At 35.0% G+C, this 72,089-nt stretch overlaps 4 protein-coding genes and 1 non-coding gene across 10 annotated transcripts in view; 2 read left to right on the top strand and 3 right to left on the bottom strand.

The window, feature by feature from the left end:
• Nucleotides 1-3,334: 3,334 nt before the first annotated feature.
• LOC125668478 (YTH domain-containing protein 1-like) lies at nucleotides 3,335-31,050 on the top strand. Of its 4 annotated transcripts, XM_048902689.2 has the most exons (19): nucleotides 3,335-3,646; nucleotides 7,276-7,392; nucleotides 7,958-8,239; nucleotides 9,430-9,498; nucleotides 9,778-9,933; nucleotides 10,140-10,319; nucleotides 10,400-10,548; nucleotides 11,291-11,345; nucleotides 11,428-11,545; nucleotides 11,644-11,728; nucleotides 12,551-12,726; nucleotides 13,866-13,942; nucleotides 21,822-21,852; nucleotides 21,962-22,004; nucleotides 25,851-25,883; nucleotides 26,816-26,890; nucleotides 28,443-28,574; nucleotides 28,723-28,767; nucleotides 30,089-31,050. In XM_048902689.2, the coding sequence occupies exons 1-19, from the start codon at nucleotides 3,604-3,606 to the stop codon at nucleotides 30,212-30,214; spliced, it is 1,992 nt and encodes a 663-aa protein (XP_048758646.2). In that variant the 5' UTR covers nucleotides 3,335-3,603; the 3' UTR covers nucleotides 30,215-31,050. The 4 variants fall into 4 exon arrangements, with proteins under 4 accessions (XP_048758646.2, XP_048758648.2, XP_048758647.2 ...); XM_048902691.2 differs by lacking the exon at nucleotides 28,723-28,767 and having other exon boundaries at nucleotides 3,490-3,646; XM_048902690.2 differs by lacking the exon at nucleotides 25,851-25,883 and having other exon boundaries at nucleotides 3,490-3,646.
• A 4,259-nt stretch (nucleotides 31,051-35,309) lies between these two features.
• LOC125670588 (organic solute transporter subunit alpha-like) lies at nucleotides 35,310-51,271 on the bottom strand. Its single transcript, XM_048905829.2, has 8 exons — nucleotides 51,029-51,271; nucleotides 50,733-50,829; nucleotides 47,046-47,215; nucleotides 43,702-43,775; nucleotides 41,742-41,906; nucleotides 41,457-41,571; nucleotides 40,883-41,135; nucleotides 35,310-40,275 (listed from the first exon to the last, which is right to left on the bottom strand). Exons 2-8 carry the CDS (start codon nucleotides 50,806-50,808, stop codon nucleotides 40,127-40,129), a joined length of 1,002 nt encoding a protein of 333 aa, XP_048761786.1. The 5' UTR covers nucleotides 50,809-50,829; nucleotides 51,029-51,271; the 3' UTR covers nucleotides 35,310-40,126.
• Nucleotides 44,945-45,017, bottom strand: Trnas-gga (transfer RNA serine (anticodon GGA)). The gene has a single exon. It is a non-coding gene; the product is annotated as a tRNA-Ser (tRNA).
• Nucleotides 51,158-55,821, top strand: LOC125670589 (uncharacterized). Of its 3 annotated transcripts, XM_048905832.2 has the most exons (6): nucleotides 51,158-51,296; nucleotides 52,502-52,622; nucleotides 52,731-52,870; nucleotides 53,661-53,793; nucleotides 55,277-55,307; nucleotides 55,419-55,821. In XM_048905832.2, the coding sequence occupies exons 1-5, from the start codon at nucleotides 51,158-51,160 to the stop codon at nucleotides 55,284-55,286; spliced, it is 543 nt and encodes a 180-aa protein (XP_048761789.2). In that variant the 3' UTR covers nucleotides 55,287-55,307; nucleotides 55,419-55,821. The 3 variants fall into 3 exon arrangements, with proteins under 3 accessions (XP_048761789.2, XP_048761788.2, XP_056017766.1); XM_048905831.2 differs by having other exon boundaries at nucleotides 55,277-55,821; XM_056161791.1 differs by having other exon boundaries at nucleotides 53,661-55,821.
• Nucleotides 55,822-70,727: 14,906 nt separating this feature from the next.
• LOC125672209 (transcription factor Sox-14-like) overlaps nucleotides 70,728-72,089 on the bottom strand; it is a 4,094-nt gene continuing 2,732 nt past the window's right edge. Inside the window, exon 2 of the mRNA XM_048908362.2 lies at nucleotides 70,728-72,089. This exon is cut by the window's right edge and continues 1,564 nt beyond it. The gene's annotated coding sequence lies outside the window, so the exon portion shown is untranslated.

A 72,089-nucleotide genomic window follows, 5' to 3' on the forward strand; every position in this document is an offset into this window, starting at 1 on the left:
TTTGATGAAACTTGGTACAAAGAAAGATCACAATGTGGAGATGTGCATGTTACAAGGGGAATGTTGCACCACTATTTTTGAAGGAGTTAGGGTCCTTGGACTTAGATTTATTTTATGCAAGTACCTTGTATTCGCAACTCCTAAACCCCTTGGGGGGGGGGGGGGGGGTGGATGAAACTTGGTACAAAGAAAGATCACAATGTGGAGGTGTGCATACTGCAAGGGGAATGCTGTCCAATGTTTTTAAAGGAGTTATGGCTCTTGGACTTGGTTTTTTTCTATTCAAAATACTTTGTCTTCGCAACTCAACTCTGCATATTATTAGTATTATATTAAATCTAGTGAGTTCGTCAAATATCTGGGAACAACAATTGATAAATTTTTACAATGTCATCTCATAGTGGATGAGATTGTGTCCAAGGTCAACTCCAGACTTAAGTTTCTTTATAGAAATGGAAAGTGATTGAATAAAAGGTCAAGGTTAACATTATCTTCTGCACTTATTCAGTGCTACTTTGACTATTGCTCTTCTGCATGGTATGAAAGCTTATCTAAATCCTTGAAGAAAAAGCTACAAATTCTTTAAAAAAAAACAATAAGATTCATCTTAAATCTGAACCCCAGAACTAGTATAAATTGTGGTATTTTAGATTCAATAAAACACTGTGTAGCAGATTGTATCAAACAATTAAGACTCAACCATGTCTTTAACATCAACCATGGTCTTGCACCAAATTATTTACATGAGAAATTTGACAGAAATTATAATGCTACTAGGTGAGCCTCCAATTTTAATGATCATATTCGTTCCTCAGGGTTAGGGCCTACAATAGTTCAAATTTTTATTATCATGCCATTTTAAACTGGAATTTTCTTCCTTTGAAAGTAAAAAATATAGCTAATAGAGCTAGTTTTAAGTCTGCTGTCAAGTTGCATCTTGCAGAAGAATTAAGCTAGTAGGAGGGAAGAAAGCATTTTTATATAATGTTTTTTATGGTGTATTTTTAAAAATATTTTGTATCAATCAATGTACATAATTTTACTTAATTTGGGAAAATCATCTAATGCTCAATCTTATTTTTGTCTAAGCTGTCTTAGTCATACATAATCTATAATTAACTTATAACATCTATAAGGACCCCATTGGAAATAAGCAAGATTTATAAATTGCTTTCATGGGTTATCCTAGGCAAAGATTTATTTAAGGCATATAATTTATATTGTCTGTGATAAGACCTGCACAGTGATAAGCATGTATTTTGATAATGATGTTGTTGGTGGCTATAGCTGTGATAATATCTGGAGTGCTATTGCGTACATATGATAGCAATGTGCCAAAAATTCATTTGTGATCCCTAATTGACATTATTAATGTATATTACAATGTATATGATTAAGATTTGTAATTTATCTGATGCTTTGCCTGAATAAACATAATAATAATATAGGTGGTTAAATCTTTATGGTTTCTTTAACATGACTTTTTCAAGTATAATTATTTCAACTATTGTATTTTATATCATTTGATTGTATGGCGTGGAACTTTCTTCATGCACATCATGTTTTAGAGTTTAGTATTTTTACTTCACATTATTGATGTTTTGCTAGCATTGTTTTGATATTATCTGTCTTAATGCTATTATAATTTCCTTTTACTACTTTTATACATGCTGTATCATTTTTATTGTGTGCAGCGCTTTAGAGTGGTTATTTATAGTCATATAGGGCGCTATATAAATAAATATTATTATTATTAAACCCTTTGTGAGATATTTTTTATTTATTTTTTTTCCCCTTTGTGAGATTTTGATGAAACTTGGTACAAAGAAAGATCACAATGTTGAGATTCCCGATCCAGCCAAAGATTTTCTCCTCTCTCCAGAGTATATACTACATTTGATGCTGTTGACCACCTCTGCACTGCAGGTTGTCCAGTGCCAGGGGCAAAAAGAATCTGGGTTGTTTTATGCCCATGTCATTCTTATTTTATCGCAAGTATTGTCAAATTCTTTAGTAGTATATAAAGGAGAGAGAAGAGAAAATCTTTTTGGCTGGACCGGGAATCCAGCCCTGGACCCATGCATTACTAGTCAGGTGCTCTAACCACTGAGCTACCCAGGCCGATATCCACAGTCTGTATAGCCCTAACTACTACATTCTTCCCTCCTTAATTTGTCTTCACCCTCGAAGACACACACAACCCAGGTTCTTTTTGCCTCAAGAGATTCACCTGTAAATCCAGGGGTTGTCAACACCAAATGTAGTATAGGAGAGGAGAATCGAACAGTCAGGTGTAGTAAGGAGAGGACCGGGAATCGAACTAGTCAGGTGTAGTATAGGAGAGGACCGGGAATCGAACTAGTCAGGTGTAGTATAGGAGAGGACCGGGAATCGAACTAGTCAGGTGCTTAGGGCTATAGGCTATATGGACCGTGGATATCGGCCTGGGTTGCTCATTGGTTAGAGCACCTGACTAGTAATGCAGGGGTCCCAGGTTCAATTCCCGGTCCAGCCAAAGATTTTCTCCTCTCTCCCATATCCTACATTTGGTGCCGTTGATCACCACTGCACTGCAGATTGTCCTGTCAGGGGTGAAAAGAACCCGAGTTGTGTGTCTTCGAGGGCAAAGACAAGTTAAGGAGGGAGGAATGTAGTAATAAGGGTTACACAGACCATGGATAGCTCAGTGGTTAGAGCACCTGACTAGTAATGCAGGTGTCCTGGGTTTGATTCCCGGTCCAGTCACAGATTTTCTCATCTCTCCTATACTATACTGTAGCGGTCAGCCGGGTTCGATCGCCGGTGGCCTGCAGTTAGCTCAGTTGGTAGAGCACCTGACTAGAGATTCAGGGGGCCCGAGTTCGAATCCCGGTCTGATCCATTGCATTTTCTCCCTTCCTGTTACATTTGGTGCCGTAGACCAGCCCCTGGAACTGACAGGTGAAAATGCCTGCCAGGGGATAAAGATCCTGGGTTGATGTCTTCAGGTGTGAAGACATTTAAGGAAGGAGGAATGTAGCGGTCAGCCGGGTTCAATCACCGGTGGCCAGTTAGCTCAGTTGGTAAAGCACCTGACTAGAGATTCAGGGGGCCCGGGTTCGAATCCCGGTCTAATCCGTTGCATTTTCTCCCTTCCTGATACAATACTGATACAGTAACAAAGCAGAAAGCTCATTCTTGTGACTTCTCCATTTTGACCATACTACTTTTACTGTGCAGCCTTGTTTTGTCATGAAATACACACACCATTTGTAACACAATATCTTGTGTTATTAAATCATTTGATGCAAATGACATATTCTCCCACAATTTAAAGGGAGTGCAGTTGACTTGTGCAACAGGACAGTTTTATATATAGTGCTATATGTCATATCGCAATGGGGTGCTTGCTTGATCTTGGATTAGATATGTCATGGACGAACGAATATGATATCTTACATGTAACATTTGATCGACTGGATGTTGTTTGGGTGTATTGCATCGTACGAAATAAATTCGAACGAATTAACTTGTTTCATGTTCGCCGCCATCTTGGATATTGTGTTTTTCTTTTATGAGGCTGGGCAGTGTGAAAAAAAAATAAAGGTCTTTTGTGCATAATATATGTCCAAAAGCACAATGAGTGCTGAATCAAATGATACCTCAGGTAATATAGTTTAATAGAAATTAGTTTGGTAAAATATTAGGGATTAAATTCAGAGCGCTTGGGTCCCTCTTGTTTCAACGATTATTTCGCACATTGAATCGACATTGTATGACAATGGAGTTGATTTCCTTAATGTTTCGTATAGGCCTATAGTTTTCCATTTTTTTTTAATGAATGGTTGTTTAAGGGCAGTGAAATACAAAATATAGACAAGATGTTCGTTTGGCATACGATAATTAGGGGTCCAGATTTGTGTTACTTTGTCCTGCCCATGGGGGGTGCGCGACGGTTCGGGACTTGGCATATACGACGATGTGGGATTTTGGGACCGACAGTTCTAGAGTTTGATGACAACAGTTCGGATGCGCGACGTTTCGGGCACGACAAATTCGGGAGCTGGCAAATAAATTTTATATTTAGTGTTATTTCTCTGTTTTAAAATTTATTTATGTAAATTATTTTTGATGTTTTGAATTACAGGCTTTCAAGCGGGCCTTATTTTCCTACAACAGCCCTTATTTTCCTTATTTGAGCTTTAGAATCCTAAAAAAGGGGTACTACTAAACAGAGTACGTTAGAGTACGCTAGTAAAATTTCAATATTTAATGCAATTCAATTGTTTATTTGTATGTATACCACTTAAATAAAGATGATTATAAAATAAAAGTGCAATATTTGTCAAAAGTATTTGGTATTTTAGCGATATTTTGACCAGAAAACATTAAATGTATTGAAGATTTACGGGATCCCGATTATTAGTAGTTTGTTTTGAAAAAGTATTAAATTTGATCGGGATCGGAATCAAACGGTAAACTTTAACTTACAATAATTCCTAAAATAATGAAAACAAACACAATATATTCCAGATATACATTTATTAGGTTAAACTAAAGTAAGAACATCTACGAACAGCAGTTAAATTGCATTGAATTATGAAATTTTACTAGCGTACTCTAAAGTACTCTATCGTACTCTGTTTAGGAGGACCGCTAAAAAAGCCCTAATTTTTGGTTGAAATTCCTACATTTTCATCAGCTATATTCGGCATTGATTGTGAGCCATGGGAGTCCACCTGAAATATATCATGGTTTGTGCTGAATGCCGAATATGGCTGTTGATGACCACTGGTATGATCTTCTGAGTGGGTAATTAGTTTTTGTATTATTGCTCTTGCAATTGGTGAGTAAAACATTTTTTTTTTCCTATTGATTTGTAAATTTAATCCTTATTTTTGTCTAAAAAAGGCCCTTATTTTTTTATAATTTTGTCCTAAAAATGGCCCTTACTTTTTGCAAAATGTCGCTTGAAAGTAGTGATGGGCAATCAGACCAAAAACCATAATCGATTATCGGCAATAATCGGACACAAGTAATCGATTAATAATCGATTATAATCGGAATTGGCATTTAAGTGTTTTCCCTCAAATTAGATGTAACAGAATCATTAAATGTATGGAAACAACATTTGAATTCTTTTTTGTTTCATTTGTTCACAGGTAAATAAATCAGGATTCCAATATATCAAGTGATGGAATTTATCTATAATCTCAGTGTATCAAAGATATCAGAGATAGGCTCCTTTATTTGACTGTTGAATGTCATTGTTGTTACCGTCCTTCATATCTCCCGGCATTTTGTTTGCTTATTTTTGATCGGGTTTGACATACAGAAAATAAAATTTGAACAAAGTTGAAGTGATTTCCGGATTTTGTTTGGTCAACGATGTCGGCGACTTTTATTTTGTAATCGATTAGTAGCATCGTAGGTCTCTGAACAACCGACAATCGATCATCGGCGACAATCGTTTCATCACTACTTGAAAGCCTGGAATTATGATATGTCTCATAATTTCTCATAACATCAAAGATTACCCAAAGGGAGAGCGTGAGCGATAATTATAGGAGCACCTTAATGAAGATTGGCTTCCCTCTCGACCCCCCCTCCAATAGAAGGTGATAATTATAGGAGCACTGCAGTTATTAGATTGACGTCCCATCAGTCTTCTGTCATGTCATTCTTCTCTCAGAGTAAGACAGAAGAAAATCCAAATATGCCCAGAAATCATCTTAGATTTTCTATTTCAACCATATCCAAACCTTTATTTTCTCTGTAATATAATTACATGTACTGTTATTAAGTACTGCATATTTATCTGATGGTAGATAAATACATAATCTGATCAAGTTCAATTTTCTTTATACACTCAAAGATCAAAAAGTAGTTCCTGTCTTTTGAATTTCATTATGCCTATTTAAAACTTCATTAAAATGATTTTTAGCGTATTTTTATTATGCACTTTTCATAATGTATGTAGGATTGATTCAAGATTCATGACAAACATTACTTTCAGTGCTATTTTGATATTTTTGTGGATTTATGAATTAATTCTGAGTGTTAAAATTCTAATACATATAACGGGTGAAACACAATCAAGGAAACAATATTATAGTGTCTTTATTTCGCCCAAAAAAGTATTTTTCGAAAGAGTAGACTGCTTGAAGGAAACAATACTTAAGTTGTTTGCTGATAGTCACATTTTAAATTTATTTTTTACATGCTGATAATGAGCCTTTCTGCAAAGGTTACGGACACACTGTCTGCTGATAACAGTAAACATTTATCCCATTATGTCGGCAACTTTCATAGCACGAAATTCCTCTGATGCATTGAATAATAAATATCTCTGCTATATTATAACACATCTTAAAGAAATATTTATGCATTTTGTTTCTTGAAGGGAATTAGTCATATCAACTGTGACAACCGTTCGGGTGCGCGACATATGGCAACTCCCAAACCGTCGTGCACCCCTCTAAGTACATGAACTCTTACTTTTATAATAATTTCAATAATGAACTCCTGAACTGTCGTTAACAAACTACCAAACCGCCGTCACCAAACTCCCGAAAAGTCGCATCAGGTGCTGAACAGTCGCGGACCCACTAGTACTCGCTAAAAATCAACTTGCATGCCCCAAAATAAAAAGTCAACATTAAAATGTAATGAGCTGCTTTCTTTGTGTTTTTTTAATCTTGTTGTTTCTCCTCTCTCTTTTTTTTTTTTTTTTTTTTTTTCATTAAAACTATTTATTGAAACAAATTTTTCACACTATCACAACACCAAAAATAGATCAAGAAAACAAACCCCAAAAAAACTATCAAAAAAAAAAAGACACAAATTACAATAATAACTACAGTTAACACAAGACAGGTCTAATGGGGCATAACGTCCGTGTGTGGCTTCACATGGGCATAGTGTAACTGTCGATTGCTTAAATTGTGACAGCTGATTTTATTTTCACAAATGTTTAGTAATATCTTATTCATCCAATACTGAACACCCTACCCCCTCCCCTGGACTTTTTTCAACTCTCAATGATCTAGAGCCCACATTGAAATACAGTACAACTTCCCTTGTACTGGTAATATAGCAAGTTAGCAACTATATATTTGTATTTACTATGTTGTTTTGATGATTTTAAATGATAAATCATACCCGAATGAATTGTATTTTCGTAAAGGAAAGTGTAACAATAGCTTAATTAGAATTTAACACAAAGTAGGAAATAACACCCCCACCCCCCCCCTCTTTTTTTTTTATGATGTACACTAATTTTATAATTTTATGAAGGAGGTGATGGTGTAGTTAATGTGTTGGACGACATTTTGGAAGGACACACTGGAGATGATGATTTAAGTGCAGAAATTGTAGAAGAGGAAAAACCAGAACCAGAAAAGCCTGTTGAAGGTATATTACAGTAATGGTATACCGTTACAACATGCCGTGATCATAGTACCATTTAATAGTGAAGTTTCTTTCCACATGCAGTATAATCATATGGATCTGTATACCACCCCACCCCTTTTATATTGTGTGTATTTTTATGCATTTGTACTCTGCTCCATTGGAGCATGAAACTGACTTGAGATTTTAAAGATTTTCACAATATTGAAAGATATAGCTGCTTATTGACCATTTCAATTACCAAAATTAGGAACTGAAGAGTCCAGTAACATTAAACTTGGGCTCCAAAAAAAATTCATATTGAAAAGTCTATCAAACCTGTATTTTTTTTTGGTTTAATTGACTTGCAGATGAAATGACAGTAGGGGTGAAAGGCTGTAAATGATAAAATATAAAAACAAAAATGTAATTCATTGTAATTTGATTACATGACTGATATTTATCTTTGGAAGTTTGGTCTAGTAAACAATCCAGCTACCTACCTAGGCCAGGGTTCTAAAAGGTTTACCTAGGCCAGGGTTCTGAAAGGTTTTTTCTTGAAAACTGCAATTTGCTGAATTTTTTTTAGTGAAAAAGCCTCGTATGGGAACACCAGGTACTAGAAAAAGTAAGAAAAAAGCCCAATCTGCAACAGCAAAACGTTTGGCAGCCCAGCGTGCTGCAGAATTGAAGGCAAAGGCTGCAAAAGAAGAAGAGGAAAAGGGGGCCACAGTAATAGAAAATGTTGACCAGGACCAACAGGTTGCCGGTGAAAGTACGGAGAAGTTAGTCGAGGATCCACCAAGACAAGAATCGCCCAAAAAGAAAACAGTGTCAAAGACCAAGGCAAAGGAATCAAGCAAGACAAAAAGTAAGTAAAACAGATGTTGTTTCATACATATATATCATGGTGTATATCTATCACAGTGGCTTTGCAGTCAATCAGAGATCAAAATAAAGCTGATTTTGAAAGTTCAGTAGATAAAATGTCTGGAAATACAATATGTAGGCAAAAGAAATCTTCCATTTGGGAAAAATTTTGCTCGTAAAAAGAAAAAGAAAATCTGATTGTAAAATTTAAGGAAGCAATATAGTGTGTAAGTTGTTTCATGTTGTCATCATCTATTGGTTCACAAGGCCGAGTGGATTTGCAAGGCCTGGTGTAGAAAATTAGGTCATGCTTACAATATCAAGTATGAAATCACATAGTACATCACAGACGTTCAATTATACCAACTGTGTTACACTTATTTTCATGGAACCAAACTCTGGTTGCCATTCTTTGTCATTTAAGTAACACTTAGAAGATGGTGTGACCTTTTAAGTTTTATACATGAATAAGACAATTACCACCTGAATAAGCAATATTCAGTGCAAATTGTTAAGTATAAAACTTGTTCATATCTGATATTTACTTTGAAAGATCATCCTTTGAGAAACTGAGGGTAAATTTCTTCAATTGAATGTTGGATGGAGGACCTAATTATTTTGAAGTTTCATAAAGAGAATAAATATAATTAAGTTCAGGTGGTGGGAAGTACATCTGAATTGTATAAATACCTTGTTCAGCAGAATGTGAAATTATCACAAGATACAAAAAATTCATAGTGTGACATTATTAAAGCCAGTCAGGTTGCCTGTTAATACTTGTAGCATGGTGGATATGTATCGTTCAGAAACTGACTGAGACTTACTACTTGATACAGCAGTTATTGATATTGCAATCAAGGCAAGAACTTTTATGAAATCTTGTAATTTCAATGTGTTCTTCAGTTGAAATTTGGTAAATTTGCATACCACAATAGCTACAGATATCGAGATTTTGGTTTCTTAAGTTTGAACTATGTAGAAGGAAACCTTTCCTAACCACTTCCTTCACTCAGAGATCCTGTGTTGCATAGCAATACAATTGCCTTTGATAGCTAGTATACAATGTCACACAGCTCTAATGTAACACACTGGTGAGACTAGTATGTGTACTGTGTACTACTGAACTGTTAGTATTGAAACATAAAATAATAAGAAGAGCATTATACTCAGAATCATTGATATGAATTGTAGCGAAATCTCCAAAAGTCAGCAAATCTCCAAAGAAGAAAGTATCTACTGAAAATATCTCACAAGATGAAGGTATTGATTATTTCTTTTAACTTTGTCTCATTTGTAAAACTATGAAAATGAACATTGAAGGGGATATCATACCTTATGCTTTGGATTTTTTAATTATTATTTTGCTGAAATGAGCATTTATGCTGCTCTGGAACATTTTGAAATATTTTTCAAATTATAGTTTATCAGTCATAAATATACTGCTAGTGAAAAATTTGTCATTTGCAGTAAATGGTGCATTTGAACTGCAAAAATTTAAAGTTCAGTATGTGTGAATTCTTAAATCTTAATATATTACAGAAAATGAGTCCACTGAAGGTGAGAAAACACAGGAAGAAGGAGAGACAACAGAGCCACGCCCCATCCCAGAGCCCATAGATGCTCAGGATTATGACACTCGCAGTGAGGCAGGCTCCAGTGACGGAAGCTTAAACAATGACGAGTCAGGAGAATCAGGTTTATGATCAAACAGGAACTTTTAATTTCTTGTCATCATTAATGATCATGAATTCTCTAAACATTTTGCCGTTGATTACAATTGCGAGGAAAATACACTACTACATGTACTTGAAGAAGAATTTTTAATCCATGATTTTCATTGGTAACAATATTTTTACTAGATACGTGTGTATGTGTCTCAAATTTGCAATTGTATTGGACAGACTTGGATGGAGAAGGAGAAGATTCTGTACCTGAAAAAAAGAAGCGGAAAACTAGAGACATCTCTCCCATAGAGTGGGATAGAAAGAGTGAGGGGAAAAGTGAGGAAGAGGAAGGAGAAGAAGAAGATGGCAAAAGTGATGATAACAAAAGTGAAAAATCAGAGGACTCCACTGTTAGAAGTGAGTGAAACAACATACTGTTACTATAGGGGGGGGGGGGACATGGAGAAAATATTTTTATTTTCTGTTTTGTTTCTCAGGAATGAGTTCGAAGATGAAATACATCTTCCGTGGAGCAAGATACTTTGTGATCAAAAGCAACAATCATGAAAATGTGGCCCTAGCCAAAGCTAAGGGTGTCTGGTCTACACCTCCCCAGAATGAAATCCGTCTGAACAATGCCTACAAGGTTAGTGACTGCACTTTGCGTATGTTGTACATCATAGACTTTCAAGTAGAAAGAAGGAAGTATGGGAAAGGTGTTGGTATAAAATGCCAAAAGAAGTATTCAAATTTAAACACCAGGGTGTTTATCAAATTTTTCTCAAAATACTCACCCTTTTAAGGAGGAATACTACACCAGAAAAAATTTGATTGATATGGATGAAAAGTGAAATATATGTACAACATTTTGAAATTTAAAAGTTTCAAATTTACTTTATTTAGTCAAAAAATGTAGTTTTAGTAGAAAGTAATCGGGGAAGAGGGGGGGGGGGGGGGTAAAATCTCTGCTGAACCCAAACTCACAACGTACAGATCAGCAGTTGGCATGCTAACTCTCCGAGCTACTCAGCTATAATCTAAATGGCATTAAGAAATATTACTGATGTATTACCATTCATATTTTCAAATGAAGTTAGCCATTATGACAATATAGTATACCTCTTAAGCCAAAATTTGTGACAAAATGTCTCATTTTCTAGCAGGAGGGAAATTCTGCTGAATCATGCCATTTACACAAAATGCATGCATTATTATGAGGTATTCTTTCAGATTATGGGAAAAGTGTTCTAATTCAGCAAATTTAAATTTACTTGATATGAATATACTTTCTTTTTAGGACCAAATTATGAAGTATAACATACTACTTTGCTCTCTGTTCACATGTATCAAAAAGATGAAAGCCATGATTTTTTTTTTTCAAATTTCAGAGTTGTGATAATGTGATACTCGTATTTTCTGTCAGGGAAAGTGGAAAGTTTCAAGGTAATTGAGAAAAGCTCAAATTTATGCACATTTGAATTAGAATTACATTGCATGAATTTGAAAACTCTATGCATATTCTTAGGTTTTGCACGCATTGCTGATGAATCCACAAAAGACCATCCTCCAATTCGGTGGGTGCTGCCCCCTGGTTTGAGTGCAAGAGCACTTAGTGGTGTTTTTAAGCTTGACTGGATCAACAGGTATGATTTAAAAAGGAAAACTTGACCTGTTAATAAATAGATGAATTAAATAAATTCCATGTCTAAATATTTAAAATGTAATCTTTTATGTTTATCAGGAAAGATCTTGCTTTCACAAAGACCCAACATCTTCATAATGCATGGAATGACAACAAACCAGTAAAGATTGGAAGAGATGGACAAGTAAGCTCATTTGATTTATTTTTCTATAGTATAGGCTGGTATTTAATTAATTCAGTCTGATTGTATTTAATTAATTCAGTCTGATAGTTTCTATATTATAGGCTGGTATTTAATTAATTCAGTCTGATAGTTTCTGTAGTATAGGCTGGTATTTAACTAATTCAGTCTGATTGTAGTTAATTAATTCAGTCTGATTGTTTCTATATTATAGGCTGGTATTTAACTCAGTCTGATAGTTTCTATAGTATAGGCTGGTATTTAATTAATTCAGTCTGATTGTATTTAATTAATTCAGTCTGATAGTTTCTATAGTATAGGCTGGTATTTAATTAATTCAGTCTGATTGTATTTAATTAATTCAGTCTGATTGTTTCTATATTATAGGCTGGTATTTAATTAATTCAGTCTGATTGTTTCTATATTATAGGCTGGTATTTAATTAACTCAGTCTGATAGTTTCTATAGTATAGGCTGGTATTTAACTAATTCAGTCTGATTGTATTTAATTAATTCAGTCTGATTGTTTCTATATTATAGGCTGGTATTTAATTAACTCAGTCTGATAGTTTCTATAGTATAGGCTGGTATTTAACTAACTCAGTCTGATTGTTTCTATAGTATAGACTGGTACTGTAGAATCTTTATTAGATTCAAGTAATTGATGTTGATGTATTACTATTTTATGTAAAAGTAAATCCTTCAGGGTATAGCACTGACAATTTGACATGCTTGCAAATTGGTGCTGAGTGTCAAATTTTGCACAAGGAAGTATTTATGTAATAAAGGAATTTTACACTTTGATAAAATTTATATTATTTTCAGGAAGTGGAACCAAGATGTGGAGAGGCTCTCTGTAAAATGTTTCCTCCTGATGAAAATGTGGATCTTTCATCCATTGCAAGAAAAGCTCGTAAATCTGCGCGCAGTGGAGGAGGACATCCGGAGATAACAGAAAGAAGAATTCGTGGGGGTTATCGGGGGCGTCATGATTTCATTAGGTTAGAGACGTTTGGAAAATTGTGTAGTAACATTGTAGGACAATTTCATAGGTACAAAAAATTAACATGTAAAATTAAACTTTTGAGCGCGGTAAGTATGTGGAGGACAAATGACAGCTGATTGATTTTGTTTGAAGATTTTTCAGGTTTAGAAGCTCCAGTTATTATTTCTGGAATAAAATGTGTGGACTATTTTGTAGCATGGCTATGTGCCTCTAGCCAACAACAAAATGGTTTTGAACTGTAGTGGCTCTAAGCATGCTAAATGTGACTGCCACACTAAAGTTCTAAAGGACTAATCCCCATTATGTGGCCCCTCTCTAAAACTGGACTAATCCACCACAAAACTAGCTACATGTATCTCAAAGGATTCACCACTTTAGTTCTGTATGGACCAGAGAAATCAGCCATTGTGTTTTAATATATGAAAAAAAAGTGAATGAACATTCATCTTTGGACTAAGTATTTATTGCAGCCAGGTGTTCTAAAATTAATGAGTGAAATGAACTTTTTCTTTGGACTAAAAATGTATTACAGCCAGTTGTTGCTAAATATTGTGTGAATGAACTATTCCTATTTGGACATTGTTATAACGATGTGTAATTGACGGCAGTGATAAGTATGTGAAGATGCTGACCGAGCAATGTACGGTATGTTATTTAATCTATTAACTTGCATCAAGCCCACCCACCCAAAGAGTTTAATTTTTGTGTTAAATAAAATACATGTATTTCCAATGAACAAGTGTTGCAGCTGGCATCATTTTCTTATTTAGAGTTTCTTGGTTTGTTGTGAAGATGGTATTGACAAACAACATATATTCACTCACTATGATGAATACCTCAAACATGTAACAGCCATCACAAGCATAGTTTCACAACGATACATATAAATTATGTACATGTAACAAGATACATGTGTGAAATGTTGATCTGTGGGAGGATGTTGCAAGTAAAAATTAAGAAATTCACATGTTGAATATTCCCATTCATTAAATATGCAATCAGGCCAGCAGCTACTTAAAAACAGTGGGACTTGATGCAAGTCATCTTGTAAATTTTTTTGTGCAGCTAAATGTAAAATTTTGTTACTGTGGTAATGTACTGATGAGGATGTGATTGTTGTGATGTTGAATATAGGCATAGACCGTTCAGAGATGACTTCTATGATCAGGACAGGAGAAAGAGAGGACGAGACGAGATGGAGCATGGCAGAGGTAAGCAGCAATATATAGTGTACACATCTGAATTTTGAACAGAATATTTTCACATATAACAAGAGTCATGGAAAAAATTACACAAAGAAGGTTCAAGCATTGTTAAAGGTAATTTAGATAAACCCACCCCTACCAACCATTTATGCTAATGAATCCATGACATTTTTCTTTCTGTTTACTGAATGTTTTGTAATAGCATATGATAGTGCTGATCTTTCAGTAGACAACTTTTCTTGTGAGACTATTTCATGAACAGCAGGACAAAGTTTTTGTTTGTTGTGTTCTGTCCCATTTGAGAAGTTTTCACTCGTAGAGACATCACCATCATTAAGCAGGATAAAGTATATGGCTAAAGTGAACTTTCCTGATTGAAAAGCTCTAGCTTATTACGAACCACTGAGAACCAAACTCAACACAAAGTGTCCTTGTTTAAAATGGATTCATGTTTGTACAATGGAATGAGTGCACCTCTTTCCAAGGGGAGATAAATAAAAGTGTGATTCCAAAAAATATTTTCAAGAACCCCCAGAGCAGAATCTTCTTTACATAGTATAATGTAATGAAGATTCAAATTGGTTCAAACCATGATTATTGGGGTCACAGCAGGTCCATACTAGGAGTTTGAAGAGGAAAAATGGTTTTGAGAACCACTATGGTACAGAAAATGTTTGCATTCATCCTTCATAGTTGCAGTACTCTGGACTTTTTTCACAATGCTTGTACATATTCAGTTGATGTTAGGTGTAGTTGTATATTGATGACTCACAGATCAAGTTTCATTTAGATCGACTTACTTTCAGTGGAGTTATGGTCCTTTGACTTTGAAAATTTCATCAAGATAAGGTTTTCTTGATTTTCTTTCCTCTATACTTGCAGATGTTCAGCTGATTTTTGAGGTGTAGATGTATTTTGATGAGCTCTAGAGATCAAGTTTCATTCAGATTAACTTATTTTCGGTGGAGTTATGGTCTTTTTACTCTGAAAAATTTGAGCCTTTAAAGTTTTGTGGACATTTTTAGCTCACTTTGTATTGCATAGAAAGAAAAAAGAACTGCGCTAAAATGCCTTTTATTGTTTTAACAACAATGCATCTCTCACTCCTATCCAGCCAATTGTGGTCAGTCTTCCAACGATCATGGAACTCGCGAACACCACAGAAGCGTTCATTATTTTTAAAGTGGTCCAGATTCAACAATTTTTCTTTTCTCATCAACTTGTTTGTTTTACGTCCCGTCAGGAATTTTTCCCTCATATTGAGACATCACCAGCTGTAGGTGAAAATACCACAAATTCTGACTCAAGGCTGTAGTAGTGAGGGTTGTTCAATATGTTAACACCTGCTGCAACATACAAGATCATATTCAAAAGACCCCTGACTCTCATCATCATTGGCATTTTGATTAACGTGCAGGATTAGGTGCATCTTCCACAGCAGTGGGCTCCCTTCCAGGTAACTGGCTTGCTGCACGCATGGCAGACCTAACATGTGACTTCCAGGCATCTCTGTCCAATGGGTTAACATCACGAAGTCCCCACTCATGCTGGTCTTTTTCTAACTGTGCTGCTTTCCAGGTCATCTTTGGTCTCCATGGTTGTCGTCCTCCCTCTTTTTATGCCCCTAAGATCGAAGATCGGGGGGCATATTGTTTTTGTCCTGTCTGTCATTTTGTAATTCTGTCTGAAACTTTAACCTTGCTAATAACTTTTGAACAGTAAGAGATATAGCTTTGATATTTCACATGAGTATTCCTTGTGACAAGACCTTTCCGTGGGTTCCAACATTTTTGACCCCATGACCTTGATCTTGGAGTTTGACCTACTTTTTGAAAACTTTAACCTTGCTAATAACTTTTGAACAATAAGAGATAGAGCTTTGATATTTCACATGAGTATTCCTTGTGACAAGACCTTTCCGTGGGTACCAACATTTTTGACCCCGTGACCTTGGAGTTTGACCTACTTTTTGAAAACTTTAACCTTGCTAATAACTTTTGAACAATAAGAGATAGAGCTTTGATATTTCACATGAGTATTCCTTGTTACAAGACCTTTCCGTTACCTTTTGACCTTGACGTTTGACCTACTTTTAATTTTTTTTTACATTGGTCATAACTTCTAAATGGTAAATATTAGAGCTTTATTATTGTACATGAGCATTTCTTTTGACAAGATCTTTCTACTGGTACCAAGATATTTGCCCTTGTGACCTTGGCCATTATCGGGGGCATTTGTGTTTCACAAACACATCTTGTTGTCAATTAAATCTAATCTGTTTATGAAATGGCTAATAGATGTTTTCAAACCCAAGGGCGCATATGACGTCACACATAATGGTGTGTAAAATGGCGAAAGTAAATATACATATCGCAAGATTTGAATTTCATCGCTTTCAAACTTGAAAACTATGCAAAATATTTCATTTAAAACACATTTAAAGGTCATATGAAACGATTTCTAACAGTGGTATTTTACTTTATAAACATAAAGCTAGGTATGAATGAAAGTCAAATGGTGTTTAATAAAAAAAATATTATCTTTGGATTGATAAAAAATAAAGCTGTAAACTTGTACATAGAATGAATTTGTTATCCGCTTATCGTTCTTGATTCTGAGTGTTCGTGACGTCACAACGACCCATCGATGTAAACAACGCAATGTTCAAGTGTAAGCTTACTGTTTTGTTCCACGAAATATCTCACTACATTTAATGGATATGGACTAATTTCTATTAACTGACGAACTGCCCGATTTTGTGGTTCAACCATATCAGTTTAAACCAGTCAGGAATGATGCACAGCAAGCGAATAACGTTCTTCAACAGAGGATGATATTGAAGAAGTCAACACTACACAGGCACCTGAAGTATGGCCACTACTACACCCCCTCCCTCCTCTTCTGACTTTTTTTTCGGGGATAATTTCTTCTTCAAAATGTAGGATCCCTTGCCTATCCCATGCAAATTTCGAATTATGTAATCCTTTCACATTTTTTGTTCACTTTAGAGATTGGCCTTCTACCGGTAATAATAAAGCCGGTAGAAGGCCAATCTCTAAATCTTACAAAAAGTGGGAAAGTCAAATAATTACATAAATCGAAATTGGGATGGTTTAGACAGGGAATCCACATATTTTGGAGAAATTATTGCCAAAAAAATCAGAAGGGGTGGGGGGTAGTACTGTCCATACATCAGATGCCTGTGGATTTCAAGACCCCATGCCATTAGATACTGGAGTATAACTCATTTTAAACGATCAGAAGTCGTATGAACTTGTGTACATTTCATTTATGATTTATCGTAATAAAAATAGTCTAAAAACTGTAATGGTAATCCCATTTTCCTATTTATACGAATAACCACAATATTGAAATAGCGCTAAAATATTCTTGTAGGTGTAGAATATCCTAAATGTATTATGGATGCCATCTGTTGTACTGGCGCACGGTTCTTCATAATCAGCTAGTGTTTTATCGTGTGCCCCAATTTAGGCCTAAGTCTAAAATTCACAAATCGTTTTTATTGGGTGGGGGGGGGGGGGGGGTGCTTCTATATTTTACAATTGTAAGTTATATATAAAAATTGCTTGCATTTAATTCTATAGCAGGTATTTACTTTCTCACTTTACATCCCCGCTGTTCAAATATTATTTTAATTTTTAAAAAGTATTCATTAATTTTTTGAATAAGCATGTTCAGTTCTCAGTACTGATATAGTGTATGGAATATAAGTTATAATTTCTGATTAATACTTCATGATTTTCTTTTTGAATTTCAGAATGAAAAGTTTATCGACAATTCTAATTCAACTATATCTTATAATTGATAATAAGAAAATAAAAGTTGCATATTTTTGGGATACTAGTGTAGCTACATGTGCATATTACACGTATACATAGGCCTGATAAACATGAGACTATACGAATATCATTGACTGATAGAGTTTGTAATATAGATAAAATATAGAAATAGAATATAATTTTGAGTAGTTTTATTCAAAGTTCACGTTCATTGATGAAATGTGTTTAAGTGATTACAATGACCAGCCTTTATGTAATTTAGTAATTCATACTTCCAGTGTCTTCGCTTTAACTATAAAAGTGGTTGACTTTAATTTCTATTTTGATTTGTCTCAGTCTTTGGAAAATAAAAAAATTATTGGCACAGCGTCTGATTTGTGTCCACATTGTTTGGCTACCGACGGATGTACTGAAGTGCAGTGCTCATGGCAACAAATCCATCGCGTCGGAGATTTTGTACCCATATTTTTTCTTCTAAATCTGGTATCCCTTGGGAATAGGTACATATGCCCCCTCTTCTACGACCTAATATGTGTACATGTACTACAAATAAATGCAGCACACTTTGGCATTTTTATAAGCTATGCAGTTAATAATTCGTTATACCATGTTATAAGTCTATGGTTGTTTACATCACAGTGGGTCATTTTGACGTCATCAGCAAGGGAGATAAGCCACGATCATCAAAGATCATTTTCGTGATCGAGTATATTTGATCAACTGTTATGACGTTATAATGCATTGAATAAAAAAAATAAAATAATGAATTCTTGATTAATGAACCTTGATTGATGAATTTCCATACATAACTCAATTTCTTCAGGATATTGTTTCATATGACCTTTAAAGTAGTTTTAGGCATGAAAAGAATTAATTTTGCTGAAAAAATTAGGCAGTTTAGAATCGTGCGTTGTGTCCTTTAAAGCCTTGGTGTCGAACAATATCATAATGAATGACTGGATAACGATGATAAAAGTCTATAAACCAAAGTATCTTGCTTTTATATAAAAGCTGATTTACAGTAATTTAGATTCATTTCTTCCCAGATAGAGGAGAAATCATTTCATTAAGAACTATATTTTGTTAAATTGATATTCAAGCATCCTCATTTGAATTTGTTCATACCATGACCCCGTAGCTTTGATGGAGCGACTAGCTGAATTTAAATATATGAAGTTAATATGTAAACCTCCTCTTGTAGTGTACATTCATGATTGGGTTGAGAGTGGGGTCACGAAAAAAGGCTCAAAATTGCACATAGGAGGAAGCACCGGGGTATAGTGTGTTGTTTTAATTAGACAGCCCTGATATTGACTGATCCCTGGTAGTTCTGGAGAATATTTTACTAAAGATTTCATATATATTCCCATGTAACATTTTGAACTTCTAGTATAAATTTACATAGAAACATGGGAATTTCTTTTTCTCAACAACCAGTAGACCAGAAAAATTAAACTTGCACTTATGGTACTGAGATTCAGGTGTGTTCAAATCTTGACAAACCCACAGCAGGAGTTAAAGTTAATACACATGATGAATTATCAATATTGAAAAAAAAAATCTTTTTAAATTCTCAAAAAGCACAATAATTCAATTTCCCAAATTGATATGCAGTGTTGATTAACCCCCGGGGCCAAAAGTTTTACATTAAAATACACTACAATGTACAAAAATCTTTCAAGATCCACTGTGATATATATATACAAGCACTCTATATTTAATGACGGTTCAAGAGCCATAAAAACACAGTTTGTCAAATTCATATTTAGGGCATCTTGAAGTGGTGTGGATTGTTGAATGCGAAATTGCACTTGGTCAGAATAGGAAAATGCACTTAATCAGGTGGTCATATCGTTATGGCTCATATAACTATAATGGTCTATTTATTTATACACTGTTCAACTTTACATACTTCAAAGAACTTGATTCACACAAACCTCTAAATATGACGGGCCTTAAAATATGTAAGAATAAAAGTGAATATTTGATAGGAGTAATATGATCACAAGTATGTATCAGAATATGGGTTTAAAAAACATGTACATTGTTTGTATTTTTTTTTAAATAGGAGAAAGCCTCTTTGATCTTATGATCTACAGTATCCAAGTTTCAGGCTGAATTCAAAATATCGACTACCTTGAATGTACCTTTAGTACTATACACATTTTAGACACACCCACCCCAACTGGTTTTGGGTTAGTTTAACATGGCATACATGAACATATTGAAAAAAATCAACAATGCCCAGACAGAAAACTAATCCAAAGTTTTAGTAATTTGCAATTGCCATAACCCTTACTTATCCTTGAAACTTATTTCGAATGGACATAATGTTCAATCTTACATTCAACCAAAATATTGCAGTATTTATAATTGTGGATGAATTTATTCTCTACAAAGATTAATAGAATCCTTCATTAGTACGAGTGTGGGATAGGGAAATTCCACCGAGGGGACAAGATTCGCAGTCTAGGACGAGGCTTTGCCGAGTCCTAGACAGTGAATCTTGTTCCAGAGGTGGAATTTCCCTACCCCACACGAGTTAATAATGAAGGATTATTTTTCTCACATTTTACCTACAGTTTAGTGCATAAATTTAGGAGCTTTGAGAAAATTCTAAATTATCAAAATCCTCATTTGAACTTTGATGCAAAAACTAATTAGATAGGCAGAAAGAGCATACCCGAAAATGGTTTACACTGTAAGTGTAAACTAAAAAACCCAAGGTTGTCCAACAGAAAGCTATATACATTAAAATTTAAAGATAACAATGCAAAATATTTTTGCTTCACCGTGTAACGTAAATCTTCACCGTGTAACGTAAATCATAGAAATTATATGACGTCACAATCAAATGACGTCGCAGCAGTGTGAGACAGAAAAATCTCACATGGCTGTCTCACATGGGAAAAGTCGATCTCACACTGGTGATAATGTGAGAAATATGTGTCTAGTAAAACAGAATTTTCAAGTGCTGTGGAATTTGGTGACTTCCTAACTCTCGATATCTTACTTTGAGCAAGTCCAGATTAGGTAAACCTTACTCAGTTTTATAATGTGTAACAGAATTCCTTCTCAGCTAAACCCGACTCAGTTGGTATTTAATCCTGGCTTACGTGATCCGCGGATCAGTTGCTGAGCCATTCTTAACCTGATCTAGAGATACGCAACTGGCCATTAGAACATCAATCGTGAAAGTCTCATTTATTTTGACAAAAAGGTCAATTTTGGTACTTTGTGGCTTTAGTTCTTTGCAAGGATATTAATACACTGAAGCATTGATGGATTGGATGCTGCATCTGACCTGTGTTATCCAGATGAATTACCTTAGCTTTCTGGTAGCAGGTCCATTCCTTTGTAACTAGAAAGTTTTTGTATTGAGGATTCTCGTTATGACTGATGTTTGTTTTCAAATGAAATGTATGAATTCATGCAGATTACATAAACCTCATTGATAAAGTTCATTGCATTTATTTGACACATGTGCTGTTCCTCATTTGCAAACTATCCTGTCTGTATTAAGGGGGGGGGGGGGGGCTGATTTGGGGCCAAAATTCGGCCCCAGTCCCAATCGGAAATTCCCTAATATTTTCCCAATTTTGGGCCATCTTCGTACGAGTTATCTAAATATTACTTACGGCTTATCTATCATGCATCGTGTTCTAACTGGTAGATTCAGTAGTCATGTCACATAACAGCAAGTATTATGTAAAGAAGCTTAGTAAAAAAAGACGAAAGATTCAAACAAAAAGATATCATCCTTCTTCCGGAAATGTATAATTAAATGATGCCATCATGGAAATCATAAAATTTCATTAAAGATGAATTTTTCCAATTTTCTTGTTTTGTCGCTATTTTTCCCAATTGAAAGGGCCCCAGCCCTCAGTCCCAAATTGGTGGGAAAAAACACTGGTATTGCAGCTTTGCAGCTTTGAATATAATAAGTGGTCTCTGATTTAAAATGAGCTGACACATATAGCAATACATTTTATATACATATTTATACTGTAAAAGCCAAATAAAGAATCTGACTCCTGTGTTTGCATTCTCTAGACTCTGTTTAAGATAACAATGCATACTTTCAGGTTTCTATAACAAAGACAGAAGAATGGACAGGTTAGTTGACTTTTCATCATTTATATCCAAACATGTTTGATATTCCAGTGTATGAATAAAGAATTATTCTTCTGATACATTATGTAGTATCAATGTGAAAATTCTTCAGATCACAAAGATATGGAGTCCGGAGGGAAACATTCATCAATGGGGTAAGAAAAAATTTCTTTTGATTTTATTTTAAACTTTGACATGGTAGTAGCGCTATTAATTTCTTCATCTTGCTGTTTTATATCACTTGGTTTTGTTGCAGAGTCATATTTGAATATTTACATCTATCTGATGCTTTCTCTACAAATCCTTAGAATACTGGGGGTACTAAACATGTATGTGTTATGTGTATGATCCCCAACCACATTTCCCACTATTTGGCAAAACAGTTCAAACAACAATTAACAATATTTATTGGTTGTTGAATTATTACATGTGCAATCATTAAAAGATGACCATCAAAACCCAAATCTAGACATTTGTCCTTTAAATTCAATCAAGAAAACAATTATCTTCCATGGAAATTTAAAGGGACATGGACACAATTTTTGATAGATTGAAATTGACAGATTATTGTTATAGAAATAAAGGTCTTTTATAAATAAATGGATTAAGAATATTTTCATTTAGGAAATACTTTGTATTTACGTAAAATCTGGCTCTCATAATCGTGTTTGTCAACACGCTTGTCATAGCAAGGAAACCACATACAGAGGTGAGAACACCACGATTTCTGAAAATTATGTCTAAAGAATTCTAACTTTTCGACATACGTTGATGATAAATCAATTTTTGAAGCAAGCACAAAGAAGATGGAACAGAAAATATTTCTTGTAAAACCTTTTTTCACCGAATCTGTCAACTTCTGGCCATGCTAAATGTTGAGTCACGCGACGTGTAAACATGATCAGGGCTTGTGCCTTGTTTTGAAAATGAAAAGTTTAAATGTCTCAAATACATCTTTGCGTAAGGTTTTAGCTCACCTGAGCTGAAAACTCAAGTGAGCTTTTCTGATCGTCTGTTGTTTGTCCGTCTGTCTGTAGACTTTTTACATTTTTGACTTCTTCTCCAGAACCACTGGGCCAATTTCAACCAAACTTGGCAAAAAATATCCTTGGGTGAAGGGCTTTCAAATTTGTTCATATGAAGGCCCATGCCCTCTTCAAAGGGGAGATAATCACAACAATAGGGTGGGGTTATTTAAAAATCTTTTTCTCAAGAAACACTTGGCCAGAAGAGCTGAAATTTACATGAAAGCTTCCTGACATCGTGCAGATTCAAGTTTTGTTAAAATCATGACCCTTGGGAGTAGGATAGGACTACAATTGGGAATCATCAAAGTTTTACATACAAACATATAGGGAAAATCTTTACAAATCTTCTCAAGAAGTACTGGGTCAGAAAAGCTGAGATTTATATGAAAGTTTCCTGACACAGTGCAGATTCAAGTTTGTTAAAATCGTGGTGCCCCTTGAGGTAGGATGGGGCCACTATAGGGGATCAAAGTTTTACATACAAATATGTAGGGAAAATCATTAAAAATCTTTTTCTCAAAAACCACTGGGCTAGAAAAGTTTACATTTACATGAAAGCTGCCTGACATAGTCAGATTCAAGTTTGTTAAAATCATGGCCCCTTAGGATAGGATGGGGCCACAATAGGCATCAAAGTTTTCTATGCCAATATATAGGGAAAATCTTTAGATATGGGCCAAGGTGACTCAAGTGAGTGATGTGGTCCATGGACATCTTATTGAAATTAAGGTTTGTTACTATGTTTTACACCAATCAAATGCTAACATATTATCACTTGAATAATCTTAAGTGATTTTTTTTGGTACCAAAATTTTGTCCATGCCCCTTTAAGTGAAAGAAGAGCTCAGCATTTTTGGAAGTCAATTTGAATAATCATATATCAGTGTTGCTGTTTGATTTCGTCTTCTTACTTTGCACAATATGTATGTTAATTGATATCAGTTATCTAGAAACATGGTTTATGGTTGATATGGTCAAGTTCGATGTAACAGAGACGAGATGTGTTCTTGTTGTCATTATGACAGTTGGTCAGTTTTGTACAAAAATTTACATAATGCCATTATGTGCATCATTTGATTTTCTTACAATGCTTTAACTGTCATATCCCCAATGATGACAACAAAATTATAGTTCAATGGATGACTTTTGGCAACACTAAGGCTAACCCCAATCTTTATAAAAATTAGATCCCTTTGATCATGTAGTTTGCTACACAAGGACCTAACAACACCACATTGAAGGTCATCATGTTCTGCGAGATAATGTATGTAATCATAAAAATGTTTAGCCAGTTACAGCATGGCCAGCTTCAAAGTTTGAATTGTTTACTTTTTGCACATTCAACTCTATGTATATGTTTGGAGTAATGTGGTTTTTCACGTATCTTGATGAAATGTTGTAGACATTAACACAAATATGACACATTCACACATCATTCTGACAACATATATACAGTAATGGAACAATATTCTTACCTATCATTATCTTCCTCACACATTCACACATCATTCTGACAACATATACACAGTACTGGAAGAATATCCTTACATATCATTATCTTCCTCACACATTCACACATCATTCCGACACCATATACACAATACTGGAAGAATATCCTTACATATCATTATCTTCTTCACACATCATTCCGACAACATATACACAGTAATGGAACAATATTCTTACCTATCATTTTCTCTCATATCTACGTATGTAAGATACAGATATTCTATGAAAGAAAGGTATGTAAGATATTTCTATCTTTCATATCAGGTGACGTTATCTTACATATCCCGTGACGTCATACTCAATACACAACTAGCTTGCAACTTACCTCGCCTCGATTGACGAACACTAGCGTCTGTAAAGCTCTTGTACAAAAAATGACAGATTGTAATGTCCCTGATAATCTCCAGGTGTATGTGACCGGACACAAAAATACACATTCCTTGAACAATTACTGCACACTCAACAACAGTCACAAATTCCTCATACACCTATGTCATTCGGTGCATTATGCCCGTTCACAGAAACCCAGCCCACACGGTCTATTACTTCTAGGCCTACCTCCACATTCACTCTGTCAACGTCTACTGTCCGTGTCTCAGGTGAAATAAGTGCCTTCAATGTCCATGAGACTCGAGTCCTTGCACGCGTGAAAAACGAAAGTCTAGCCATGCCCATATTCACCAACAAAAACCACTTGGAATTCCTCTTCACACACTCGTCATTAAATAACTGCTCAATTAATGTCAATTAATAATATCAATGCTCCTCTAAGAAAACAAAAAAAACAACAACAAAAAAACCGTGTATTCTGATTTATAGGTCTGTCAAAATGTTTCGCGCTGATGACTGTCGAGTTACGTCACGCATCCTGATTATTGATTTATTCAAAGAGGAATAACTCTAATACAATTCACTTATACACTCGTCGGCCGATTTTTTGTCGGCAACATAGTTGCCAAAATGAAGGTCGTAGAATTCGATTCTGATGTTATTTTTAATGTAGAGCGAAAAATTAATTAATTGAAAAATTCTCAAAATGGCGTCGCTAGGCACAAGGAAAACGGAAAACTCTAGAAATATGAGAGAAAAATACTCTCTTATGAGTTGCCATGAAATATTAAGGTGATTCCACCCTCGGGGTTGCAAAAAAGCGGTAAAACCCTCGGCAAAGCCTCGGGTTTCACAGCTTTTTTGCAACCCTCGGGTGGAATCACTTTATATTTCATGGCTACTCATAAGAGAGTCTTATAATCTTCTTCTTACATCATTCCGACACCATATATACAGTAATGGAACAATATTCTTACCTATCATTATCTTCCTCACACATTCACGCATCATTCCGACACCATATATACAGTAATGGAACAATATCCTTACATATCATTATCTTCTTCACACATCATTCCGACAACATATATACAGTAATGGAACAATATTCTTACCTATCATTATCTTCCTCAGCATGGTATGGTACATCGTCCAGACCGATGTGAGGTATGTAACAATGTTGGTGCAAGGAAATTGAATTCTGTGATTTAGAAGTTCTATTACCAGTGCAGTCAAAAGCAAGGTCCATTTGTGCATCATGTACATGTGTGTTTGCACATGTACAAGGTTATTTTAAGTCAATCATGTACATATCTTCGCTAGATGTCGTGTACAGAGTAGCGAGCCAGCATTAATATGTTACGGTTTATTTGATAGTAACTCGCAATGACGTCTCAATGCCATACCCAACAGTAATGTTGATGTCAAATGCCAATCAAACCAATTATACTCAAGAAAGCAGTAAAAGCTTTTTCATGGCTGTTATGAATTGTTGACTTGCATGCACAAATGGGAGATATTACAATGACACTTTCAAAAAATCATGTCCAAGTTTAATGTATATTAACAGGTGTTAAATGTTTATTGTTGACATCTACTAATCACACAGAAATATTTTCATGACACTCTTATGTGATTATTCAGTTTGTCTGCACAATAAATATCGAAAAATAAACATTTAATGTCGAAAAATAAACATTTCAAGGTTAGATGTTGATGAGCCTTTTTTCATCATTATTAGCAACTATCACAGCATATTCTGATCTTAAACTATTTTTAGGTTCTGGTATGTAATTAGCACACAAAACATTCTGCACACTAGAATCCTAAAAGAGGAGGCACTGATTTGATCGGTCAATAAAGGTCATAACCTCAGGTCACGAGCTTGACCTCAATGCATTGTTGTTAGATCCTTGTGTAGTGAAATGTGTGAGCAGATCGAAGGATCTAATTTTATTTATAGAAACAAAAGAAAATATACGCGGGTAATAGTAATACTATATGTTCCGGAAAATATGCATTGTGATTATTTTTGTGGTGGACTTTATTGATTTGTGATTTGTCAACTATCATTTATTATTAGTTATTTTTTATTTTAGTCATACAGCGACTACATAAGGGAATTCACCCACAGCAGAGCACCCCCACCCCCCATGCCACCTTATGGACCACCTGTAAGTCATGTATGAATTGATAAATGGCATAAAAGTGAATAGAATTATTTTTAAAAATTCACACATATAAAATTATCTGAAAATGAAGCTAACTTTTCCTGGAGTATTTGCAAAATTTTAATTCTAAATCCTGAAGTTATGCAAAAGTAAAGATTGCAGTGATTTTGGTTTCAGTTTCTCATTATATGACCTCCCTTAGAAGAGAGAAATATCTCTTTAAACTTGTATTAATAAGTAAAAAGAATCCCCTTTTGGCTAATTAGATTTTAAAACTACTTTCAACCTTGTTTTACATACAAGAAGAATGGAAGGGAGCTTTTGGGTTGAACCAAGCACCCCCATTAATTGACGGATGCAATTCAAGAAAATTTACATTTAATGTTGTTTGACCTTGAACTGTGACCTAAAATCACTACACACCATTTACCCATGGACACTCTATGGGTAAAATTTTGTTGTTCATACATTTGACACATGTAGTTTTATCAGGGATGGAATAATGTTATTCATATCTCTACAATTTTTGATAATCTGACAAACATGTAGTATATATGCTAAATGTCACATACTGAATTTGGGTTTTATAACTATGATTATAGAAATAACCATAGAAAATTTGGAACTCTGTCATCGTGCGAGGCACCATTTGCCTAGTTTCGATACAGTGTCAAAATGCATCCAATCTGGGTCAACGCTTTTACAAAAATTGCATGGAAGAACTAATCATACATATACAACACAAAACAACACACCGATATAACATTCATATCAGCATTTTAATTACTGACAAAGGACTTCTGAACCCTGCTCATAATACTACTTACTATCAGCTGTTTGAAGACCAGTTTTGAATACCAGCAATTTCAGTTGGATTGTAGGAATGCAGTAAATTGAGTACTCCCCATTGATCAGACTTTACTCGTACATGTTCCTTTTGTGATTAATGAGCTGGAAATGTTAAGTTAATGAAGTAATTATTTACACAATCAGTGGCCGAGTTTCAGCGACTGCCTCTTTTCATATATATTGCAGCCTTTCCATCAGAACATGACCCCAATCTCAGTAGTCCTTGCTTATCATAAGAGGCAACTAAATGGGGTGGTCCTTTGATTGAGACTGCAAAAACCGTAGCCCTGTGGCACAGTAAAGATCCCTCCCTTCTCAAAGGTTGTAAGCGCCGAGCATAGGTTAAAATTTTGCAGCCCTTCACAGGCAATGGGAGACATCACCATATGAGTAAAAAATTCTAGTAGAGGACGGTAAACAACAGACAACCAACCGATGAATAAGAACAGAACACTATGAAAATTAATATCTTTCACACTTGTTGATCAAACATTACAAAATTCAAACTTGATCTGTAGTTTTGCCACTCTGAAACTACAATGTAAGTTTCAAATAATTCTTTGCAAGCATAACGGGAAAAGTCTTGAAAACCAATGGGACAGCTGACTTACAGACAGAGGGACGGTCAGAGAAGAAACCTATAGTCCCCTTTGGTTTTACAAATCGGTAGGGGAATAATATCAAATATGTTTTGATCTAATTACAGCCACCAGGATTTGCCATGGATCCCATGATCCCTTACAGTGGTCATTATGATCAAAGACCAAGAGAATACATGATGCCCTCCCCAGAATTCAGCATGGCCTCTATCTCGAGATCCAGAGCAGACAAAAGATCTGTAAGTAACTGCTACTTTTATTTGTACTTGCATAAGTAACTGCTACTTTTATTTGTACTTGCATATTTTGAGGCTGTGGTTATTTGTGATGTCCATGTTTTGTTGTGAAATGACAAAAATTTAATGAAATCAACTTTTGATTTGACAGGCATACCATACTATGAACAGAGCTGCCAACCCTCACGATTTTAGCGTAAGGCTTACGATTTTAGGGCCAAAAATACGCCTTACGATTTCACCATATATCTTCCGATTTTCGCTTATTTGACATTTCGAAAGTTTTAGAGCTGTCCGTCATTAGTTTTTACTTTTATAAGAAACAAGCCATAGTCGTTACTACATTTGATTGCATAGTCTATATATATACAAAATCTTGATCATTTTAATGCTTTGAAATAAACAATATGGAAGCTGCTACTAAGCGTAAGGCATGTGTTGATGGAAATAACAACAAAACTCCCCCAAAGAAGAAAACCTAATAGATCCAGTAATTCAAAGAACAACATGCAAGTACACTGTAAACATCTATTCGTTTCAAAGTCAGAAAGGGAGAGTTTGTATGATAAATGTACAATCTGTTTGACAAACTTCAACATTTTTCACGGCGGAGAAAATGACATTAAAAAACTTGCCATAATAACTGACACAGTAACTGTAAAATTAAAGTAACAAGGTTTTATACCCAAGAAAATAAAATCAATAAAAGATGTATTTGACCTTCTGCAGTTGTAAAATGCATAACAATTAGTATGTCTAAATTCATTAAAGAACAAGGTACGGTTGTATACATAAAAAGGCCCAAAAATTTTCTCTCTATAAAATGTGTCTGGAATTAACCTCAATCAGCGTTTTAAGAAAGTAAAATAAATGCCAGGTATACTATGTCAACAAAATCAGAATGATAGTCCTAAATTGATAGCATTATGACATCACGAATAAGACATTTCCCGCCTTTTTCTCAAAATAAGCCTGAAAACTGTCAAATGACATACAAATTATTGCTCAGGAAAAGATGTGCACATTTGTCGAGCAAAATGAAAATGATATATATTGTGTATTATTTTGAAATGAAAAACATGCTTCAATATGAATTTGCTCGACGCATGTGCTGTATGTTTTCTGAAAGGAAAACCACCTGAATTTGTGGATATTTTTATTGAAAATGGCATTTTTGCAATTTTATGCCAACTTCAAGGTCTCGTCATATGACACAAATCATTTTGCTGATCAAACTGAGCGAATTTTGGGTTTGCTGATCTATTCCTTAATTGAATGCCAGGATTTGAGCTCCAAGTGAAATCATCAATATTTTGGGCCAGATGACTTTAGAAACTGTACCTACTTCTTTGGATTTGAAATATGTCTAAATTTGCTCAGGTTATATCTTTATTCATAATGGCAAGGGGCCTCGCCTTACTATTTTCCATTTCATAATGTTGGCAGCTCTGTATGAAGATTCAGCAACATGATGTAGATTATGATATCAATATTGAATTTAATGTTATTCATTTTAGTATGAGAGGGATGTTGATGATTTCCTGAGGAGAACTACAGAAGGAAGTAGACGCCGTCGACACAGCAGTGGTGATCGCGATCGCAGTCGAGAACGGGACCACCATCGACACCGAGAGCGCAGATAACATTGCTGACCAAATCCGTATCATTCATTGTGCAATGTACATGTACTTCATTTACATTGAATTTATTAGTCATTGATGTCCAATGTCATTTTAAATACACTGTACAAATATAGATATGTGTATGTACGTGTGTGTTTTATGTGAGTGTAGATGTATATATAGTCGCACACACACGTGAAAATGAAACTTAAGTTGCCCTCTTTGTTTGCTTTGCATGGTAAAGTGCCATAGAGTTTGGTTAGTCCCTGTTGTGAGTAAGATGGGGTAGTAAGTGAACAAGTTGCACAGTACTTATTATGACTGTTTGGAAATATGGTTACAAGTTGTAACTTTCATTATGCACATACATTGCACATATTTATGAACAGGTACATGTATATGCATTTTTGTTCCATTGTAATTACACTGCCATCATTTGTACCAGTTTGGATAAGAGTCTACATTTTTATTTCATTACTAAATTCATCATCTTATTGCTGTCATTATTTGTAATAATCTGGATAAATATAACCATTTTTATACAGTTCATTATTAAATTTTCCGTTTTATCATCGTAATTATTTGTTCCAGTTTGGGTATTTATATGTTTCATTACTAAGTATGAAATACTACCCGGTACTGTTAGCAAGATCTTGGGGAATAACTTAATAGGTATAGAGAGCCGTGAGTACAAGTTTGGTTGTGTGCATTGTAAGGTTTGTACATTTCTTTTGTAAGATACGACACGAGGGCAGGATTATACTTTATCTCTGTTGTACATTTTGCACATAAGTACAGTGTATTATAAAAGAAATATCTTTATCTGAATTTATTTGTGAAATAAACAATTAATTTTGGGTGTGTATTGTTATTAAGTTAGAACATACATGTACTTGAGCAGAGTATTTTGACCTTAATGGAATCAATCGTCATGTCACTGGGACAGATGGTGAAATTCCATTGAAGGGCCATGAACATAATGCAGAATTACAGATTTCTTTCTAAGTCATGGTGACTTATTTAGATAAGCTGAAAGCATTATGTCTAGAGGTAGCCATGTTCAAATATGCTCCTTGTGGGATCAAAGGGAGAAATTATTTCACCTCTTTACAGTTTAATGGTTTAATTATCCCCTCTAAATGTAATAATGTTTAAACATGAAACTGGATTAGAAACCAATTTTACAAGAAGTACTATAATTAACTATATACAGCAGCCATAGTGGAGAGGATGACCAATGCATAAGTTAACTAATGCTTCATCTATATTGTATCAATTGTTGGCCTGTGGATACAACTGTAGGAAATATTTGGTTTCGGAAAATTACTGCTATTCCAACATTGTACAATTCCTAGAACTGTTTAATTTTTGTGCAGACTGAATGTGTACAGGTACATTTTACTCCTGGTTGGATCTACACCTATATGTACAGGATCAGATGTGCAGTCGATAATGATTGACTGGTATCTTTAGGTCAAACATTTCTTGATCAGAAAGTCAATGTATAGAAAAGCAGGTGGCAAAAGAAACTTGCTGTCCAAATGTTTGGGCATCATAATCAAAACAAACTTTTAACTGATTTTATACATTTATTACAGTTGAGACTAAATCTAAATCATCACATTTTTTCATTGCAGATTTTTCTTTATCATATACTTGGTAATGATTATGTCAATTCTACACGATATAGCTAGATGACGCACACGGGCTTCTTATCCATTTTGTTCTCAATCTATACATAAGTTGGATATTTATACATAGATTGAGAACAAAATGGATAAGAAGCCCCTGTGGATGACGTCGCAATAGCCAATATTCATGACCTGTCTAAAAAACCATATCCAACCAACATGCAAAATGGAATATCAATCCAGAAATTATGTATTTACTTGTAATAAACAAAGTCTTTATGGTAAATCAATGTTTTTACTGTAGTAAATCAACATGTGAGAGTTTTTATCATAGTTAATTATACTTGATATATCATCCAAGTTTTTTACCATTGTTAATGTATTGGAGAAAAATCAATGTACCAAAGTTTTTACCTAAGTAAATCATTATATCAAGGTTTTTACCATCGAAAAGTAATGTATCAAATATTCCTTGATATGGCTTTAAAATGCAAAAAAGTAACACCAGAAGAATGATACTTTTAAAATAAAATCAACTCTTGTATTCTGTTTAGCATCAAATTAATGTAAACTCAAAGAATTGAAGATATCTTTGATTATTTGAAGATATCAATTCATTTGATGCATGCAACAATTCAATGAAAGATCTCTTCAAATAATTTAAAATATTTTCAATTCTGAATTATTGCATGCATTAATAGAATGTTTGATGGCTTTAATTATTCTGCTTAATTGATGAGCACTATAATTGAATTGTTGGTCAAATAAATTGATATAAACAATTGAACTGATGCACACTACAATTCAATTAAAGAGAGCAATAATTCAATTAATGCGCACATCAATTGAACATGATGCGTGCAATGATTCTTTTAGAGAGAGCAACTATATAATTAGAGATATATTCAATTCAACATATCCACAACTGAATGATCACTTTAATTGAATTGTTGCACCCTTTAAAAGAATATACGTGTGCATTAATTCCTTTTATCATTTACTTGGTGCTGATTATGTGATAAAAAGAATCGCCCATGGTTTGTGGTTTGATATGATTTATATCCAACTCGGGCGCGTAGCTGCCTATATGCAAGTAGGCAACTGCATACACATTATTTGGGGGGGGGGGGGGGGGGGGGGGGGAGAGAGATACTTTGCCATTAAGATAGCTGTGCCTAATATAACTGCATTATATAATTATAATCCCAGTTTATGATTTTATCAGCATCATAGTGTCCAATCAATTTCAAATCATTAACATAATGTTGAATATCATTTTAATGTTCAACATACAGTAAATATACATGTAGACGGATTAGGATATTCTTCGTTATTGGCACACTGATTTTGACTACGGATAGCTCCATTTACCTGGTCAAAATATAGGGCTCACGGCTGGTGTGACCGGTCGACAGGGGATGTTTACTCCTCCTAAGCAACTGATCACACCTCGTATATCCAGGGGTCCATGTTTGCCCAGCTCTCTGTTTTGTATTGCTTATAAACCATATTGAACCATGGGAGATCTTATATATATGTAATTTTAAGCGTAAATAATCAAAGATATTTTCAATTGAATTAAAAAGAGATCATTTATACCAAGCTCCAAATGCAATTTTGCAAGCAATAATTCCACTACATTGATGCATGCATCAATTGAATTGATGAGAGAAACAAGATGTGATATTATAATCTACTGATTATAAAGTCCCCCAATCGAAATACTGGCTGTATAAAAGTGGCTTTTTCTGAGTACTAGTACATTCCTCCCTTGACAAAATCCATGCCAATTTTAACTTCATTTAAAAAACCTAGATCACGAATACTTTGATTTTGAAATTGTTCAAAATATCCCTCTTTTTTTTTCCTTTAGTAAAAACTGGTGTTCACTTGACCGGGATCTTAGTTTGTAGGTCCCATCATCCTCTCATCATTTTTTATGATCCCATGTTTCTTATCAGCCCTGGTTCTAAAGTTATACAAGTTTTTATAATCAAGGTCACTGGAGATACTAGTTTGTAGGTCACTACACCCTTTTATCATTTATGAAGATTCCATGTCTCTATCAGTCCTAGTTCGAAAGTTATTCCAGACTTATGTTTAAGGTCAAGGGAGTTACTTGACCTTGATACCAATTTGTAGATCCCATCATCCTTTTATTATTTCTGAAGATTCCATCTCTTTTTCAGACCTAGTTCTTGAGTAATACCAAGTTTATGATCTAGAGTCACTTGACCTTGATACTAGTTTGTTGATCTTTCATCCTCTTATCATTTCTGAAGACCCAATGTCTCTATGAATTCCAGTTCTAAAATTATATGATTTGTATATTTAAAGTCAGAGGTCAGGGTCACTTGACCTTGATACTGATTTGTAGATCTCATCATACTTTCATAATTTCTAAAGATCCCATATCACTATCAGACCTGGTTCTTAAGTAATAACAATTTTATGTTCTAAGGTCAAGGTCACTGGAGTCATTTGACCTTGATGCTAGTTTTTAGATCTTATCTTATCATTTCTGAAGGTCCCATGTCTCTATCAATTCCAGTTCTACAATTATATGAGTTTGTATGTTCAAGGTCATTTAACCTTGATACCAGTTTGTAGGTCGTCATCTCCTTGCCATTTCTGAAGATTCCATGTCACTATTAGTCCCAGTTTTAAAGTTATACCACTTTTTATGTTCATGGTTAAGGTCACTGGAGTCACTTGACCTTGATTCTAATTCATAGGCCCTGTCATTCTCTATTCATTTCTGAGACCCCAGGACTTTATCATATCTGTCAAGTTACATCTGTTGAATTTTAGAATTGAATATTTTCCACATAGAGTTTTATGTTAAACCCACCCCCATTTGATCCCCCCAAATATACCCTAACCCCCTTCAATCTGAAAACAAAAACATTACTGCACATCTAGATACATTGGCCTATCATATCCTTGAATATCTATTACTTTCATCAACTGGTTACGGAGAAAGGCGTCCAACAGTTTTAGGCGTGAGAAAGAAACGGAAGAATGATAAGAACCAAGCAAAAGCAATATAAGTCTCCAAACTTCGTTTGAGAGACATTGCGCACATCAACTCAATTATTCCTCTCATCAATTGAAATGAAGAGAGCAATAATTGATTTGATACCTGCATCAATTATTACGTGCAATAATTGAATTGACGACTTCTTCAAATAATTTAAGATATCTTCAATTATTCAAGTTTGTGTTAATTTGGCACTCCATAGGACACTATATCAAATTAATCAAAAAACATCAAAAATACTATATCATTTGTGTAAAATATTTTTAAAAGCATGAAAAAGTGCAGTATATGATAATCAGAATATTACATGCCAAAACCCATATCATATGTCCCATCAGCCCTCGGGGCCCCATATCAACCTTCGATATAGGGGCACTCGAGCTGTTGTAACACAATATGGATTTTAGCATGCAATATTCTCTACAATAAATAAGTTATCTCACAATAATATTTTAACTAATTTATTCCATACCATGTACATGTATCAAACTATGTAACAACGTTAACAAAACAACAGACTGACCGAGTCTTTGCCAAATCTGAGATTTCTATGTTTAGATTTTAACATTAACATAATGTGACATTATTCTACTTCATGCTTATATATTCACCAATCTAGTCGGTAATAAACCTAGGCTGTTTTAATCTCTCCAGTGCAATGATCCTTCAACCTCAATCTAATTAAAAATAGCTGTTTTGAACCCGCTACCACTTCTCAAAGTTTGAGAAGCGGTAGCCGATTCAATTAGATTGCTTCGATCTAAAATAGGAAGAGGTCAATAAGCCACAACACTCACCTGAATAGTACACTTTGCTTACAAAGAAAAATTTGATGATAAGCACAAAATGTGCATGTATTTTTTTTAAATTATGGAACATAGAAGGCAAGGTTAAATCTCTCTTCAAAGACATGCTGAGAGGAAGTGTGGGAAGTTTACCAAAGGGTTTTCAAGTTTACCATCGCAGTGTTGTTGGGACATCAAAATGTTCAGTGAATGAGGAAATCCAAGAATAGATTTTGCAACAGAAAGATGTATCAGACAGTGAAATGTGAAGAGATTGTACTTGTACCCAAGTAAAGAAGAGGAATCCATGAATGCTTTATACAGTTCAAGAAGTTAATTTCTGTCAAACAGTTTAATGATGCATTTGTATTAATTAAATTTCATAACATTCAACATGCTTTTATATATAGCCAGACTTTTTTTATTTATTTATTTTTTAATTTAAAACTACAACACCAAGTTTAATTTAGTTTCATTTCTTTCATATAAATTGTATTATGTTTGAAGTTTAGAAATATTTTCCAGAAGAAATGTTCAGATTACTTTTTTTATCAAATAAGAAAATCATCTGAATATTTCAATACACAGATGTTTAATATCTGTATCAATTTGACCAAATTGTTTGCAAGTCCAGAGCTCTGGACCCCTTTTTACAAAGGAACTTACAACTAAGACTAAAAATATTACATTATTCTAAAAACTCGTCAACTTTATTAATTTTGTGAGATTATATTCAAATCAAATTACATAACTAAATCTTATTCCCATTAAAATCACAATTTAAAGAAAGAAATTGCAAAAGAAGATTTTGATGTTAATCATAAGTGCTTTTGTAAAAAAGGGCCTTGTATTTTTTCCAGATGAAATTTTTTCCTAAGAACTTCACTCTGGTCACATTTCCATATTTTTCTTCATTTCCTTATTTTCTAAAGTTTACCCATTTTCTCCCATATTTTTTCTGCATTCAAAATATGGAAAAAATATACAGAAATCTGGAGGTCTGAGGTGAGGGTTGGTTTAGTGGTCTTGGGAAGATTTTTTAAACGCCCCACCTTTATTTTCACTACTCCTAATTACCGGTGTCTTTCCTTGGAAAAGGACATGTCCCTTCACTTTAGAAAACTTGAATTTCCTTCAATGGATATTTTGTACCAAAGGTTGAAAATGGTTATATCGTCCAGAAGAAGTAAAACATATAAGAAGTTTATAAAGAAAACAACCAACTTTGACAAATTTTGATCAGAAAAGCTCACTTGAGCCAATGTATTTAAAGAAGAAACTAGTTAAATTAAATATATATAAGGAATATTTGCCTAGGATATTTGTAATATGGGAGATATAAAAACATACACTAAAGAATATGTTTGAGGAATGGATGATGTCATTGCTAAAACAGGAAGAGATACCATTGTTCTGTTTGTTTAAATGAAGCAAAAATATTGAAATACAAAACAGTACAACAAATGTAGTCTTTTTCATCTGCCTCATCAATGGGCTACATTCATACATGGTAACATGGAAAAAAAATAATATGAACACAAAATGCGGTAATTGTTGACTAAACATTCAGACCAAATCTGAAAAATGTATTTGGTCTTTGGTGGGAGGTAGAAGACAATAATGAAGTCAACATTTAGAATATCAAAGTAAAAATAATGCCCTATATCCCTGTGTGTGTGTATTTTCTTTAAAACAATGTCATTTTCATACTTATCTATACCATATTCAGTGACACTTAAAACGAATACATATGTCATATATGAAGTGTTCAGTGATACTTACAATAAATACATGTGATATATGACATTGATTATTAATGTACATGTATACCAAAAACATTTCCTCACATTTGAGTCAAGTGATAGTATGACTCCTTTCTCAAAAACCACCATGCTGTACATCATCAATAAATAATATCCTGCAAATAAGGTGAGCTAAAAATATTTTGTACAATCCTACATCCATATGTAACTATTTTCTCAGTAAATCACAGATGGAGCATGATATTTTAAAAAAAATTTGATAATCAAGCAATCAACAATAATTTGTTTTGTACACAAAAACAGCAATAATACCAGGAAATGAATGTGTAAGAAATTGATGCATTTAACATTTAAAAAGCGTCACTATTAATTTGGACACAATAAAAGAAAATAGAAGTAATAATGTATAAAACACTTATGTTTTCACAATTTTTACAGCAATTCTAAGTATGTACTCGTCACCTTAAAGGTTTAAAGAATTGGATTTTGTATATGAATTTTTCATTCATATATTTCTTCATTTTTAAAAGATTCTGTACATGCAGTATTTTAAAGATGGAAATTTCATACATGTTTATAAAGCAAGAGAGAAATTTGAATTAGGCCTAAAAGAGAAATATGCAAGGCTAACTGTCAGCAAACTTGCACTCTACTTGTATGACAGCAAACCAAGTGGTAATTTAAACAATCACTAGGAACCTTTGCATGCTATCCTAGTCTTGTACCTTCTTTTCTAACTATGTTTCACTGCATTTTGTGTTAGTGTAATATTTACTGTTTACAGCTCCATTATATCCAATTATGTTTTCAAGAAAGAAAATACCCTGCATGCATCCCAAGGTGCACCCATCCTGTAACTCAACATAGAATGTACATTACTGATTCATAATATCATTGAAACACCTGTTAATGTCAAAAGCTTAGAGTAAGGAGAACATAGCAGCTAGCAGTCTAACACTACATGTGTGTTGCTTACTCTATGATGTCTGCAGGTTATCTGTCATCTGTGGTAGAGAAGATATCATAAGTTAAAAGATAGAAATATTTTGAAATATTAAGAAATATAATTTCCATTGAATGTTAGTCAGAAATCATATGACAAGTGCCACCACCGTTACAAAATATATCTGTTCGGAGCTCATTATGTACCCGGAAGTCCATTATTCCTAGCACTTTATAAAACAGTATCTAATCAACCAAAAATTGTGAAAGAGACATTCCTTGAAATGTGAAATTATGTACCCTTAAGTCCATTGTTCATAGCACTTTATAAAACAGTATCTGATCAACCAAAAACTGTCAAAGAGACATTCCTTGAAATGTGATATGGTGCTGCAGTTCATAGCTATGATGCTGTATATCAAGTATCATGATAGTTATCCTCAAAATTCAAAACTCAACATGCTATGTACTTTCTTTTTTTTCAATTTCTCCCAGAAATTCACCAATGTCCCGTTACTTCCATGTGAAAACCCACTTATGTACATCTTGAAAAACCATACAAACATCAAGTGAAATGTTAATAGGGTCTTATATCAAAAACTATAAAAGGAATTGGACAATTAAATCATGTATCCTCCATCTGCGATGCAATATAGAAATTTTTTTTTAAAAACTGACTAACTTCAACAATCTGCTATTTCCATGAAAACTGATAAAATCAAAGTCCATGTAAAGTGCATATTTTCACTACCCATACAAACACTGTATGAAATGATTAAGGTCCTAACTTGAAAACTGTGATGGGTTAGACGGGCAAACCATGCACCCTCTATATCATAATGTAGAAATTTTCAGCAACCTGTATGAAAATTAAGAAAATCTAAATCCAAACAAAACACACACTCTCAATACCTTCAAAACAATATGTGAAATGATAAGGACCTACCTTGAAAACAGAGAGGAGTTAGATGAAAAAATCCTATATACATGTACCATGTGTCTAACTTCATAAAAAGGGACATAGTTTTTGTAAAACCAATACAAAATTTATCATGATCTGCAGTTTTCACAAAACAGCAAGTTTTAATTCAACCTGTGAAAGCAGTCATTTGCAATAAAACAATATTAGAAACAAAACATACACAACCTAAACATTACTACAACAATACAAGATTTTCTGCCACAGATATTGTATATGCACTGAGTACAATACAATAAGCAATCTACTTTGAATTTAGATCTTTTGACCCACTCCTTCAGCTCACCACTTTTGGGTTTTTGTGTAGCAATCTAGTATTAAGCAGATCAAACAATCTTTTCTGAATAGATTGACATACATAATATGTAAAAATTCATACTTTATAGTATTTATACAAACATATCACTTCTTCATCACATTGTTTCACAATATAAGTATTTAGTATTACATCACAAGACATGTCATAAAAAGCATCTAATGCTGTACAAATCTGTCTAATTTCACATTATCAGTATAACATGGATCACTTGATTGTGCTAATCATATATAATAAATTGAATCTCATACTGTAAAAATCTGTCATATGATTGTGTCAAACAATGTATAAAATATTGAACAAATCTGTCTAATTTGAGATCAGAATAATTTGGCAAAGGCACACCATTACATATTACGAATATTTGAGAATTTTCCGAGATACTTGTAACTGATTAATGATAAACAACGTAGAAAAGATTAGTCTGTAGTAGACACCATGGTTTGGTATCATTGAGAGGAACATGGTGTACTGAGTTCAGAGCTGAGTCTGGAGTTCTGGCTGTTTGTCTGTCTTATTTACCTCTGCATTCTGTGACATGTAGATCTCCTCTTTCCTTTTGAAGGCAAATCTGGCAAAAATCATCAGGAGTAGCATCTCTAAAACCAACAGGAAATAGTTGGACCCTGAAAATGATAGGCAAAATGTAATAAAACCAATAAAAAAGTTTTGAAATTGCAAAGCCAGAATTGATGATATGAACAAGTAATTCCTGGATGAGACTTATTGAACACTGCCGAGGACCATTGTTAAGCATTTTCAAATTTTGGAAGAGGACTTGTTTATTAGTTCTGTGCACCCAGTATTTATGCTACTGGTTATATTTTCAGGAGTAAAGAGGAATTTTAAAAATTTTCCTAGTTTTTGATTTTTTGATTCACCCCCATGGACCCAAAGAACACAATGATAACAAAATGAACATTTTTTTGTTCCCCTATCCCAAACAATGCTACAGAGCCATTTTTGGTGAAAATTGGCATGACCGTGCAAGTTTCTGATAAAATTTTATGCTAAACAAGAATAATTCATGGACTGTTCTAATATCAATTTACATGTATTTAGAAAATTTAATTTGTGGTTTTAAAACTTAGGTGCGATAATTTTGTCAATAATCATAACTTTGAAAGATATACATCTGATGACTCAGTATTGACCATAACACAATCAGGTAAAAATAACAAGTAAAATTGACCACATGGAGGCCTACATGGTACATGTCTTTGTTTAACTTACTGTATGCCCGCACAGTGGAGCTTAGGACCCTGACACACTCTGGAATGTTGTAACGAGCCAGAATCTGAAAAACAGAGCCTTGGATGTTGACCACTACAATGGTCAACTGAAGAGCAGCAAACTTCATCCCAATTTTGTAGTCCTGTAATCGATCTTTCAGGGTTCTAAAAGTGACCGTCATTGCCCACATGGACACCAGACTGGACACAGCACCAAACAGATTAATGTACATAGAGGCGGCTGTTGGGCTCATCTACAAACCAGTAGAATATGATAGTAGTGTAATTGTAAGAATATTTACATACAGTGAGAGAGTTTGTACTCATAATAGTGCAATGCCCATTCTTTAAGAAGCATGAATCTAATCTTCTGTGCAATATAATACTGGGTCTGGGTTATAAGACATTGATACAACAATGAGAGTTCTGCAAAGAAGGAAATGCCTTCAATGTGAATATGTTTCCATTTTCACCAAACCCGATATACTTACAGCAAAACATAGATCTTGACACATTTTCAACATTATGCTTGCATTTACACCATCATACACTAAACTCAAATTCACATAACTTACATCTTCTCCCAAGATGTAGCGTTCATCAGCCCAGAGAATCATGGCTATGACAGTGATGATCGGTCGTATAACAGCACCTTGCAGGGTCATCAGGTTCACTCTTTTTAGGTTGAGCCTACAGATGTTTTATAGTCATTAAGAAATCAATTATATATTTTTTGGTTTTCCAACCACAAAAAAAAATGTAAAAGATTAATTCCTTAATACATGTAGTACAGTGTATTTAAATAAATTAAATAAAATTCTGATTGCTTTTTCTCTGTATAAAGTTTGCTTCACACCAACCTATTGACAGTCTGCTTCCGTAAACCGGGGCAGCAGCAACAACAGCAGCAGGGAGGGGTTCTGAAGGACATGCTCTCCCCCTCCATCTCCTTACACACTGCCTTAAATCCCCCCATGTAGTCAACAACCAGCCTCACAAACATCAGAATACAAAGGGACATGTACCTACAGTAGAGTTCTGATTAACAAAACAGCCTCCTCCACTCTACCACATGTTAAATGTATTATATTTCTATATCAGAGGAGATCTAAGCTTAAATCAGCCAACAACATGCATTTCTTGTCAGTGGCTTTGCACTGATTTTGTCAACAGCCATGTTCCAACACCACACAACTTGAACAAAACATCCAATATCCACCTCGAGCATGTATAATCAGTCTCTAGCTACAATAAGGATAATGACAAATTCACACACCATTTAAATATTTAAGGCACAACATCCCTCTGATATAGAAAAAATATTTTTATTACAAATAATCATACTTGAAATTTAAGGTGGCTCACTACACCTTGAAAGAGTTTATGAAATCAGCACAAAATGACTTAATCATGAAATAAATCATGATATGGAATAAGTATATATGTCAAAAAGGAAAACATATGTAATTTTGGAGGGAAAAAACATAATTTTAAAAAGTTTATTTGAATCAATAAATAACACAAAAGACACTGGCGGATTTGAACTCCGGATCTGTCGTTAAGTAACCCGATACCTTATCCACTGAACTATCGATACACATTTGAATCGCCATCAAATAAGTCTTGATGTAGTGAGCTACCTTAATTGTAATCTGAATATCTTTTGTAAAAAAAAGAACATTATTTAATTTGTATTCCTTAAAAAATACTGGTAAACTTACAATTTTTGAACATATCCATCACTTGTCAATCTAATTCTAGCAGTATTTGAGTATCATATAATCACTTACTCTCAAAGAGTGTCATTTTATTTAAGAAAAAATTATCAACTGTTTTGTGGGTATGGTATATGGGTATGTGGTATGTATACGTATGTGGTTTGTATATTGGTGTGTTGGTATATTGGTATGAGGTACAGTGTGTGTAAATTTGATTGGGGTATCAGCATTTTGGGTACATTGGTATGTGGGTACATTGGTATATGATATTGGTATGGTACATTGGTATGGTGGGTATGTGCATATGGCATATGGTATTTATATTGGTGTTAGGGTACACTGGTATATAATATTGGTAATTTGTTACATATATTGGTATGGTGGATATGTGAGTATTGGTATATTGTATGTATATATATTGGTGTGAGGGTACATTGGTATGGTGGGTATGTGGGTACTGGTATGTGGTAAGTATATTAGTATGTAGGTACATTGGTATAGTGGTAATGTGGGTATTGGTATTTGGTATGTATATTGGTATGTATACTGGTATGGTGAGCATGTGAGTACTGATGTGTGGTACACCGTACATGTATCTACATAGGTATAGTGGGTATAGGAATAGGGTACATATATGGGTATGTGAGTATTGGTTTGTGGATATATATTGGTATGTGGGTATATGAGGGCATGTTTATACATGTACCACACAAAAAAGAGAACACCATGAAAAATAGCAATTCTATAGACAATAGTTGCAGAACTGTAGCTCTCTGGGAAAATTGGGGATATACCAATATTTCAAAGAAAGCTACAGTTCTGCAGCGAATTCCACAGTTGATACAATTTATTCATGCAGTCTTCAGCAATGCAAGCATAATATTATGATATCTAAACAATCCAATCCTGGAAGAGAGAGCTAAAATAAGCAAAGCTTGCTTCAATTCACTTTTTATGAAAAGTGTAAATAACTTTGTTTTAAATATAGAGACCACTTAACTTTGTTTTATATAGAGACCACTATTTCCTCTGCACAATTTGTTCTATTTAAGATTAATACACTAATTCTAAAAAATCACCAGTCTCCATTTGATTCACTTACATAGCAATCATAAGTTCTGCGATCATTGTTGTACGTGGTAGTACAAGTGACAGCATACAAGCACACGAGACCAACTGAAAAGCCAACACAACAAAATGACAACGTATCTTACTCAAATCACTGCACACATGTTAATTCAAACTTAAAAGAAGACTGTTGTTTTCTCTTGGACTTGTACACATACATTTCATGCAAAGCCATAATCATTAATAACAATGGGTATTGGTAATTTTCATTAATATTGGTACATTGTAATTCTTTACTGTCAGAGAGAAAACAATGCTTTGCTGAAATTAACATGATGATTACCCGGAATATTCAGTGATGATGACCGCGATGACTGTTATCTCAAAAATATTGCAAATTCTTATTCTTTGTTTAGAATTCATTATTGCTGCAAAAATATTCAGTGAAACTCACTGCAAAGTAAAAGATGGCGGTTTGGACAAAATTTTTGCTGCATATTATACACACGAAGTGCATTTCCCCACAAATTTTCTGGCCCAAAATGGGGGGAGGGGTTGCACATTAAACACAATTGTGTATTATATTTGGCAAAATACGGTATATACAAAATATGAAACTACAGAGGAAATTGCCTGAGTTGACTTTTCTTAAAAGTTGGTCAAAATCCAAAGTCACCATTACAATTCAAAACTTTTAGTACCAAAAGAAAGGTCTTGTCACAAGGAATGAACTCATGAAATATGAAAAATGTATTACACACCATTCAAAAGTTATGAGTAAGGTTGAAGTTTTGGTAAAAGTTTTGAAATTCAGGTCAAACTCCAAGGCCACATGGTCAAACTTGGCATCATATAAAATTTCTTCCCATAAGGAATCTATATATTATATATGAAAGCCCTACCTTAAATAGTTTAGGAGATATTGCCTAGGTTAGGTTTTCTTAAAAGTAGGTCAAACTCAAAGGTCATAAGGTTAAAAACTTTGATACCAAAAGTCCTATCACTCACCATTCAAAACTTATGAGCAAGGTTCAAGTTTCAGACAGACAGGACAAAAACAATATGCCTCCACCCCCCCGACACAACTTAGGAACATTTGTATTTTGATATGATTTAGTGTGGTCCTGCTAATCTTGAAAAGAATTTGTTTTAATTTCCAGTATATTCCCATATCAGAATTTGATCTACTAGGGACCCACCCTACATGAATTGAAGAAATTTAAATCAATTTGCAATACCTGAAGATACTTGTGCAATAAGAAGGGAAAAAATGCAACGGACCAGACCAGGATTTGAACCCAGGCCCCCTGAATCTCCAGTCAGGTGCTCTACCAACTGAGCTATCTGGCCACCGGCAATCAAACCCGGCTGATCGCAACATTCCTCTTTCCTTAAATGTCTTCACACCTGAAGATCTTTATCCCCTGGCAGGCATTTTCACCTGTCAGTTCCAGGGGCTGGTTTACTGCACCAAGTGCAACAAGAAGGGAGAAAATGCAATGTACCAGACCGGGATTCGAACACGAGCCCCCTGAATCTTCAGTCAGGTGCTCTACCAACTGAGCTATCTGGCCACTGGCGATCAAACCCAACTGACTGCTACACTTATCTGACTTATCATGGCACTGCTGTTATTGAGAAGATTCTTAAAGATGTTTCCTTCTATTTTTCAATAAAAAACTTTGATCCCATATTCTGGCCCAATATCCTATCCCCAGGGATCATGATTTGAACAAACTTCAATCTACACTACCTGGGAATGCTTGCATATTAATATGACTAATCATATGGTCCTGCTGCTATTGAAATTTAAAAAGTTCCTATATATACCCATGTAAAACTGATTCCCTATTGTGGCATATTCCCATGTAAAACTTTGATCCCCTATTGTGGCCTCACCCTACCCCCAGGAACAAATTTTAATCTGCACTACCTGCAGATGCTTGCAAAATAATATGAGTAATCATGGCACCTGTTGTTCTTCAGATTTTTAAAGATTTATCCTATACATCCCCATTTTAAACAATGATCCCCTATTGTGGTCACACCCTACCCCTGGGGGTCATGATTTGAATAACAACTGTAGATCGTAGGTTAGAGTCCAGCAGGGGTGAATTTTTTCCAATTGCTTTCTACTAAAACTGCATTTTTTGACTAAATAAAGTTGATTTGAAAGTTTTCAGTTTCAAAATATATATACTCCACTTTTCATCCATACCAAATTTCTCTGGTGAAGCATTCTTCCTTAAGCACTGCATAGAAAATCATTGCAGTACGTGCCATGGATACCATAGAAGAAGTGGTGTTCACAAAAATTGTGGTCAGACAGACAGGGAGACGGGGTGAAAATTACAGGGCACCCACATCTCTGATGCAGGGCTCAAAACATTATGTCACGGTCAAAATGTTATCAAATCTGGTACTGTTGGAGAGGTCTCAAGTCTTTCCAAAATATCAAAGGCTTCTAACTAATAGTTCGAAAGTCATAAACAATAATAAAGGTCAAGGTCAAGGTCAAAGGGTAAAATTTGTTTAACAATTGGAATGGTTTCGTTACAAAGATAATATCAATACATATGAAGGCCTTGTTTTTATAAGCAATGTTTAAGCTTTTTGGCACAGATGAACAAACAGGGCAAGATTTATATGCCTTAAAATCGATGATTCCTAGGACAGGACAACATGCAATATCATACTAGCTGTTGCATGCATTGAACTTAATCTACATTCCTCAAAAAATATATAAATGATTTTATCATAAAGCTGCAAGCTCAAATTCAAAATTTCAATTCATTTAGAGAGATAGATCTAGCAACTTTTGAAATAATAAATTCCACATATCTTAAATTTATATATGATATTTGATAATGACCAAGTAGGAGGAATTTGTTAAAGAAAAAATTCAGAGGCTGAGATAATTTGCTGGAAAATAAAACCAGAGCAAATTTAAGGGTAAGGTCTATATTTTCAAACTTTATATTGAAACTGAGGAGGTTATTCTTCAACGAAAAGGTAATCATTTATTTTCTATCATGTTCTTCTGGAAATTTAACATATAGAACACTGAGTACGCAACCCAAGAACGGGTTCGAGGTGCAAGAACTCACAACACCTCTGTAGGTAGTGTGATCGAAGAACAAAGAACATGGTCGTGCGCACGTTCTCGCTGTTTGTGACTCTAACAACGGAGCATGAGTTTAACAGGAACAGCGATTTCGAACGCACTCGTAGTCAATGCATATGACATCAAGGTATAAAATCTCCCATAAAACCCTTCACTCATCATGAATTTAAAGCATATATATAAATGCAAGAAGCAAAAGAACAGACTGAATATTCTGTAACTATATAGTTCTGTGAGAGTAAGCAACTTCTTACTGGGTAGAGTCCCACCATTATGAGGACTTTGTGTTTGTTGATTTTGATTCCCTGTAGATGACCATGACCATGAATGAACTTGAATGTCTCAAAGTACAGGACTACCGTTGTTAGACACATCACAGCTGCTGTAATAGTTAAACCTAAGATCGCAGGTTGTTTCTCCAGTTCTGCAAATATAATATCAAACAGTCAAAATTTTAAACAACCAACTATTGTATACTTCCTTTTAACAATCACCTTGATTTAGAGCAAGATATATATATATATATATATATATATATATATATATATATAGTTTATATCACTTGGTCTACAGTAAAACACGGTTATAGCGAACCTCCAGAGGCTGCGAAAACCAGTTCATTATAACCAAACTTCCATATATCCAATACAATTTTCGTTATTTATTATTATTAGCATTATTTTTCTTTCATAGGGGAATAAATAGAGGATCTAATCAATTTTTTGTAGTTGGATATGGAATTTATTTCTTGAGTAAGACAGGATCTTTTTTAATATTTCCACGAGTGCGAAGCATGAGTGTAATTTTTTTTTTTTTAATCCTGTCTTCAGAGTGAAATAAATTTCATATTCAACAACAAAGCATTAAATTTTCAGTTTATTACATTTTCTTTGGTTTTAAAACATGTTTATTTCAGATCTTAAAGGATGTATAGTAATGCACAACATAACGCCACAATCAATTGTTAATTTTACTGCAGTGAAAATTGTAGTGAAAATAACATGTTCAACTGTAGTGAAAATATCATTTTTATTCAATGGATGAATCACAGTATTTCACATTTGAAAATGTAATAAATGTTACTTCACAATAAGCGTGAATTTGTTATAAGCGTGCTTTACTGTATACAGAATGGCCTCACAAAAACAATTAAATTTCAAAAAATTGATTGACATGCTATTTATTTAGTTTCAATTTAGTATCATTAGCATTAAAGAATATATCATTTAAGAGTTTTACACATATAAACTATATAATACTAAGTTTTGGCCCCACCCTGGGGTCAGAACCTCTACCCCAGGGACAAATAAATTTACAATTTTTGTAGAGCGTAGAGGCCTACTTACTCTACATCACTATAAGCATTTAGTTTCTCTTACACATGTGCAGTTGTAAAGAAGATTTTTTAAAATTGGTCAATTTTTGCCCCATCCCTAAGGCCCCAGGAGTGCAGGAGTCCTGAAATTTACTAAATATGCCCCCCTTATCCCAAAAATGCTTCATAACAAAATTCAAAGGAATTGGAATGGTACTTATCAAGAAGAAGTTAAAAATGTTCAATTGTTAAAGCAGATGACAACCAATGGCAATAAGTCACCTGAGTTTACTCCGGTGACCTAAAATCATGAAGCACCATATATATAATGAAATAATTGCAGCTCTAATTATTTCCAATTGATTCAATGCTCTCTTGATGAATTATTGTGGGCAGTAATTTTTTATAACATACTCTATTGTTTAATATATGATTTTACCATCACTTGTACATGTACTTGTCAGATTATCAACAGTGGAGCACTACTTCACAAAATCAAGCAAAATTCTCAACAATCTCTAGGACTGTTCAGTTTATATAAATTTTCTTTTTATTGTTGAAATAGGTCAAAATCTGCAATTCCTAAAAGGAAACGTTATATAAATATTTGAGCATCCCCATCCTAAAAAGCACAGCCACCTTCAAACAAGAAAAATATAGTCATGACATAGTCTATCTCAATTAACATTTATCAAATAAAAAATTTAACTGCCCCTAGCATTTTTCAGGTATGCATGTCATTGTAAACCATCTTTCAATACAACCACACATAAAAATTATTTTACATCCAGGACTTTGCCCCAAGGCCCCTTATGAATGTTAATCTTAGTTCACTTTACTCACATATTTTCCATGGCTTCCTTACCTTTGATACTCTGACAAAAGCATTCATTCATAGCTAGGTTCAATAATCTGTTCAAATTGTAGATTTTCTCTTTACATATTTAGCAATTATTTTTACACACATGTCTGTGATGTGCCCCACCCATCCACTCATCCCCTTCCTATACCAATAATGCAAACTGAAGTACTGACAAACACCCTGAAAAAATCATCCCCCATCTGTAAAAATAAATCTTGCTATACATTTATTGGTTGAATAAGCTCCATACAATACATAAAAATAAATAGCTCTGTACATAGAATACATTTCTCATTAAGCAATTAAAGCATATTTCATCATGTTTATTACTATGTAATTGAACTTTCAATTAAATTAATAATATTAATCATATATGTGAATGTTATAAAATATACCATAGTCATATGTCTAAAGTAGTAAAGAATGTTTCATTTTGATTTAAGTGAAGAAGAAAATAAGAAAAAGAATTTATTTATGAAATGTTGAGAGGATTCTAAAATAAGAAACTACAATGAACAAAAGTTGCAATGGATGTGCCACTAATTTAGGAAACAGCCATTCCATATTTAACCCAATGTGTGCAAATGATGATAACTATTGCAAAGACACTTCAAATTCAAGCATTCAACAATATAAAATTTACTGAAATACATACATTGTATATGTATTTAAGAACTGTTTTATAAAACATTTTTGTAAACAAAATACACAAAACGGTTTTAATAATGAAGAAAATCATAAATCTATTTCCAGAATTACGGAAGTATAGATACTTGACTGGTCATTGTCACCAAGACTCATGACTAGGTGTTCCAATCATCAATTATAATCGAAAATCAGTCAATTGTTAGCAAATTCATAGGCGTTCGATTATAAAAATTTCATTCCAATTAATCGGGTTTTTATATTCGGTTTTCTCGATTGCCCTAGTACCAAAAACATGAGTTATTGGATTAAATTTCTGATGTTTGAAAGCAAAGATTAAAAAAAAGTTTATTTCCTCTATGTACGTATGTGGATATTTACTTAATGAGATTTATTTTCTCGAGTCATTAAACAACCGACCGCTATGAAATGATATAAATAATCACAATTTATGCATACATCTCCAGATACGTACATACAGTGTTCAACATATATCCCCCTCCCCCTCACTTCTACTCTCTATGTCTAGTTAGAATGCTTTGATTGAGCTCTGTCCTCGCATGTTAGGTGCTAACTTTGGGATATTTTTTTGTCCTGTTTTGGATATAGATACTAATGCCAATACTTTTTGCTTCGCCCTCAAACACTGCCACGCCGTAAGACATATTATCATATACAATGTGGTTTGTTTCTTTGTTGTTTTTTTTTCTGGTTCAACACATTTATTCAATTCTTTTAGTCAGGATTTTTACAACTCCATGCCCCTACATCCCGACGTTATGGGTCATTGCTCGTCTCAACGGTCACACCGTACACATATTATCAGAAATGAGTCGTCTTTAGCCATCACTAATTTGTATACAAGAGTTGCTCAAGTGACACATAATTTTCATAACTTCTTTTTCTGAAGAATTCAAATTTTCTAGTTCCGATATCCCGTATTAATATTGATAACTAAGTGCTTGTGTATATTGAAAGTTGCCCAAGTTAACACAGAAAACGTGATATCGTTGGGTATGCTAAATATTAAAACCACGACAGAATCGGAGACGAAATAATGGTTCCGATATTCCGTATTCAGATGAGCATTATGGCCTATGGGCCTCTTGTTAAACTTACCCGAAAACAGAACAGACGACACGGGAAAATCCTTTACTGTCTGGGTACAGTCAATTTCTTTACTCTCGTTATTCATGGCGTAGAGTTTTGCGTAGGTCTGCAAAATTTATACATAAATCAATCTTGCGCTTACCTGACTTTCTGTAACTTTTTGCAACTTTAACAATTTTTAGACAAGAAGTTCAAGAACACGCAACAGATAGGTGTATATCATAAGACGTAAGCAAACGTCATCTCAATTTCAGATCCTGCAAATAATGTAACAAAAGTACAGTTAGAAGTACATTATTACATACCTTTAGATATTTTTACTGCTTTGTCAATTAGGCCTAGTGTCCAGCCCTACTAAGTTATAATCTGGTTCTGTTGTCACAAAAAAAATATAACTTCTAGAGAACCAGTTTAAAGTAGCTTGGGTAAACAATATGGCGGCCAGTGGAGGGGCGATGCGTTTTTGCTGTGGAATTTCCTTGGCTCTGTTGTTTTTTGTCCTTCTCCATTGTCAATTTATCTGTTCTTCAAATTCCACAATAGCAATAAAACAATCGATGCCCCTTACATCAGGTAAATGTCGGTCTGAAAGCTCCCTGGTGATACGTTCCTTTGTATCGACTTATTATTATCTTATTATCAATATCATATTATCTTATTCTTGTTTGCCCAAATACCTCAATATAGTCAATGAATTCAATCTCGGCGATAAATATGATAGGGAGAAGGTTTGTAACAATTATATAATGTGTGTACAGATCCAGTTACTCTAATCGCCCTAGATGATTTGGGATGTTATTGTTTGTATATTACGTACCACCGTAGGCCCTAAGTTGATTGGTACATAATAATGTAAATCAACTAATTGATTAAAAGGCTAAATTAAGTCGAGGTTTTATACCTGCTATTAGATAGGTCACTCTTATAAAGTCACTCTTATAACGACCTCAAGTTATTTAATCATGATATTGTCATGTTAATGAAAGAGGAAGATATCTTACATTCCAAAATGGAATAATTTGTAAGATAAAAAGGATAGACTGCAAACAAATTTAATTTTTTTTTATACTTCAATCTATAAATGCTCATACTGCAAGCACTAATGACCAACGCATACGAAATAATCCAAGCTAAATCTCAACCTTTAACAAGAAAATTTTTCGATGCCTATCCCAGAAGTCCCTTGTCAAAAATTGCTGAGATATCGCAAAGTCACACCTTGGACTATGATTGTGAACTTGCGTAGATTATCATCCTAATCTTGTGCTCTCCTAGCTCGAAAATTCTGTACACCATTAAGCGTAAAGTTTAACAAAGTGCAATGTTTATGAGAGGCATGCAGGGCAAGATTATATATGACATCATGTCTACCTTTTGACGTACATCATATTAAGACTGACAGTGGCGGATCTAAATACTAATGTTATTTTCATCGTAAGTCATGCTACCAGGATGATATACGTAAACATTTAGATAGAATGTATCGTTAAATGATAATGTCCTACAAGCCGTGAGGGCATGTCCTGAGACACAATTAGATCATTCTAACTAGTAAACATTAGGCTTATGTAATATAGCATCGATTACAAATTGTGTATAATCGACTGCAAACCACAAATCTGATTGAAATACTAAAGTCTCAAAAGGAATTGAATATTCTAACTTGTTAAACTATGTGAGGGAGCACAGGTACTGAATTTAATTAATGCCTCGTTCACACTGATGCGCATTAAATTTTACTTCGCATTAAATTTGATAAGTTCTTTCTCTCTTTTTAGATTGTGTAGATAACAATGGTGCAGCTGTTGGTCATGAAGCAACATGGCCTACCTCAACTGGTTCCTGTGATAAGAATAAATGTTTTCATGGAACACTAATGAAATTTATCATTACATACAGGTATTTTAATAGAGTATTTTCAGAGAGGTTATATTATGTATTGGTTCTTTGGTATGACATATCAAGATTGTGACATTTTCACAGGAAAATTTTTTTTCACATTTTCAGTTGTCCATCCCTGAAAACGGGAGAAAATCCGGACACAACCAATTGCCTTGAGACATCCAATTCGGGCCTTAGTTTCCCAGGGTGTTGTCCTACACTCATTTGTAACTCATCTGTGCCACTGACAACCCTGGCTCCAACAGGTGAAGAAACTTTGCAGTAAATGTTAAATCATGTCTATCTTAAGCTTAAATCATTTCATTGATTTTATTATTCTTTAATATTGATTCACCAGACATTGATATCAAAATAAAGAACAAGGTACGATTGTATGCATAAAAAGGCCCAAAAATTTTCTCTTTATGAAATGTGTCTGGAATTAACCTTATCCAGCGTTTTAAGAAAGTAAAATATATGCCAGGTATACTATGTCAACAAATTCAGAATGATATTCCTAATTGGATAGCATTATGACGTCATGAATAAGACATTTCTCGCCTTTTTTTTCAAAATAAGCCTGAAAACTGTCAAATGTCATACAGATTATTGCTCAGGAAAAAATGTTCGCATTTGTTGAGCAAAATGAAAATGATATATATTGTGTATCATTTTAAGATGAAAAATATACTTGAATATGAATTTGCTCGACGCATGCACTGTATGTTTTCTGAAAGGAAAATCACCTGAATTTGTGAATATTTTCATTGAAAATGGCATTTTTGCAATTTTATGACATCTTCTAGCTATCGTCATATGACACAAATCATTTTGCTGATCAAACTGAGCGGATTTTGGGTTTGCTAATCCATTCCTCATTTGAATGCCAGAGTTTGAGCTCCAAGTGAAATCATCGATATTTTGGGCCAAATGACTTTAGAAACTGTACCTACTTCTTTCTCTCTGAGTAAAGCATGCTTGATGATATCCCATCAATAATTAACTGTAAATCAGTATGCTAAGTGAGACAGTGTATTTTTGTCTTGTATGCCACAGCTTGTTATGATCTGAGCTCCGACTTTGCCTGCAGTGTGTGGTCAAATATGACTGATGGGTGTCAGAGTGGTACAGATGGTTATGGGGACAGGATATACAACTACACAACTGTCTTCTGTAGGAAAACCTGCAGGTATGTCGCCTTCGTGTTGAAGGTTCTTTAGCTGTTTTTAAACAAACTTAATTAAAACTTGCTTATCATCTGTTATTCTGTATTTATGTTTTATGTATACAGTTATTTTAAGAAAACAAAATGCCCTTTTTATAAACCTCTAGGTGGAATAAAGTTAAATTCTTTATGACTACAATATAGAGATAATGTAAATTACTTCAAGTGTAAGATTTTTGTGTATAAAAAAGGTGGAATAGTACAGTCAAACCTCATTATCTCTAACTTGATGGGGCTGAGAGAAAACTGAAGATATCCCAGAGTTAAGAGATATTAAGATCAAAATACAGTGAAACTTCTATAAACCAGCCGGCTCTTGGACCGAAAACAATGGCTGGTTTGGAGGGGTGGCCGGTTAACCGAGAATTTACCATTTAGAGATATTTTATCTCAATATTCACAAAGTAGGTACTGTTCCCTTTCTTCTGATGATCTATGATCAATTATCGGCGGAGATCAAATTAGTCCGCTTGTACCTACAGGTAATTATACATGTGTAATTAACAAGAAATATTCTCACTGAAATCATCTAATTTCAAACTGAAAATCTATAACAGGATTCCGATACATAAAGAAAACACAGAAGCATATTGGAATTCCTCTTACCTATAAAAACTGTTTACATGCATGACTTATATCATTTTTGTTTTGACGTTTTTGAAAAGTAAATATGGGAATTTTAAGTCTATGGAAACCAAGAAAATTTAGTTATCTTTTAATAATTATCATTAACAGTCATGGGTTTGTTTTCTTTATAAACTACCGCTTATATCCATACGATAGAATGGTGCTACAATATGGCGTTTGATATACTGTATTCATTCAATATGTTCCTAACTGTTTTTTACATTTTGTACAGAATTTGGAAGGGTCACTTGGATTAGCTAAGTGTCTATTAATACCCTTGACAGGACAGGTAAACAATAGAAATTAAAGAGGCCACTTGTGTTTTTAACACCTCCAGTTGATAATTTCCCACCTGGCCAGTTGGTCAGTCAATTTACACACCTGGCCGATCTTGATCAACCTCTGCATGGCCAAAATTTTTATGTCTTCAAAAAGTGGCCGGTATGTTGGGATAAATTACACATGTTTGTTAACAAATATACTTTAAAAAGTGACCGATGTCCGGTTTTATGGGGTGGCCGGTTTTTTAAGACTTTCTTTGTAAGGAAATGTTAAGATTTCTGCCGGGACTTTGAAAACCAGTCGATACTCAGGGAGAACCGGTTTTTTGAGGGGCCGGTTTGGACAAGTTTCACTGTACATAAAGAAAATAGTGTGTTGGACTTCATATCCATGCTATTCAGGATATCGGTGTTTGAAATACCAAAATCCAACTGTAATTACAAATATGTATTTTGTAGCTCTGTAGGACATTATTTGAAGAAATGTTTTATGATATTTATTATAGAATTTATGAGGTGATCAATGTTTTTCTTTTCAGATTTTGTTAGAAGAGCTAGTATATCCATCAGGTGAATGCCATTGTATTCCATCCAAGATTTTTTGCAATTAGAACATACTTATTTACCTGATTTATAACTGTATATATTAGTATCATATCATATCTTGTTTTTTATGTAAAGAAGATTGCTCCTGCACCATTTCATATTTCAACTAGCTGCTATTGTGAACAGAAACAAGATACTTCAATCTAAAAATTTACTAATAGCATGCATATTTAATAAATCACTGAAATAGACATTGGCATGCAGTATACTGCATTTTTATCTTTGACTGAAAAGTGAAGTGATTTTAAGGAGTATTCAAGAATTGTAAAATTAAATCTTTAATGTTGATTTTACAGTGTTTTTATGCAAGTTTTTTTTTTGGGGGGGGGGGGTGTCTGTGATATTTCATGTGTCTTTATGATATTTTATGATTTTATAATGTTTTAGTTGATTTCTATGTACCCTACATTATTTGGGCTGGTCCCAGTATGCAGAATATGTGTATCTGTGTTACTAATAAATTCATGGTTTAATCTTGTGTATGTGTTCGACTATTTATATATAACTAATTTTATGTCACCTGAGTAAACTCAGGTGACCTATTGCAATTGGTTGTCGTCCTTTGTCTTGCGTTGTCCGTCGTGCGTTAACAATTGAATATTTTTAACTTCTTGATAACTACTATTCCAATTCTTTTCAAATTTGGTATGAATCATCTTTGGGACAAGGGGGACATAAATTGTAAATTTCAGGACTCCTGCACCCCTGGGGCCCTAGAAGTGGGGCAAAAACTGCCCAAAATTGACCAATTTTCAAAAATCTTCTCTAGAACCCCACATGTGTAAGAAAAACTAAATGCATAGTGATATAGAGAAGGAAGGCCTCTACCAAAATTGTAAATTTCATGACCCCCGGGATAGGTTTACAGTTTTAGGGGTCGAGATTGAAGGAAGCACACAAACTCTATATCCTTCTACCCGAAGTTAGCAACGATAGAATATCAGAAGTCATGTATGTGACACAGTATTCATGTGTGGATATAGAGGGGGTCCGGACCCCACCCCCCTAAGATTTGTCAAGAAGTGAAGTCCCCGAACCCCATCTCTGAAAAATCTCAAGGGGTGCGGGACCACATATGGTTTAATTGTTTCTTATGCTCTTATTTTTCTGCCTCGCTTTCGCTCGCCATCTTCATTAAAAAATCTTGCATAAGAGAATTAAGGACCCTCCTTTGTCACTTTATTATGTCTCCCCTTCAAAGGGGAGACATATTGTTTTTGTCATTTTTCTTCTTATTATTTTTCTTCTTCAACCAAATTTTGTCCAGGCCATAACTAGAGAACCCTTTGACTTTAAGACTTCAAACTAGGAACATAAGGAGATGGTATGGAGGAGGGGTGCCCACCCCAAAACTTTTGACCTTGACCCACTTATAAAGTCAAGGTCAATCTTTTACGTCAACATATAGTCCAGGCCAATAGCTGAGAACCTTTTGACATTACAATTTCAAACTTGGAACATAGCAAGAGGACGTAGATACAAGGTGCACTGCACCAACATTTTTGACCTTGACCCCTTTCTTATAGGTTATATGGAAGAGGGGTGCACACCACAAACATTTTTGACCTTCATCCACTTACAGTGTCAAGGTCACTCTTTTACATCAAGACTATAACTTAAGAACTATTTGACATTAGGATTTCAAACTTACAACTTAGAAAGCAGATATTAAGACAAGATGTACTGTACCAAAATCTTTGACCTTGATCCATTTCTTCATTCAAGGTCACTCTTTTACATCAAAGTATAGTCAAGACTATAACATGAGAACCCTTTGACATTAGGATTTCAAACTTACAACATGGAAAGCAGACATTAAGACAAGATGTACTGTACCAAAATGTTTGACCTTGACCCATTTCTTTATTCAATGTCATGTTTAAAGAAACTTGATGATTTCATAACTAAGGTTTGTTTGACATCAAGACTGCAAACTTGTAATATGGAAAGGCAATATTGAGGAGGGAGTGCACATCACCAACATTTTTTACCTTGACCTACTTACATTGTCAAGGTCACTCTTTTACATCAAAGTATAGTCCAGACCATAACCTGAGAACCCTTTGACATTAGGTTTTTAAACTTACAACAAGGAAGGCAGATTTAAGACAAGATGTACTGTACCAAATTTGTTTTACCTTGACCCATTCCTTGGAAAGCAGACATTAAGACAAGATGAGATCATGGTTATTGCCTCTTACGCTTGCACTCATTATTGTTGCCCCAGTTATTAGACAATCTAACTTTGAAGGGGAGACATCTGGGGGTTTTTGTAAAAAAAAAAACAATACCCACTAGTTATATTTTAGTTACTGTGGAGTTTTGATCTATAATGACAATGAAGTGACTAAATTGTATATGGTGTCCTGATAGGGCCATTTGCAAAAGCATGACATCACATCGTCACGCCAACAATTGACTCACCGTTACGCTAACACAACTTTACACGACTCACCTTCGTGGCAACAAGCAACGCACCGTCATACTAACACAACTCGCCTTCGCACCGTCACGCATTTGCAAATGGTCCTATCCGGACGTCATAAAATATGTTATCTTTCCATTAGCATATTCATACTTATTTTATAATTACTATGATCATTATGAAATAATATTTGATAACAGATTAATACTGCGCGCTCTCCACGGATGGCCATTCCGTAAATGGAGAGTGCAAAATGTTTTGTAAAATCATAATACTTGGTAATCAATATTCCTGGTACAGAGATGTGTATTGAGGCTCTGTGATACGGATGGTGTAAGGAAAAGAGAAATCTTCTTTACCATAAGAGTAATTTATTGCATGGCACATCATCGGTTTTAATGTTTCATATGAATAACAAAATTTCAATCCTCAGTAATATTTCATAACACAATTTCAACCTGGTGATGTCTACCGTACAGCAATGTAGAGAATATGGGCATTGTTATCATAGAATAGGCAAAAAATGCTTGAGGAAACAACAATAGGTGTCCAGTGTGTTGGGAGATAATTGTCTTGACTTTTTCTCACCTATTATGTTTGGCTTAAGTTGCTCTGTAAATATTAGTTTCAAATTTTGGCGCTGTGTAACTAACAAATTGTCTGCCGCTAGTAGCTAGCTCTCGCGTTTTTATAGCTTTTCTGTAAGTGTCACATGATAGGAGATAACCAATAGAATTGCTGTACGGTGGCGTTCAACCAATCACAACAAAGTACGGCGTCGTACAACATAGCAGTTCTATCGTACTGTCAAACAAATATCGTACACTTCTGTACGACGTACTGTATACGCTAAATAAACGTGGTTCAACAAGTACACATAGGATCATTCAATCAAGATTACAATGGACATTTCTTCTCACTGTAAATAACAATTTCATTATCAAAACATGTATTTCTCTTATGTAAACAATGTAACGCACAGCACACGATGTCTGGCACGTGGAACTAGGCAAATGTGACAAAAGTACACGACTTTCTATAGGCAAATTCGTGCAAGAAATGATAAAACAGCATCAATAACATAACCTTTGCATCAATAATGAGTTGAGACTGTAACTGTTCATCAACTAAATTATACTAGAGCAAAATTACGAAACTGGCAAATTACATCTACTTGGCAAAAGATATGACCGAGGGATATAAACAAGTTCCAGTGATCCAAGTGAATTTGTGCTATAACAACTAAAAGTTATGGTATGGGTAAAGCAAACTCGAGGATTGACAAGGTAGGTGTCAAGCATAGAGCAAGTGACCATCAATTCACACTATGGACAATGTTTACATTTACACTCTTGCATGAAATAAACCACTAGATTAAAATCTATCCACAACCCATCATAAATTATCACCCCATTACATTTCCTCATACAAGTAAATACTATTGTAACAAGCTGTATGGTAATAAAATCCACCCAAATCTAAAAGCAAGCTTGCGCTTGCAGTTCTTACATTTTCCCCACCGAAGTATCTTAATTCTCCTGAATGGTATAATGAAAGAATCTTGATTATGGGATCTACTCCGAAAGACGCTGGGGTGCCTCAGCCGCACCAATAGCTGCAATATTATCATCCCACTGTCGTTTCCTCTTGCAGCCCCCATACTCGAACATATAGTATCCTCATCTTCATGATCTTGTGTGCTCGTAGATCTTACAACAGCAATGTCCTTAAAGGCTTGACACAGGTATACACGCGCTTTCAGGCCAGGACTGCACACCTTCCGGAGCGAAAGAACAGATGAACCAGGAGGTTGAACTCGTTTAAAAGACTGGCACGATCCACGCTTTCCTCTCCACCAGATCTACTTCTTAATGTCATTGCTGTAAAGTTCAACACACGTAGCGTTTGGTCTTCGGTCATACTGCAAAATTCTTTAGATGACCACACTATGGTGATGTGGTGGTTTTTTCGGACTGGAACTAGCAGTATTGGGATGCACATGCAACAAACAAGGTGACTAGGAAAATGGACACCAATACTAATAGTATATACAAACAATAGCATCAACTATATTCAAGGATTGAATTTATCGACAACGTTTGATCTAAAAATAATGGTTACACACTCTATCGGATCAGGTCTGATGCAGATATACACACACAAAAGCATTTTATCAACAACCTTCCTAGGGTTGCCTACTAGGTGACACAGTTTCACCTATCAGGTAGTAGCCATTGGGATCCGGGTTAGAATAGGTCCTCAGTATCCCGTTGCTTGTCGTAAAAGGCGTGGTCCTTCGGATGAGACCGCAATAACAGAGGTCCCGTGTCACAGCAGTTGTGGCACGATAAAGATCCCTCCCTGCTCAAAGGCCGTAAGCGCCGAGCATAGGCCTAAATTTTACAGCCCTTCACCGGTAATGGTGACGTCTCCATATGAGTGAAATATTCTCGAGAGGGACGTTAAACAATATACAATCAATCAATCATAACTGGGACTCTTCCATCTTGAGACGCAGTGGCCACCTGTATTTCGGTACCAACCCAGTGAGGGCCATAGGTTGTATACATCTGTCCCTCCCCATGCCACTTGGACAAGGGCCCACTCCGTCACCTCCTTATACCCAAAGGCAAGGACCATAGACTGTACACACCCGTCACCTCCCGTCACGGCTTCAAGGGGAAAATAATAAAACCACTGTCTGCATCATGCACCTTTCCTTGGTTATGTAATGTAGATTTTACGAAATTTGTGATCTGCAGAACCATTTTGGTGGGTTTTTGCCCTTGTAAGGAAGTAATCTGTCAATATGGTAAACTTTCCCTCTTTGTTTTTTAGATCGCTTGACTAAAACTGTTACACCATCTATTTTCTTTGTTATTATGTAAGGAACCCCCAACCCCCCACTTGCAAGTAAGTTTACTACACACGCTCACTTTCTTAGATGCATCATAGAGCCAAACTGCCTGTCCTTCTTGGCAGTTTCTTGCTCGAGCTTTCGTGTCATAGTACTTCTTTTGATAACCTGCATTTTGTTTTAGGTGTTTTCTGGCTATTTCGTTTTCCTCGTCAACTTGTCCTGCACCCCAAGGATATATTCATCTTGATCCAATATCTCATCTTCATTGGATTGCTTTGGCCTAGGGATAATGGCATTGTAAGGTTTCGACCAGCATCTTCATGTTTGATGAAATGCCCGTGGATAATGAATGGAGTTAATGAAAGCTCGAAAGGCCATCATAAAATTTCATCCCAATGTTTTCGATCTTTGTTGCAGTGTATTGATAACATGTTCGAAATAAAGGACACCACAGAGTCGTCCACTTCTGCTTCATACTTAGATATTTTATTGAAAGTAGACATTAACGGCAAATTGACAACTCAACTGTATGACAAACGGGATGATTTCAGCTTCTCCATCGTCAACTTCCCACATTTATGTAGCAATATTCCATTATCACCTGCATATGGTGTTTATATCTCTCAACTGATTCGATATGCAAGAGCTTGTTCTGGGTATAGTAAGTTTTTAAATCGAGGTAAGCTACTGACAAACAAGTTTTTTAGTTTTTTTGTTTTTTTTTTATATTTATTTTTTTTAAACATACACAGAGTATATATATACATACATTCTGCAAAGAAACTTGTACAAAATGTTTAGAAGAACTATCAAAGGTATATGTATATATTATTTTCTGAGAGAGAGAGAGAGAGAGAGAGAGAGAGAGAGAGAGAGAGAGATATGAGTTCAGTCATTATTTAATATATTTTAAAAGGGTACATATATATTGAAATTTATAAAAAAGATAATTTTCAAACAAAAAACAAAAATAATAAACAACAACAGCAAACAAACACTCAATGAAATAATTGATTCCAGCGGTTCCAGCAGGTGTCAAACAAATCTTTTTCACCATTTTTATATGCAATATGTCTTTGAGTTTCATAAAATGTGTTCATTAGCGATATCGCAACATTTACATTCAGTGTCTTCCCTTTACACCTCATAGTATAGATATAATATTTCAGCCAAAGAACAAGATTATTTTGCATAGTTTTCTTTTCATCCAAAAATCCAAAAATAAAATTATTTTTTGTTATTGATATTTGAAGATTGGTCTTATGTTCAAAACAAACTTCAAATTCTCTTAAGAAATGCTGAACACTATCACATTCCCAAAACAAATGTTCAATTGTTTCTTCTTCTGACAGAATGTACAATTCTTATCATCTCTAATTTTGATTTTGAATAAGTATGAGTTTGAAGCTAAAATTTTGTTCAGAATTCTGTATTGAAACCACTGCAGTTTACAATTACTTGTAACTTTAAAGGGCAGTCTGAAGATCAAACAAGTTGATGGTACAGAGATTTCAACAGTCTCGATTGAAGTCCGCATTTCGCAAATTCTATGGTCGTTATAACGATCTAGTTCGTCAATACAACCTCGCATTGGGTCTAATGCTGTCTGACGTGTTTCATACCGATTGTTAAGCCGTTCTTGGCACACTGATTTTGACTGCGGATAACTCCGTTTACCTGATCAGGATATGGGGCTCACGGCGGGTGTGACCGGTCAACAGGGGATGCTTACTCCTCCTAGGCACCTGATCCCACCTCTGGTGTGTCCAGGGGTCCGTGTTTGCCCAACTATCTATTTTGTATTGCTTGTAGGAGTTATGAGATTGATCACTGTTCGTTATCTTCACCTTGCATGTTGCCAAGGGATCTGTTGAATCTCTCAACTGCTCCGTTTGCTTGTGGTCTTTGACTTGTAATTCTTGTTTTTTCTATTCTGAACATAGTTAGAATATCTTAAAATAGTTTGAATTCAAATGACCGTTCCTAGTCTGAATGAAGTTGAAGTGGGGTTCCAAATATACATATGAATTCATCTACGATGACCTTCGCAACTGTACAGGATTCTTGATCTGGGATAGCAAGTGCTTCTGTCCATCTGCTGAAACAGTCGCATATAACTAATATATATTTAATTCCTTTTTCGGTCAAACGGACCAAGGATATATATGGCTACACGCTCCATGGGTTCTCCAACTAGGCACTGGTGTAAAGGGGCTTTATTTGACGGTTTTCTGGCTGCACAGAGGTCGCACTGAGTTTAGGCACTTTTCTATATATCTCTTCATCTTAGGCCAATATAATGATTTTCTTATTCTGTCTAGGGTTTTCTCCGGGCCCAAGTGTGCTCCTGTTGGAATGTCATGGAGATACTTCAGTACTTGAGTTCGTAGAGGTGAGGGAACAATGATCGGGAGAAGACCAAGTTCCCCATCATCATTCAGGAATTGGCGACACAGTATACCACGATATACAACTAATCTGTTCCATAGCCTCCAAATTGTTTTCATTGTTGCCAGACCATAAGAGACCTGATTCCATGCTGGTCTGGGTTCATCTGCTTCTTTTGTTATGAATAGGAGGAAAAAATTCTTTGTGCTGTAATTGGGTCTCACGAAGAGAATCAAGTGGCCAGCCATCAAAGATGATGCCATTGTCAGGAGTAAGAATGTGTTTATCAGCTTGACTGCGAGTAACATCGCATACCCGTGTCGTATGACTGCTCGGCTCCTCGTCACTGTCACTTCAAGCAATTCTTTGTTTTTCTGTCGTTTGCAAGAACTACAGGACCTTCTCGACAAAGCGTCCACATTATAATGTTTCTTTCTTGCACGGTGAATGACAGTAAGGTTGTACGTCTCTATCTCTTGTAGCCATCTTGCTGTCTGGCCAGTTGGCTTTTTAAGATTTTTCATTCAAGTTATGGCGGCATTATATGTTCGCAGTAGTACATCCTGTCCATAGAGGTAAGAGTGAAATATTTTCAAAACAACCACAACAGCAAGCAGTTCTTCTCTGGTCACACAGTATTGTTGTTCGTGTTTGTTCATAGCTTTACTCAGGTGCTATTAAATTTTGAGATCCATCTTGGACTTGTGAGAGTACACCACTACAGCTTTGTCACTTGCGTCTGTGTCCAAGATGAAACGAATAAGCAAGTAAGAAAGATTCTGTTAACTTCTGTTTCAATATGTCAAATGAACTCTGGCATTCTCCAGACCACAGGAACTGGGCTGACTTCTCGCATATTTTGTGGAGTGGTCTAGCTACGTCTGCAAAGCCTTTGACAAACTTCCTGTAATAAGATACTTCGGACTTCCTTTGCTGATGTAGGAACAAGCCATGTAGTGACTGTAGAGATTTTCTGAAGGTCGGTAGCAATGCCAGACTCTGATACTATGTAGCCTAAAAATTGAATTTCTTTTTGGAAGAATGTATGTCACGTTTGATTTTACGTTTACCTTACGTCAACAGACAATTAGGTCCACATTATATTCGTACAAAACTTTACTCTGTTCCATTGAGTGTTTTACATACGTTATTTGAAGAAGCTACAGCTAGTCTATACTTGGATTTTTCAACACCTGAATATAGACTGAACTCTATGATTCTGGATGTTGCTTATCACAGGCTCTTTAAACCAGCACGGGTCATGGATGATATTCCTTCCAAATCATGCCGCCAGTTCATTAAGCTCAAATTTACAAACAAAGGAATATATGCCGTCAACATAAGCAACATTCTTCGTCATAAAAGGGTTCAGTCGTGTATTCCAACTTATTTCAAGTTCAAGTTTACACCCTGTATTTCCTACAGCTATACTTCTACTATTGCATCCAAACTTTTTAATTATAAAGAAACTTTGCAGTGCCTAGATATAGACCATCTTATACGTAATCCACCAACCTGATCTTCATCTTCTTTCAACTATAGTCCAACTAGACATGCCATTACTGGTGATGTTGATATAGTTGAAAATGAGGACCTCATATCACTTATTCTAAAGGGTCATAAATACAGAGAACCTCGATCTTTTAATTGGCAACATAACTTCATCTCTATTATGAATTCTGTCGAAGATTATGCCAGACGATGGGCTAAATATGAAAAAGAACTTGATACATTGTCAGAATGAAAGCATAAGAGGAATATTAAAATCCTGCATTAGACATATTAAAACAAAAGTACGTATCATCGATCCTTCTGTGTTTAGTAAACCAGAAGTGATAAAAGAATTAGATAGGTTACGGCGGGTGTGACCGGTCGACAGAGGATGCTTACTCCTCCTAGGCACCTGATCCCATCTCTCGTGTGTCCAGGGGTCCGTGTTTGCCCAATTATCTATTTTGTATTGCTTATAGAAGTTATGAGATTGATCACTGTTCGTCATCTTCACCTTTCATAGGTTACATGAGAAATATGTTTTGGTTCCAGCTGATAAAGCTAGTAAAAACATTGTCTTTGTTTGTAAGGCTCATTATTACAACTGTATTTTAAACGAACTTGGCATTAATTCCACTTTTGGTAATCGTACTTATACTCCGACTGCCCTTTCAAAAGATGAAATTCTTCAAAACCATGCTTCAATTTTAGACACATTTAATATCCCAGTCAATAGGTCGAATGAATATGAGTTACCATACCTATACTGGATTCCTAAACTACATAAAAACCCTTACAAAGATACATTGCTGGATCCAGTAAGTGTTCTACCAAGCCCCTATCTTTACCCCTCACGAAAATATTAACAGCTGTTAAGGAGAAACTTCAAACTTACTGTGCGACTACATATGCCAGAAGTGGTGTTAATCAAACGTGATTTCTAAAAAAATAATTCTAAAGAACTTTTAGTAAACTTGAAATCGCAAAACTTTTCCCAAATCAATAATATCAAAACCTATGATTTTTCAACACTATACACGATCATTCCTCACGATAAATTAAAGAGTAGACTTTTTGACATCATGGACATTTGCTTGTACAACAAAAATGGAAAATGACCAGTCATCCAAAAACTTACTTTGTGAAACACCACTCTGATTCCACGCACAAGTACTCTGAAGTTGAAATAGAAAATATGCTTGAGTTCCTCATTGACATTATCTTTGTGATCAGGTCTTCCAACAGTCTGTTGGAATTCCCATGGGCACGAATTGTGCTCCCTTGTTAGCTGACCTGTTTCTATATTCATATGAAGCAGAATTTATTTAAAAACTTCTACGCGAGAAGAAAAAATCTCTTGCTGTGGCCTTCAATTAGACATTTAGATATATCGACGACGTTTTGTCTATTATTAATAATAACTTTCATTCATATGTCGATTCGATTTATCCCTGTGAGCTCGAAATAAAACCACAGAGTCGTCCACTTCTGCTTCATACTTAGATATTTTATTGAAAGTAGACATTAACAGCAAACTGACAACTCAACTGTATGACAAACGGGATGATTTCAGTTTCTTCATCGTCAACTTCCCATATTTATGTAGAAATATTCCATTATCACCTGCATATGGTGTTTATATCTCTCAACTGATTCGATACGCAAGAGCTTGTTCTGCGTATAGTGAGTTTTTAAATCGAGGCAAGCTACTGACAAACAAGTTGATGGTACAGGGGTTTCAACAGTCTCGATTGAAGTCCGCATTTCGCAAATTCTATGGTCGTTATAACGATCAAGTCCGTCTGTACAACCTATCATTGGGTCAAATGCTGTCTGACGTGTTTCATACCGATTGTTAGGCCATTCTTGGCAAACTGATTTTGACTACGAATAATTCCGTTTACCTGATCAGGATATAGGGTTCACGGCGGGTGTGACCGATCGACAGGGGATGCTTACTCCTCCTAGGCACCTGATCCCACCTCTGGTGTGTCCAGGGGTCCGTGTTTGCCCAACTATCTATTTTGTATTGCTTATAGGAGTTATGAGATTGATCACTGTTCGATATCTTCACCTTTCATTTAGAAGATGTCAGTTTAAGGTTTGCTTGAAGGAGGTGACGAAAAATGCTCTCCAGTCTCTTAAAGTCTTCAGTAAATGACTTGTTTGGAACCATAATGTCGTCCATGTATACTAGACATTCTTGCCATTGCATGCCTCTATGGACATTTTCCATAAGGCGTTGAAAGGTAGAAGGAGAGTTAGATAGGACAAAAGGCATCACAGGGTATTGGTATAGACCAAGGCTGGTATTAAATGCTATTTTTGCATTGCCCTCAGGTGCAAAAATCCGAAAATTTAGATCCATGGAACTGAACCAAATAGAGTCTGCTAAAGAATCTAGACACTCGTCGACCCTGAGGGGTGGATAAGCATCTTTTATAGTGGCATCATTAAGGCGGCAATAGTCAACTCAAATCCTGACTTTGCCATTCTTCTTTTTCACAAGTACTATGTTTGAGGACCAGGGGCTATTGGAAGTTTCTATTATGCCTCTGTCAATCATTCTTTGAAATTCCCCTCTCTCTCTCCATTTCCTTCGTTCCTATGGGTATTCTCCTACTGGGTTGTCTAATAGGGAAAGCCATACCAGTGGGTCAGGCTGGTTCGACCAATATCATCAGTGGACTGGGAAGCACCTCTCTGTAATTTATTAATAGGCCTTGTAACACTTCAGATTGGACATCGTCGAAATGCTTTGAGCACCGCTCCAACAGATCACTGGGTAAGTTAGTAAAGTACTCTCAGGGACATTAAAAGAATCAGAAAAGGTTGACCGTACAATAGAAAGAGGGTCTTAGGGTAACTCAGAATACAAAACACATGTTTTGTCGATTGGCAACAAACGAAATCATCTGAAGCTGTGAGTTTTCGGGTCGTATGGGGATTTAATGAATATTTGAAGGTATGTTTGAACACAAGTATAGTAGGAAAATATGTTAGGAATTTTTGGTATTAAATTTATGAGACGACAATGCAAGAATATAACGATATAAGACCTCAACCGTGCGCATGTTTTTGTGCGCCGTTAATCGACGGTTTTTCAACGGGTTGGTCTGTACCTTTCTAATCCGTCCCAATATTTTTTCAGAGAGCTACAGTTCTGCAGCTAATAAATACTTACCTATAATGGTACTTCAAACACGCAAGATTGTATCTGCCAAACACTTATAACATGTATTACTTTTTAGAATGTCATTCATCTGCCATCTCCGAGTGAATAGGAAGCCATGTAATTTGAAGTTTGGGAGTAAACGGATATTTAAAAAACAGCTAACATCACCACTCCCTCCCGCCACAGAGTCCTGCAATTGGTGTGTCCTTTCTGTGACAAGAAAGAGGTAAATTTCAGTCATGCTTCAGAACATTAGGATGCCACCTTTGTCGATAACATACCACTGGATGAGCTACTGTCCAAGAACTGCTTCTGGATTTCATACCATCTCATAGACCCGACAGACAATGCCTCCAGAGCATCCATTCGGATAAGAACTTTTCTTGACTGGACGAGGAAGATTTCTTTTACATCCAGCAAGACAAGACGAAAGTGTGGCTGGAGGGATGGGAACTTCCTCCAACGGATTTTAAAGAACCAGAGGAATATGACCATTCACCAGACCTGTTTAAAGTTGACTACATTTCCCTGGTCCCTTCTGCAATCACCACTTTTCTAAGCAACGACAGAGCTAGCTACTAGCGGTAAACAATTTGTTATTTGCACAGCGCCAAAATTTGAAACCAATATTTACAGAGCAACTTTAGCCCAACATAATAGGTGAGAAAAAGTGAAGACAATTATCTCCCAACACACTAGACACCTATTGTTTCCTCAAGCATTTTTTGCCTATTCTATGATAACGACACCCATATTCTCTACATTGCCTCACGGTAGACATCACCAACTAGAAATTGTGTTATTCATATGAAACATTAGTACCGATGATGTGCCATGCAATAAATTACTCTTATGGTAAAGAAGGTTTCTCTTTTCCTTACACCATCCGTACCACATAGCCTCTATATACATATCTGTTCCAGGAGTATTTATTAGCAAGTGTTATGATTTTACAAAACATTTTGTACTCTCCATTTACGGAACGGTCATCCGTGGGGAGCTTACAATATTGTCACACGCTTTCTGGTAATAAAATCCACCCCAATTCTAAACGCAAGCTTGCGCTAGCAGTTCCTACTTTACTTTAAATAGGAGATTTTCAACCAGCGGCCCGTTTGTTAATCATATTTATTGTCTAACAAAACTTAACTTAATCATTGCCGGTTGAGTGCCAAGTAAAGGTCTACATTTGAAGCCCTACACCGGCGTTGGTGCTGTCTCCTTATGAGTGAAAAATTCTCGAGTGAGACGTACGTCAAACTCCAAATAAACAAACTAATATGGCCCGTGTGGCATCTTTAACAGCGTCACCGTTGCCTGGGTATGGGAAATCCACAGACAGGCGTTGTTCTTGACAAATAGTATGCAATAACTCGTCAAGGTCATTTGACCAAATTCAAGGTCATTATGATTATGATCTTATACTCGACAGTGGTATTTGCTTCAATATTTGAGGCTATGATTGTAATTCAGAAACGAGGTCCCATGATTAATTGTATCTTGTTTAATGTCTCTCTGGAGAAAATTTCAATAATATGGAGACGTTACCGATGCCGGTGGAAGAGCTTAAAATTTTGAGCTTTAATTGGTACTCAAGGTCATTGAGCATTCTTGGTAGTCACGCATATCTGACAGATAATATGTGCACCGTTTCACCGCTGCACGTGAATTTCCAGTGAGAAATAGATGTCGCTTTAAAGCTGCGAGGTACAAGTGCCATTTTGATACATGTATTTATACACAGGATTCATTTGGGCAGGTTTTGTCTCCATTTTGCGACGAAACTTTAAACTGGGCTTCAAAATAACACAACTCGTTTAAAGTTAAACATGCGCGGTTCTGGAAAGAGGGGATGGGGGGGGGGGGGGGGGTCCGGACCCCCTAGAATTTGCAAAATATATACCATCATCATGCATGGAAAAATTTAATGCTAATCAAAAGTTGGACCCTCCCTTGTTGACGTTGGGCGCAAGCCGAAAGACTTTCACCATGTTCACGCAATGGTCTTGTGACAATAAAATATGTATGCTGGGTTATCAGAAACGCCCCGTGGATTTGTTAATTGATTTTGACCTTATTGACCGTTGATATTCATTTTGATTTACATATATCGTCAAGTACTATTTATAAATTTACTATTCATAATTACACGTAATATAACTTGCAAATTCCAGGAAGTCAGTCTCGGAAAAATATAGTTTCTGATGTGATATACAGAGAGAGAGAGAGAGAGAGAGAGAGAGAGATGTTGTCTCTGATGTGACCGAGTTATCTTTTATCATAGTACAAACACAAATTTAATAACACCTACTGAAAAGGTTGAAATGCAATAAATACTGTAAACAGAATACTCGCTATTAAGACGCCTATCCAAGAAAAGTCGCCGTCTGTAAGACAATCTGTGCCCTCAATCTAATTAAATTAGCCTTGTAAATCCGCTGCTCTGCTTGTCCCCTCATCCTCAGATCCTCTATGCAGTCAGACAAAGCTCACTCTCTATGAGGACATTTCCTCCTTATGTTATTGAAATAAAAATTCATAACTTTTGGAAGTATTTTATTTTCTGAATTTGGTTGTACATATTTTATGCACTTCGTTGGGAATAAAATGAGGAATACCTCACAACTGGACAACCTCTCTTTCAATTCTATCCACACAGAAACGCTAACATGTATCAATACTATACGAATGATTCATATTCGAATTTTGATTGTGAAATTACTTAAATATTTGGACGTTAATTAATCCAAACTTTGTCATGTATAACAGCCGATGATCGTACTTGTAGCCTTAAAAAGTGGTTTAAAAAGATTCAAAATCAATATCTGTCTCAGGGGCGGATCCAGGAATTTTTGAAAGGGGGGTTCTACCATTAATTTTGGTTTTCAAGAGGGGGGGGGGTCCACCCTCCCAATGCGCTATTTTTATCCTTTATAAAAGGGGGGGGGGTGGGCAACACCCAGAACCCTCCCCATTCTGGATCCGCCACTTTGTCTACATACCTGCAGTTTGTATTTTAATGTAAAAGATAAAACAAAAAATTCATATCAAAGGGGTCACCAGTTTAATAGTATGTTATGATCAATTATTTTACACCATATAAGTAAAACAATTTCAAATCCATTGATATTTACAAGTGTAATGATAATTGATAATTCTACACTAGAGTGGGCAAGCTCTGTAGTTACAACATGTATACGGTTTTTCATTCACAAACTGCAATTCAAACATGACAAAAAATACGACGTGTATGTTACAAACACATTATGCTTATTAGTGGAAAGACGTGTCCATATGATTTTATCAAAGAAATAAAATATATATTCTTTCTTTATTGCTTAAGACTTATGTCTTATCACATCAATTTCATAAATACATGTACACAAAAAAATAATAATACATGTATAGTCTATGTAGGTACTTTGAGGGTGAGTATTCACTAAAATGAGACAAGCTGTTTTGAGGGCCAGCATTTTGGTTGGTTTTTTTTTTTATTATTCTTGTACGCTCAGGTTTATCGCTTCATACATTCAAATCAACTCTAAATTCTGATTTCAAATCTCAAAAGAGTTCACATCAATTATCATTGGGGGTCGCGATGTTTGTTCGTTTTGTTAAGGGCCCCTGTCACATGCAGCTCTCTATAAAACGAAACATTCAGACTGTTATATTTTTTATTAAACAAATTATAATGGCATATTTCTGCCATAACTTTTCAGATAATTATGCCAACTTATCAGCTGATCATGTCAAATTGTCAGATGATTTTGTCCATTGTCAATTAAAAACAAGTTAAAAGGGTAACCGTAAATTTGCTTTCACGCTCAAAATGTGATCTGACGAGATGACAATATTGTCGACTTGGCAGATGATTATGTTGACTAGTCAGATTATTATGTTGACTATTTGAACTGATACTATCCGTCCGGGTTTTTCTTTTTGGTTGAGTTAACCAATGGCAACGATTAACAGTGTTTCTCTTTTCACTATGAACAAGCTACCAATCTAGTTGGTCGTTTCTACAGGGTCGACTGCTAGAGTATGGTTAAAAGCTAAACTAAGGCTCGTTGGCAATCGCTGCTGAGGCAAAGTTCATACATTTCACACTGAAAGCGATTTTCAACTTTTTTTTTAGAACGATCGTAACAAGTAAACGTATAACTACACCCGGCAGTATATGCTAATAATACAAGTATTATTAAAACAGATTAAGGACCTGTCTCCGGAGTGAGTAGCTTTAAATCCTCTAAGACTGCTTATATATTCTCGTCCCACTTCGGGTGGGTAGCGATGTGGGGGAGGGGGCAGACAATGTAAAAATGAGGAGGAAGGATGAGATAGAGGAGGAGGTCGAGAAGGAAGAGAGGAAGAAAAGAAGGAGAAAAGAAAGAGCGAAAAAATTGATGT

Source organism: Ostrea edulis, chromosome 4, assembly GCF_947568905.1.
Source record: "Ostrea edulis chromosome 4, xbOstEdul1.1, whole genome shotgun sequence".
NCBI lineage: Eukaryota > Metazoa > Mollusca > Bivalvia > Ostreida > Ostreidae > Ostrea > Ostrea edulis.

What these genes read in the sequence shown, in the direction of transcription:
- LOC125668478 (XM_048902689.2), top strand. Translation starts at nt 3,604, where the DNA reads ATGTCCAAAAGCACAATGAGTGCTGAATCAAATGATACCTCAG. An exon ending in GGAATCAAGCAAGACAAAAA is followed by an intron (nt 8,240 to 9,429) that starts GTAAGTAAAACA and finishes TATGAATTGTAG; the next exon opens with CGAAATCTCCAAAAGTCAGC. An exon ending in CCAACCCTCACGATTTTAGC is followed by an intron (nt 28,768 to 30,088) that starts GTAAGGCTTACG and finishes TATTCATTTTAG; the next exon opens with TATGAGAGGGATGTTGATGA.
- LOC125670588 (XM_048905829.2), bottom strand. Translation starts at nt 50,808, where the DNA reads ATGAATAACGAGAGTAAAGAAATTGACTGTACCCAGACAGTAAAGGAT. An exon ending in GCAGAACTTATGATTGCTAT is followed by an intron (nt 41,907 to 43,701) that starts GTAAGTGAATCA and finishes ACTCTACTGTAG; the next exon opens with GTACATGTCCCTTTGTATTC. An exon ending in GCTACATCTTGGGAGAAGAT is followed by an intron (nt 41,136 to 41,456) that starts GTAAGTTATGTG and finishes ACTGGTTTGTAG; the next exon opens with ATGAGCCCAACAGCCGCCTC.
- LOC125670589 (XM_056161791.1), top strand. Translation starts at nt 51,158, where the DNA reads ATGGCGGCCAGTGGAGGGGCGATGCGTTTTTGCTGTGGAATTTCCTTG. An exon ending in AAATTTATCATTACATACAG is followed by an intron (nt 52,623 to 52,730) that starts GTATTTTAATAG and finishes TCACATTTTCAG; the next exon opens with TTGTCCATCCCTGAAAACGG. An exon ending in GACAACCCTGGCTCCAACAG is followed by an intron (nt 52,871 to 53,660) that starts GTGAAGAAACTT and finishes TGTATGCCACAG; the next exon opens with CTTGTTATGATCTGAGCTCC.